This window comes from Oncorhynchus tshawytscha, linkage group LG22, assembly GCF_018296145.1.
Source record: "Oncorhynchus tshawytscha isolate Ot180627B linkage group LG22, Otsh_v2.0, whole genome shotgun sequence".
Taxonomy (NCBI): Eukaryota; Metazoa; Chordata; class Actinopteri; order Salmoniformes; family Salmonidae; genus Oncorhynchus; species Oncorhynchus tshawytscha.
This window is the reverse complement of record NC_056450.1, coordinates 21,719,130-21,791,218: the sequence shown is the minus strand read 5'-3', so window position 1 is coordinate 21,791,218 and position 72,089 is coordinate 21,719,130. Positions and strand designations below refer to the sequence as shown.

General features: G+C 43.4%; 2 protein-coding genes across 2 annotated transcripts in view; both read right to left on the bottom strand.

The window, feature by feature from the left end:
• LOC112222079 (leucine-rich repeat-containing protein 38) overlaps positions 1-9,794 on the bottom strand; it is a 21,178-nt gene extending 11,384 nt beyond the window's left edge. Inside the window, exons 1-2 of the mRNA XM_024384672.2 lie at positions 9,046-9,794; positions 7,709-8,902 (exon numbers count right to left, since the gene is read on the bottom strand). Coding sequence (XP_024240440.1) covers positions 7,709-8,336 — 628 coding nt within the window. The 5' untranslated portion in view covers positions 8,337-8,902; positions 9,046-9,794. The remainder of the gene's footprint in view (positions 1-7,708; positions 8,903-9,045) is intronic.
• A 4,997-nt stretch (positions 9,795-14,791) lies between these two features.
• LOC112222067 (ephrin type-B receptor 2-like) lies at positions 14,792-65,064 on the bottom strand. The gene is made up of 15 exons (XM_024384645.1): positions 64,901-65,064; positions 38,395-38,459; positions 35,675-36,359; positions 25,060-25,215; positions 22,084-22,419; positions 20,965-21,089; positions 20,712-20,874; positions 20,391-20,564; positions 19,988-20,110; positions 19,378-19,625; positions 17,912-18,127; positions 17,029-17,178; positions 16,573-16,766; positions 15,936-16,091; positions 14,792-15,672 (listed from the first exon to the last, which is right to left on the bottom strand). The coding sequence occupies exons 1-15, from the start codon at positions 64,995-64,997 to the stop codon at positions 15,564-15,566; spliced, it is 2,997 nt and encodes a 998-aa protein (XP_024240413.1). The 5' UTR covers positions 64,998-65,064; the 3' UTR covers positions 14,792-15,563.
• Positions 65,065-72,089: the final 7,025 nt, after the last annotated feature.

The following is a 72,089-nucleotide window of genomic DNA, read 5'->3' as shown; positions in this document are numbered from 1 at the left end:
TTCTCTTCGATTATAATCACAGCCGTATATATCCCCCCCAAGCAGACACATCGATGGCTCTGAACGAACTTTATTTAACTCTCTGCAAACTGGAAACGATTTATCCGGAGGCTGCATTCATTGTAGCTGGGGATTTTAACAAGGCTAATCTGAAAACAAGACTCCCTAAATTTTATCAGCATATCGATTGCGCAACCAGGGGTGGAAAGACCTTGGATCATTGTTACTCTAACTTCCGCGATGCATATAAGGCCCTGCCCCGCCCCCCTTTCGGAAAAGCTGACCAAGACATTTTGTTGATCCCTGCCTACAGACAGAAACTAAAACAAGAGGCTCCCACGCTGAGGTCTGTCCAACGCTGGTCCAACCAAGCTGACTCCACACTCCAAGACTGCTTCCATCACGTGGACTGGGAGATGTTTCGTATTGCGTCAGATAACAACATTGACGAATACGCTGATTCGGTGTGCGAGTTCATTAGAACGTGCGTTGAAGATGTCGTTCCCATAGCAACGATTAAAACATTCCCTAACCAGAAACCGTGGATTGATGGCAGCATTCGTGTGAAACTGAAAGCGCGAACCACTGCTTTTAATCAGGGCAAGGTGTCTGGTAACATGACTGAATACAAACAGTGCAGCTATTCCCTCCGCAAGGCTATCAAACAAGCTAAGCATCAGTACAGAGACAAAGTAGAATCTCAATTCAACGGCTCAGACACAAGAGGCATGTGGCAGGGTCTACAGTCAATCACGGACTACAGGAAGAAATCCAGCCCAGTCACGGACCAGGATGTCTTGCTCCCAGGCAGACTAAATAACTTTTTTGCCCGCTTTGAGGACAATACAGTGCCACTGACAGGGCCTGCAATGAAAACATGCGGTCTCTCCTTCACTGCAGCCGAGGTGAGTAAGACATTTAAACGTGTTAACCCTCGCAAGGCTGCAGGCCCAGACGGCATCCCCAGCCGCGCCCTCAGAGCATGCGCAGACCAGCTGGCCGGTGTGTTTACGGACATATTCAATCAATCCCTATACCAGTCTGCTGTTCCCACATGCTTCAAGAGGGCCACCATTGTTCCTGTTCCCAAGAAAGCTAAGGTAACCCCGCCCTGTGCAACTGGGTACTGGACTTCCTGACGGGCCACCCCCAACCACACTGCCAGGTGGTGAGGTCACACTGAATACCTATGTGAGAATGCTGTTCATCGTAGGCAACAACATCTCCTCCCCGCTGATCCTCAACACTGGGGCCCCACAAGGGTGCGTTCTGATCCCTCTCCTGTACTCCCTGTTCACCCACGACTGCGTGGCCACGCACGCCTCCAACTCAATCATCAAGTTTGCGGACGACACAACAGTGGTAGGCTTGATTACCAACAACGACGAGACGGCCTACAGGGAGGAGGTGAGGGCCCTCGGAGTGTGGTGTCAGGAAAATAACCTCACACTCAACGTCAACAAAACTAAGGAGATGATTGTGGACTTCAGAAAACAGCAGAGGGAACACCCCCCTATCCACATCGATGGAACAGTAGTGGAGAGGGTAGCAAGTTTTAAGTTCCTCGGCATACACATCACAGACAAACTGAATTGGTCCACTCACACAGACAGCATCGTGAAGAAGGCGCAGCAGCGCCTCTTCAACCTCAGGAGGCTGAAGAAATTCGGCTTGTCACCAAAAGCAGTCACAAACTTCTACAGATGCACAATCGAGAGCATCCTGGCGGGCTGTATCACCGCCTGGTACGGCAACTGCTCCGCCCTCAACCGTAAGGCTCTCCAGAGGGTAGTGAGGCCTGCACAACGCATCACCGGGGACAAACTACCTGCCCTCCAGGACACCTACACCACCCGATGTTACAGGAAGGCCATAAAGATCATCAAGGACATCAACCACCCGAGCCACTGCCTGTTCACCCCGCTATCATCCAGAAGGCGAGGTCAGTACAGGTGCATCAAAGCTGGGACCGAGAGACTGAAAAACAGCTTCTATCTCAAGGCCATCAGACTGTTAAACAGCCTCCACTAACATTGAGTGGCTGCTGCCAACACACTGACAATGAAACTGACTCAACTCCAGCCACTTTAATAATGGGAATTGATGGGAAATGATGTAAATATATAAACAATGCTACCTTATATAATGTTACTTACCCTACATTATTCATCTCATATGCATACGTATATACTGTACTCTATATCATCGACTGCATCCTTATGTAATACATGTATCACTAGCCACTTTAACTATGCCACTTTGTTTACATACTCATCTCATATGTATATACTGTACTCGATATCAGCTACTGTTTCTTGCCTATGCTGCTCTGTACCATCACTCATTCATATATCCTTATGTACATATTCTTTATCCCCTTACACTGTGTATAAGACAGTAGTTTTGGAATTGTTAGTTAGATTACTTGTTGGTTATTACTGCATTGTCGGAACTAGAAGCACAAGCATTTCGCTACACTCGCATTAACATCTGATAACCATGTGTATGTGACAAATAAAATGTGATTTGATTTGATTTGAACTAAAACAGAGACATAAAAAAGGAACTAAGGTCAGGACGTGACACTTACCTGCATATGGACATGCGTGCTTGTCTGCATCCATGGGTGCATGTACTTTTGTGTGTGTTTGTTTATGTATACATTTGTGTGTGTGTCACTCTTAGAGCAATGGAGTATCTTTTACTGTGAGGGAACATTAGTCTAGACCAGGGATGTGCAACTTCGATGGGGCTGGGCTCCACAAAAAAATCAGAACTAACTATGATGGGCCACAGTGACTCATGGGTCTGCATACCCTCATCCATACCCACACATGCAGTCTGAGCTGGCCGTAGACTTTTGGGGACCTAAGTGAAATTTGGTTGGGGAGCCCCCCCACCTTGCAACCAAACATTTTAACGGCCCTCCTCTTGACAGTGGAAATAAATAAAAAATATGTATTAGAGTTAATTTCCTGCAATTTTAGACGTTTTGCCATGGGCGTGGAGAAAATGTTGCAATTCTACACATTTTACCATAGGACAGAGAGAATATTTTTCAATTTTATAACTAATTTCATGCAATTCTACTCATTTTGCCATGGAGCAGAGAGAAGAATTTGCAGTTTTACAGCAAATTCGACTCATTTTGCTATAGGGTGGAGAGAAATGTTAGCAATTTAGAATATGATATCTGATTGAGGGTGACTAAAAAAATCAATGGGGGCCACCCAGTCGGTAATTTGACCATGATAACTACAAGTTTAGATAGCTGGCTAGACTAACTCAACAATCAAAACCTTTTAGCTGACATGGGCTAATTGAGTGACTGTCAGTGACTCACATAACAAGAGAAAAACTGCTGATGCACAACCAAATTTCTAAATTGCACCTTGTGTATTCTACTATTCTAACTCTCAACAGTAAGTTGAGTCCCAGGTTGTTGTTAATATAATTTTTTATTTGGGGGGGGTGATCCGCGGGCCTACAGTTGCCCATCCCTGGTCTAGACAATATCAGTGTCAATGGTAAGCTGTCGTCAGTATCAAATGAAGTGTAGTAAAACATGCATGCTGATTGTTCATCCTTGACTCAACAGCACTAGAGAACAGCACTCTATGGTATGATTATACAGGTTACCGCTTTGAATCATTCACACACACTCACCTAAAGGCACCATTGTGAAATATCCTCAGCTACTGTGTTTTAAAGGGGCAATCTTCAGTTCAAACAACAACAAAGTGGTTATATTCCTCAAGAATCAATGAGTATATATCTTTTTTTTATTTTTAAAGCTGTCCCAATCGCAGATTGACCCCATTACTGAGCTTTGTTGCATCTTGATGATACAGTACCTGAGAGCAGGCTACAATGTGTATGTGAAACCAGCACTCACAAACTCAATGAGTAAAGCTCAATAGTTTGTAAATGTCTATTTATGTTCTCAGATGCTATACAGATCAATATAATCTCAATCAGGAACTGACAGAGCAATGTCCCTGATGCTAGATAGAAAAGTGGGTCAAAGAAAGATGTTACTGTTTGAGTCAGTGAAATTACAGTGTCCAAGAGCAAATGTACTTTTTGACTTATTCCACAAAGTGACTGCGCTTGATTGAATGGTTCTGTGGAAGCGTCCAGGACAACAAGTGATCCATTATCCTGCGCCCTCCAGCCCCCAGTTTGTTCACAGTTCTAGTTCACACTCAGTAATTAAGAAGTATTGATTGTGATTAAGCCTCAGAGGGTCAGGAATGTAGTAATAAGGGAGTAAAGGACTTGTTTAATCCATCAAATCTTAATTTCTTATTAATGAATATACACTCCGATCCATGTTTCTAGTCTGCTGCCTTGTCTGAATGATGACAAGATTATCATGGCTTGCAACTAGTTTGTCCCCAATGCAATGGGAAAGATTAAGTCTGACTATATGTAAAATATACTGTACATCCACATGTCCTTTAGAGTAACATACAGGAGAGGTTTTCTAGGGTGAGCCCTACTTAGCAAGGAGCCTAAAGTTGCTAAGGCCTATAGCCTCCTGAGACCTGAAAAAAATGTGTTTGGGATTTCAATATTTTTTCTATAACGTAAGTGTTTGGGGTGAAAAATACATGTAACCCCAAAAAATGTGGGAACAAATATTGTTATTTTTATTGTAAGTGCAAAATTGTCCTCCGTAGTGGTCATTAGGATGTAAATATACACAAATTAACATGACAGTCAATGGGTACAGTACTGTAGGTGAAAAACATAGTTGTGGCATCTGGGTGTCCACTACAGAGGACATTTCTTGATAAGCTCTTATTTAGCTCTTATTTAATGTGAAAAAAATATGACAAAGTCCTGACCAACTCACTTAACTATTGCTGAAATACTCACTTACTAGAAAACATTTGAATATCAAACTCACAAAAACTATAATTAATAATTACACACACTTTTCACATGTCCATAAAATGTGCTAATTTTAACGGCAGCCATCTTTTAAAGAACCAGGAAGATAAAGTTGTCAAGGTCACACCCCTACACGTGATATCATTGAAAAGTCCAGAATGTCCTCTCAAAGGGACAACAGGATTTAATACAGTGGCTTGTATGGCCTCAGAGACACAGACCAAGAACTGATGTCCACTAGAGAGGACAAAAATACATTTCTGGGTTTCAGGAGGACAGAAGAGCACTTAGAAAGCACCATAGTGTCGGTGTGTGTACTGTATGTGTCTGGGCTCACCGAAGGCTAGGCGCTAATGCGCCACACAGAATGTTGTTAGTATAACATTGTGTTCTGCCACGAGTCCAGGTCACAGCTATTGAAAATAAAGCCACGGTGAAGATTGTTGATGTGCCAATTTGATAATTATTATGATCCATAGAACATCCTGTTGCTTTGATTAGCGTACTGTAATAACATAGGTTGCCTCCCACATGGCACCCTATTCCCTATATACTGCACTACTTTTGACAAGAGCCTTATGGGCCCTGGTCAAAAGTAGTGAACTATGAAGGGAATGGGTTGCCATTTGGGACACACATATGGCCCTAATTCCAGCGGAAATCATATTGATGTGTGTCATTTGGACAGACCTTAATAAACTTGTAAGAACATGTATTTAGTAGCACTAGCCAAGCTCTCTTGGGAAGCAGTTAAAGGGATACTTTGGGAATTTGTCAATTTTCCCCAGAGTCAGATGAACTACCATTTTGATGTGTATGTATCCAGTATGAAGGAAGTTAGAGGTAGTTTCGCGAGCCAATGCTAACTATCCTATATGATCAATGACTGGAAGTCTATGGGTATCTGCTAGCATGCAGTTGGACTTCCACGCATAGAATGTCTGCTCAGGTCAGATCTCAGCACTGTGCACCTGCATACAATGTGACGTGTTACAGTAGCTCTGGAGAATGACAGTGAGCATTATACAATGCGTGCAATGACCTGTCAACACTGCAAACAAGGAAGAATTATGTAAACATGAATAGACATTAATAGCCTCACTGTCCATACTGTAACAGTACATCGAGTGTATCAGAAATGCTTTTTGTCCGTCATTAAATGAACAATGCAGGTATATTATGATCTATCAAGTGATTCAGATCCTATTGAATGTGATACCCTGGCCTCATATCTTTTTGATCTTGAAGATCTTACTCGTGATCTACTCCCTGTATATTTTGTCGGACAGTGTTTGAGGATGTAAACAATAAACAGTCTTCTTGTTGTGATTTTAGAACTTGTGCGCAGAAACACACCCCCACACGTAAACACACGCACACAAACACACACATGCAAACACACACACAATCTGAGAACAGACTCTAATGAGGCATATGGTTAATTAATTATTCAGACACAATCTGGTATCTTGAATCTGGGACTCCCCACTAGTCTACCACAATTATCTTTCTGCTTTTCTCATGCTTACCAAGATGTCTCAGAGTGATCTTATTCATAACAACATTGACTTGTCCATATCTATACAGAATTATCAGTAGTATGAGCAACAAGCTGCACTTGAAATAAATAAAGATGAGGTTGATAGCCAATAGCTGTTTAAATGATAGACAATTGAAAACAAAGAGTAGTAACCATAAAGGAGATGATTGTGGACTACAGGAAAAAGAGGACTGAGTACGCCTCCATTCTCATCGACGGGGCTGTAGTGGAGCAGGTTGAGGGCTTTAAGTTCCTTGGTGTCCACATCACCAACATACTAACATGGTACAAACACACCAAGACAGTCGTGAAGAGGGCACGACAAAGCCTATTCCCCTCAGGAGACTGAAAAGATTTGTCATGGGTCCTCAGATCCTCAAAAGGTTCTACAGCTGCACCATCGAGCACCATTGCCTGGTATGGCAACTGCTCGGCCTCTGACCGCTTGGCACGACAGAGGGTAGTGCGAACAGCCCAGTACATCACTGGGGCCAAGCTTCCTGCCATCCAGGACCTCTATACCAGGCGGTGTCAGAGGAAGGCCCTAACAATTGTCAAAGACTCCAGCCACCCTAGTCATAGTGTGGCTGTTGTCTCTGGTACCAGAGCACCAAGTCTAAGTCCAAGAGGCTTCTAAACAGCTTCTACCCCAAGCCATAAGACTCCTGAACATCTAATCAAATGGCTACCCAGACTATTTGCATTGCTCCCCCCCATCCCCCTTTTACACCGCTGCTACTCTCTGTTGTTATCATCTCTGCATAGTCACTTTAAATAACTCTACCTACATATTAACTCAACTAACCGGTGCCCCTGCACATTGACTCTGTATCGGTACCCCCCTGTATATAGTCTCGCTATTGTTACTTTACTGCTGCTCTTTAATTACTTGTTCCTTTTATTTCTTATTCTTGTCCGTATTTTTTAAAACTGCATTTCACTGTAAGGTGGACCTGTTGTATTCGGCACATGTGACTAATACATTTTTGATTTGTTTTGATTTAATTTTGATATGTTTATAGATATTGGGCCAAGTAGAGACATTTAATGTAATACTAACCACTGTTACATGCATTACACTATCTGTATTTCAGTGTACTGTGCAGTCTTACATTATTATTCTATAACTGATTGGCTTAAGGTTTGATAGCTTATAAATGGTTTGAATCAGAAACGAGTGGGCTGCTGGATTATGACAAAAGATTGGTTTTCTATGTCCTAGCACAGGCAAAGATGGTAAAACAAATACGTGCTGTTAAGCAGCTTACATACCCATTGGAAGCTTGTGGCAGTTCTCCGTGAGCCACACAAAAAGTTTGGCAAAGTGACAGTTGCACACCCAGGGGTTGCCCTCCAGGCGCACCACCCGGAGTGAGGTTAGGGGCTCCAGCACCCCCACATCCAGCCCCTGCAGGCCGTTCCTCTCCAGCTCCAGCTCCCGCAGCGAGGTCAGCCCCAGGAAAGCATCCTCTTCCACCAGGCTAAGGTAGGGGTTGTTCCCCAGACGCAGCTTGATCAGGCTCCGGGACTCCACAAAGGTCCCTGACTGGATCTCTGTCAGGTTGTTGCTGCCCAGGTCCAGGAAGACTAGGCGAGATGAGGTGCTGAGGGTGCCGGGCTCCAGCACCGACAGGGAGTTATTCCTCAGGTCCAGGTAGACCAGGTCGCTGTACAGAACCAGGAAGTCCGAGGGGATCCAGGGAATCCAGTTGTCGGAGAGAAGGAGGCGCCGGACGTCCAGGGGGATGGGGCTAGGGAGGCTGGTGAGACCTTGGCCCTGGCAGTCCACGGTGTGGTGGTCCGGACACAGGCAGCTGGACGGACAGTTGTGGCCCCGAGTCAGCAAGGTGGAGGAAAGCAAGGCAAGGAAAGGCTGAAGCCAGTTAATGCATGGTAACATTGTCAAGGGGGTGCGAGGTGAGAGGGAGAGCAGGGGTTTAGGTAGGGGAGAGGGAGGTTGGGAGGAAGGAGGTACAGGACAGGACAGGAGAGGGCACAGGGGAGGGGGTAGAGATCAAGGGATGGGAGATTAAGGAAGGGGAGGGGGAAGCAGAAGAAAGAAAGGAGTCAATGTCCTGGCGCTGGCATCTCTCTTCCTCTTGTTGAGTAGTCTACAAAGGCTAAGCCATCGAGCGGCGAGAGAGATGCGCAACGGTGTTTTCAAGGAGATCATGTAGCAAGCGGTCTGGATCGAAAAGCAGCCTGCTGGCTTTGAGGGAATAAGGGGAGGAGTGAGAGAGAGGGAGTGAGCGAGAGAGAGAGAGCGAGAGAGTAAGGGAGGGGGGTTAAATAGAAACTAGCAAACCAGAGACGTGCGCTGGGGAGGGTGTGTGTTGGGAGTGGGGAAAGCGGGGGATGGGGGGTGGAGGGCGATAGAGTAAGCCAGAAGGTGGTGTGAGTTTGCAGGAGGGTCGACCCTCAGAGTCTCATTACTCCTTCTTCAGAACAATTAACGAGGGACACCGTCTGTGAGTTAGAAGAAGAATATACTGTGAGGATCTAAGCATTGGAAGGCTAGACTCACTGAAAGCATGGGTATTTATATCCAACCGTATGGGCTGGGGAGCTACCGACAGTGACTCGTGTCCAAATGACATCAGATAACTCACATGTTGTGATGATGTCACATGGCTCCCAGCAGAATCCCAGGAGGAATATAATCCTGATGACCGTGATCCTTGGGAATCATCATCACATACGTCTCCTCCTCAACTGTCCTCTGTCTCACTGTGCTGCACGATCCGGCCATCCCAGCTCTGTTGCCATGACAACATGCTCTAAACATACACCGTGGTGTGAAGCTGCCTGTGCAGCACAGGCGAATATCCCAAAAGTGTCAGATTGAGGAACGCCCTCACATGACAGCTTGCCACAGCGGGGTGATGCGTTTGTCTCGTGCCTTTCCTGAGCAACAAGCTGAATGGCTGTCTCATACAATCCACTCCTGTAGCTTTAATGCATGTCCCATACATTCACAGTTAGAAAAACATACAGTACATACACTACAGTTTTAACACATCTTGGCAAAAGCCAAGTGGTCTTCAGAAATACTGTACCTTAAACTAAGCAATGTGTTCCCAATGGCAGTTACCTTACCAACGGCAGCTAATTTGCCAGCTGTTGTTGTTTACATGCTATGTACCTCTATGCTACAGTACAGTAGTCAGACATCATGTCCACAGACCGCAGTTACAGAAACAGAATGTATGCTATGTCCACCAAGAGCATTTCCTGATACATCAAACATGCTTGTTGGGAATAGCATGTCACAGATATAACTGTGGGAAGCAGGTGTGCTGAGGGTGCTGCAGCACCCCCTGAAAAATATAAATACAATTAAATATTAATTTAAAAAAATAGTTTTTTCTTTTGAAGAAGGGCCATTTGCTACAGGGCCATCGGGCCTTGGTATAACAAATACCTGTATACAGTCACTAGTAAAAGTCTACACACCCCTTGCACAATCTGGACATTTTACAGCCTTAAAATTAAATAGAAAATGTATTAAAGTAGATTTTTTTCCGACCGATGTACTCCACATTTCCAAAGTGGAAGAAAAAGTCTATTTAAAAAAATGTAACAAGATTTAATTTAAAAAAAGATGTCCTGATTTCATATTTCTTGTGCACTTTGGTGCACCTGGAGTTGGAGGTTCCTATAAGAAGGGTAAATTCCAATGAATCCCAGTAATTGAGATTATGTAAATCAGCTAACTGTTAGCTATGCTGTTGTTACAATGTAACTAGTCTTTACCTGTGATTGAAGTTTGTTCTGCTGCTAACATCTGAGTTGTAGTTTCTGCTTGTGCAGCAGTAGGAGGATGTGTGCAGTGCAGCTGAGTGAGCACTCCTGTGTGGGCAGAGGAGCGGGGGAGGGGACGTTTTCCAAGATTCAAAAATGAGAAATTAGCGAATTTGATGGGCAATTCTTTATAGAACAGGACAAAAATTAGACTAAAAGTTGAATAAAAATGGAAAGGGCACTTCACTTATAGGAGGGCAACAGGGCAGGTGCTCAGGCACCCCTAGAGCCATATCTGTGCACGTGCCTGCATCAACATTAATCACTAATTTCATTGGCACCAACACAGAAATTATTATTGTTATTGACTAGTTGCTAAGTTTTATTCTTTAGTGTAATTGTAGGGAGCTTCCCTGCAGAGGCCGTTAGGGCCCTATGAAGTGAAAATAGGCTAATGTGTTTCCCCCCATGCAGTTCAGGTTTAGCATGTAAATAAATGTCAGTGTAACCTGATGTGTGGCACCCTGGGTCGGAAACAGCTGCACATACAGGGCTGGGAGGGAGGGAGGTGCCAATGGAAAAGCATGGCGCCTCACTTTCCAATGGTCATTTTCAAAGTGACCCAAGCATCCAAGACAGTGGGGCCCAGCTGTCACTTCTTTAGTTGCACGTTGGCAGGTGTGACTGTGCCTGCTGGCTGTGTACCCTGGGTGCCAGTCAAGGACAGAGAGCTAGGGCTCTGAGGGGGAGTGCCACTGTGGAAAGTTAGACAGACATCTTGTTCTTCTTCAAAAAGAAACCTGAGACCACCTGTCAGTCGTTCTGTGAGTTTGTGCGTGCGTGTGTCCAAACACCACACCTGCCAACTGTGAGACTTGAACAAGGTTGGCAGCTATGTGAGTCATCTTTTGTGATATCTGACTGAAGTCTAGCTACATTCTGTACTATCAAGAATCAGGATCAAGCTGCAGGAATTTGACAGACAAACAGGCAGGCAGACAATGGGCAGTTGGGCTTTCGAGGGTGTAGTACAATGTGCCTTCTGGGAAATGAGATACACTTATTCAGATTATGTTTCTGAAATAAAGGAATCCAGAAGTACTTGATCACAAATGTCTTCAGCTGAGGAAATCTCCTATCTAGCAGAGAAAGTTGCACCCACGTCCGTTACATTGACAGATGTATGTATTTGCTCCGAGTTTGTTTACATTTGATGGTAAAGAATGACAGCACTCTCTCCGAAAGCACACATGACCACACAATGACCCAGTGAGTGAAAGAAAACTGTTGATGTACAACTTGGAATCAAGCCTTCTAATTCTTGTATTTGGAAATGTAATTACTATACGATAAAAGACTAAACAGATGAGACTTCGGGCAAATGCTCACCAATGCAAAAACAAACAGACAAGCAACTTGACTGTTGACATTGTTGGACAAATATCCTAGAGTGGTCTCTACTTCCCTCTTGTGTTCAATGTGTCCTTTACAGTCTCAGGACCAGTCATTTTACAGTGAAGATAAAACACATTAAGTAGAAGACATAGTCAAATGTAGAAAATAGTAAGGGATAAGATCTTTATTTGGTGAATATAAATGTAATGCAGGATAAAGGGGAAAGGTTCTTTAAGAAAAGAAAAGTACTTTGAGACGGAATGTAACCAATATTTTATTATTATTATTGAAACAGTTGTACCGGCTTTCAGTTTGTTGTTGTAGATGTTGTTTTCTTTTGTTTTGTCTTTTTTTTTTAAATAATAAAATAGACAAATAACAGTATTACAAATAATGAAAATTGTTACATCCTTCACAGGGTTACAGTCAATGTACATTTATACAGAAAATGAAACATCCCAATGCAATCACAGTGGTTAGGACTGGGCGGGGTAGACGGGGCTGGTACACCAAGGACGGAGGACAAAAGTGAAAGAATGTGAAAAAGGTACTATAATGGTATAGAGGTATAGTAATAGTACAGTTTTAACATGGGACCAGCATAGGGAATGAGAGGTCTTTTTAAACACAGAGAATGACAAAAACTTAATGTGGTCATATAGAGAGGGCACAACAATATTGACTTGAGGTTACTGTAGAAGCGTCCATTTTGGTTTCTTTTGTTAGCAAATGGCACACACAGAGATGGCAGGTTCTTTCTGAGTGTATTTGTTGACAGAAGCAAAAAAATAAACAATAAAGATTTGTTTGATTTGACAGTCTTCCTTCATTCACAAATTCAGGTCTTGTATAGTACATTGCCTCCCCACTTGTTATGCTAGGCCTATAAAAACAAAGTAAATTAGTGTCTGGGGCTATCCTATATGATCAAATAGCAAAGCTTCCAACACATTAATGCACAAGCTGTACCTTGATGAGAAGCTATGCTAAACAACAGATAATACATAATAAGATGAGGACAATGTATCTGTAAAGAACTGCAGATGATAGTCTTTGGAAGAACATATCCCTATTTATTGAAGTGGGGAGTGTCTCTTTTCCCAAGAAAAGCAGAGTTTGTTGGTTGGGTAGCAGGAGTATAACATTTTAATAACACTGTTGTCTCATTGAGGTGTCTCCTAATTAGTACCTTATTTATAACTATTAAATGCTATGTGAGATGCCCTATGGAATGGCTGATTGGGATTTATCCATGAAGTGCTGAGACAATGGAAGCATGCAGACACTGTAGCACTCAAAGAGCAGAGGTTGCAATATCCTGGTTTTACTTGTCTAGTATCTTTTGGCTGCTTAGAACAACAATTTTCAAAAACATTTAAAATGTTTTCCTGCTGATCCCTGAACCTCAAGTTCACTACGTTATGGACGGAGTATCAACGAGTAAACTTGTTGTGATTTGTGCTGGCACAATAGGAGGAAGACGTATACCCTACCGCTCAGTACAACAAAAACTGAAGCCCGTCCGTTTTTTAAATGACCTTTCATCCATTTCTTTAAAAAGTCCCCACTTTTCTCTGAGACGATTCATAAACACGTGTTCTAGCTTTTTAAATAGTAACGGCAACAGTATATACATGTCAATATGCCGGCAGTGTATGACCCCAGATTACGTGACAATTCACAGCTCCATATTGTCAAAGGTGATCATATGTAGCAGTATAAAAACAAAAACTATTTAAAAACCAACCAAATGAGCACAGTGTTCTGTGAAGTCTTTTAAATACCAGCAGGCTCCTTTTCTGATCATTTCCCACCTGTGGAGCTTCAGAGGCTGCCATTTTGTGCAAGTACAGTTTTGAACACCTGGCTGCATAACCTAAGGCAGCCATTTTGTATGTACCATAAAGGGGAGGGCAAGTGCTTTTTCATGACAGGATCAAAGTACATTGGTATTCACATGAGATCCTTTAAACATAGCGGAGGCCAAAAGGAAAGCGTAATCTAAACTTTGCACACAACAATTTTGTAATGGAAGAATTCATGGTAGCGCCCATCCTACTTCATCATTAAGGTGCACATAGAAACATTTAAAAAACTACTCACTGAGTCACTGAAGCAAAGATTGCACGGAGCAGAACTCCAAAACAATGAAAATGGCCGACATGGTTCAGTGGCTATGGCAACCTGTGATTCCCAGAAGAGAGAGAAACAACGGAGAGCCCCTAGGCTTTTGGGGACCCTAAACAAGATTTGGTTAGCTGACATGAGCTAATTGAGTGACTGCCACTGACTGACAATATAGTGACCTCCAAAATATTGTGACAGTGACCATTTTTGTTGTTGTTTTGACTCTGTACTCCAACCTCTTGGATATGAAATTATACAATGACTATGAGGTTAAAGTGCAGACTGTCAGCTTACATTTGAGGGTATGTTTCATATGTTTCTAAACACTTCTACATTAATGTGGATGATACAATGATTATTGATAGTCCTGAATGAATCGTGAGTGATAATGAGTGAGAAAGTTAGATGCACAAATATCATACCCTCAAGACATGCTACCCTCTCATCATTTCATATAACATGGGAGGATAGCCTTTTTCGAAGAGAGATATATTTATGCTTCTGTAACTTTCTCACTCATCATTATTTGTGTTTAGAAACATATTCTATTCTTATTTACAATAAAAGTGACTCCAAAATAACACAATACATTATTTACCATAGATTTCTATTAGGCACAAAATAATCTGAAACACATCCAAAACAAATAGCAAATGCTTTAATAAACATATAGGTGAATTTCTCCCATTACTTTTGGTCCCCTAAAATGTGGGGACAATGTACAAAAAGTGCTGTCATTTCTAAACGGTTCACCTGATATGGATGAAAATACCCTCAAAATAAAACTGACAGTCTGCACTATAACCTCATAGTTATTGTGTCATTTCAAATCCAAAGTGCTGGAGTATAGAGCTAAAACAACCACAAAAATGGTAAAAATGTCCCAATAATTTTGGAACTGCTGATGCACAACCAAATTCCGAAATTGCACCTTGTGTAATCTACTTTTCTAACTCTCCACAGTAAATTGAGACCCCGACTGAGAACCCTAGCAACCGCAGGGCGCTACGTGCAGCGCATAGTCTGCAGACAGAGAGTCAAGTGCATCTGATATGTACCAGACAATGACATGCACAGTACATTACATTTATATTATGGTTCTTTTGGGCTGTTGGAAGTAGTGTGTTCAAAGTTTTTTTTTTTTACTTTCAAAACGTATTTTCAAGAGATTAGAAGTGTAGGTACTGTAGATAGCAAACAGAAATATAATCTCCACAATTTTCAAATTGTCAAAAGAGAGCATTATTCACAAGAACGCTGATGCTGAGTCTGATGCTTCCAGAAGATGAGTAATTTCATTTTACATCCATAAAGTCTATGGAACTGTATTGTAGTCTACAAGATTTTCCATCCACTCCGTTCAGAGTACTGGTCATATTGTTGGAGTCGCTGATACCCTCAGAACCTCACTGTGAAAGATGAGAGTAAAGTCCTATGAAGTCTGGTCCCAACCTTCTCTTAATAGCCCTTTTAAAGGGCAGTCGTGTTGTTGAGTTTCAGTCTGGGGACTAGTAGAAATCATATCCAACTAATAGACTGTAAACAATATCCTACTACAAACAATGGGAGGGGCTGCAGCTGTGCACTCAACACAGGCAGGCTGCTGTCGGAGACTGGACACAGTCTGGACACCGTCGTAGGCTCAGCACTAGAGACAGACTTAACATACGAGGGGGTGGTGGTTGTGGACTGAGCACGGCTGCAAACTGACCAGACTGACCGTACAGTACGGGCTGCAGACTGTTGACTGAACTCAGGGGAGGATGGTCTAGAGAAAGGGGTCTGATGGGGGTGGAGGGTCACAGTCTGACAGGGAGACCAGGCTGGGGGTCCGGTATAGTCTGGTGTCCTCCTCGTCTAGAGGTCAGACCTCCACAGAGGTGATCTGGTTCATCTGGGCCCGCATGGACTGGACACTGTTCAGGATCTTCTTTTGGTGGCCTGCTAGCGTCACCCCTACTCGGATGATGTCCCTGTGGAGAGAGAGAAAGCAATCAGCAACACAGCATTCTATGACACATTTAGCAAGTCAGCGACACAGCAGTCTATGACACATTTAGCACAGTCTATGAGGCCAGATTTAGCACAGATAGCACAGTCTAGAACACTTTTAACACAGTCTAGGTCTACTACACATTTAGCACAGTCTATGACACATTAAGATTAGTCTAAAACACATTCATCACAGTCTAGGACACATTTAGCAGGGGGAGGGTGTCTGGGGAGGTTAACTTACTCTGTGGTCATTTGGGAGACCACATCGAAGCTTGTGAACTCCTCATTGGCAAAGTTCTCCTTGTACTGGCCCATCCTGATGGCATCCAGCCACTCATCCACGGTGCTGAAGCTGGAGAAGTCAGGCGTGCTGCGGTCTAGCAGAGGTAGGTGCACACTAGAAACAGGAGAGGAATCCAGTGAGAACCCAAACAAACCCAATAACAACCCATTGAGAACCCAAACAAATCCATTGAGAACCCAGCGAGAACCCAAACAAATCCATTGAGAAGCCAGTGGGAACCCAAACAAATCCATTGGACCCAGTCAGAACCCAAACAAATCCATTGAGAACCTAGTGAGAACCCAAACAAATCCATTGAGAACCCAGTGAGAACCCAAACAAATCCATTGAGAACCCAAACAAATCCATTGAGAACCCAGTGAGAACCCAAAACAAGAGCAAAGAGAAAGAAACAGTGAATCAAAGAGCCTCAGACGAAACAGTGCATGAGTCTGTCCTTTACAGCTTCCTTTCCTTAAGTCCTTTCCTTGGACTGGAGAGTCCACTAAAATGTGTGGTCGGCATTGTGGAAAGGAGATGAGGAAAGGATGGAAGCTATTTAAGATGACTGGGACACAGCCCGTGAGTGCCTTACCTTGATGACAGCGGCGTCATGGCCTTCAGACTGTTGGGGTTGCGGATCATCTTGTCCAGGTTGTTGACAATCTGGCTGAACTTGGGCCGGTTGTTGCGGTCCTTCTGCCAGCAGTCCAGCATGAGCTGGTGCAGGGCACTAGGACAGTCCATGGGCGGGGGCAACCGGTAGTCCTGCTCTATGGCATTGATCACCTACAGGGCATTGGCACAGATTGATAAGAAAATGAATAGAGGCCTTGGCCTAAATTGTTGGTCTTCCCATGTGGTTAATACAGCCTGAATCAAATGTATAGTGAGACTGTCTCAGTCTCTCTCTCTCTGAATGTGTCTCTTTGTCTCAATTGCTGCCTCCCCCCTTTTCTCTCTGTTTTCTCCAAGTGACTGCAACAATCTGCTTTAGGACTAAATATTGTAGGTGAAACGATGATGATAATGATTCCTCCTGGATACTCACATCTTGATTACTCATGTCCCAGTAGGGCCTCTCTCCGTATGACATCACCTCCCACATGACGATGCCATAGCTCCACCCATCACTGGAGGAGGTGAACTTCCTGTACTGAATGGCTTCCGGGGCGGTCCATCGGATAGGGATCTTCCCTCCCTGTAAAGACAGACAAGTGTTTCGTACCAATTCTCTACCCTTCAGCCAGGACCGTGCACTTGGTCACTCCCCATGCATTTAGAAGTATTGGATTGGTGCAAATATGCCTGAAGGGAGTTACATTTTGGTCATTAAGCAGATCATCTTCTCCAGAGTGACTTAGTTTCCACCATATTTCTTAAACCAGACCATTTCTTTAAATCTATAAGGAGTACTTCAGTGCACACTTCAGGAGAAGGGTAGAAAACCAGACTGCAGCCCGCAAATAAAGCATAGGTTGTGGGTGGATCTCAGTAGTCTCAAGAAGTGGCGATGTTTCATTGTCTTCTTCTGCACTGATCTGATAGCACTGGACAGGTAAAAGCAAATCCTTTGTTAAGACACTGATATTGCTTTCCTGTGTCCTATGCTTGCAAATCAGTGGTGATGAAAGGAATGAGCCGAGAAAAGGAAGCCACATTAGACTACTAGGATGCATCCTGCATGTATAATCTCAAAACTGATACATTTCCATACTAGCATACCACTTAGAATGCATGCCCAATACATTGCTTCATAATAAGTGGTATTCTAGTGTGTAAATTGGAACCATAGAAATATAATCTATTCCTATGATTGGAACAGAGCCATACTCACCAGGACACTGGTGTTTGTGGGGTCTAACTTGCCCAAAATACATTGCTTCATACTATATAGTATGGAAGTATGGATTTTGGGACAGAGCCACACTCACCAGGGCGCTGGTGTAGGTGGGATCTGATGTGTCTTCCTCCAGAAACCGCGAGAGCCCGAAGTCAGACACCTTACACACCAGGTTACTATTGACCAGGATGTTGCGGGCAGCAAGGTCCCGGTGCACGTAGTTCATGTCATTTAGGTATTTCATGCCCGCCGCAATGCCACGTAGCATGCCCACCAGCTGGATCACCGTGAACTGCCCGTCATTTTGCTTTAAAAAAAACACTGAAATGTTATATTGCTATGCTATGTTATGTTATACTATGATATGCCATACTGATGTGTTAAGCTATATTAAGCAGTGTTATGCTATGTTATGTTGTACGCTACATTCTCTGATATGTGTTATACATTCCAAAACATGTGGCTGGTTCTCATATTAGTTCCCCTAGCATTGTTAGCCACAAAAAAATTGAGCGTCTGGTTGATCCTCTCACCTGGATCTGTGAGCTCACCGGGATCTAACTAAGCCTACTCTACACACCTCACACCTGGGCCAGCCCGGGAGGGACCCACCAGAGCTAATCAAAAACCAAAAAGCTATTAAGTGTAGATGTGAAGGAGAGACAGCCACTGTGTTCTTGAATCCATTGGGTTCTTGATGTTGAAAACAGTTGAAAAATCTGTATGGTTACTGTGATATTTCATATGACCTACAATGCTTCACATCTAAATATAGTTTTGATTCTATTATCTCTGAAATTCACTCATGAGATAAGGCAGAGATCTAGCCTTTAGGTACTCCTCAACTAATTTCCTAATCTCGTCGCCTTTCCATTTGTTTGCACTGATCCAAAAGACAAGACAGGTGAAAAAGCCACCTGATGTATTTTAACCAGATACATGTTTGGAAGAAGTAAGGAAAGTAGAAAAGGACAGGAGATCTTTCCAGAGTATTGAGATGCCCAACTTTGAGTCCCACTGACCTACATATCTAGGACCTTCATTTGGGCCAGTTTGCTACATTTTTCGTAAGGGAAAATCCCCACTGGGCACAGACGTCAGTTCAACGTCTATTTTTCATTTACATTTGGTTGAGTTGTCAACAAACGTGAATTCAACGTGAAATCAACCAAATACCTTACACAGCGGGTTGCTATTGACCAGGATGTTGCGGGCAGCAAGGTCCCGGTGCACGTAGTTCATGTCATTTAGGTACTTCATGCTCACATGTTTTATTTGTCACATGCACTGAATACAACAGGTGAAATAATAAACTGAAGAACTAAACATTTCACCATATCATTGGATTAATTCAAAATGCTCTTTGATGACTTTTTGCAAATCCAATTACTTTTCCATGTTAATTCAACATCATCATATCGATTTGTGGGGTTTAAATAAAGTGCAAACAATGTTGTGGAAATTGCAAACTTCAGAAGCCTTTTTAAACCTCAAAATACACTAGGAAACTTCTCCTGTAACAAGGTAATCAAATTAAGATCCTACATCTGTACTGACCCTGAGGAAGGAGTCCAGCGATCCGTTCTCCATGAACTCAGTGATGATCATGACGGGGGCGCTCTTGGTAACCACGCCCTCCAGGTGGATGATGTTGGGGTGGTCAAACTGACCCATGATGGATGCCTCAGACAGGAAGTCCCGCCTCTGGCGCTCTGTGTAGCCCACCTTCAGTGTCTTAATGGCCACTAGGATCTCTCTCTTCCCAGGGAGACGCAGGTTTCCGCTGCACACTTCCCCAAACTCTCCTGAACAATAACAGGTTCAGGTTTCAGATATACTGTCCATCAGCAAAGGACTCTGATACACCACTATAAGATGTATCCAAGTGCTATGACAAGGGACTGTCACTTGGATATCTTAAATGTACTGTAAGAAAAATGTACAAGATGTATTATTAGGTTTAATCCACACTGTATATCAATATAACATTTTATAGGCCAGTTTCCCAGACACAGATTAAGTCTAGTCAAGGACTCAAAAGTGCTTTCAACTGAGAATCTTCATTGAGAATGCTTTTTAGTCCAGGACTAAACTCAATCTGTGTTATTACGTATATGTTATAATGTACAGTATATAGGGTTTTCACCTTCACCGGTTGATTTTTTACCTGCGCCAATGACTTGCTCGATCTTGACACAGGAGGTGTCAATCTCTTTGGCAAACTCCCTCACTGCCTCGTTGGGGTCCTCATAAGTGAAGGGATCAATATAGATCTTCATTCCTGGAGACACTTGGAAGGAGAAACAGAGAAAAAACAGAGGATATGCATAATATACAGCCTGGCAGTATGTATTGGCTACAGAAAACAGTAGCTGGAACCTTGCCTGGGCTTAGACCTGATACAGGTGGTTAGATACAGTAGTAGTAACCTTTAACTTCCAGTACTCCACATCTAATGGAAATGTCACCACTGTCCCCAGGATGGTAGTGTATTCCTTAACAAATGGTTCACTCCACTTTTCAACCCATTTCCCATGGATAGAAGGTTGTCTGTAAACCATGCTACTCACTGTGGCCACTGGTGTAGTGCTGGACCTTGTCGGTGTATTCAGATTCTGTTCTCTCAGAGCTTCTTCGATTGCAGACGATGACCAATACGACGACAGCGATGATTAAGACCACACCTGCAGCAGCTGAGCCAATGATGAGGGGGAGCTTCTCCTGAAAGCTGGACTTGTACTCCTCTGCAAATACACAACAAAACAAACCCATTCCTCATATTAACGTCTACAAGGTTGGCCTACTCTGTAATGTTGAACTTTTGGGACTATACCATATACTCGGCAATGTAATTCAAAAGTGTTTGAAAAACACTGGTTCGAATGGCGTACCTTCGGTCATGGTCTGAAAGTACATCTTTCCGCTGAAGCGTCCGAATCCGGCCACTGTTCGAGCCCGTACCTGGAAGACGTATATAGCTCCGGGCTTCAGGCCACGGATGACTGCTGTGTTAGTCTGACTGCGCACCACCGATGAGTTCCACTCCGCCATGCTCTGGAACACACAGACACACACACAGAGGGTGTAAGACTGGATCGGCTCACTGTTTGAATTACAGCAGTAAAACCTGTCAACTGACTTCACCTTATCATAGTACTGCAGCTCATAGTCCAGTATGAGGCCGTTGGGCTGGTCCGGTTGGGACCAGGAGAGAGTGATGCTGTCAGGTGTCCGGCTCACCTGGTGCATAATCGACACAGCCGATGGTGCTGTGAGTGAGTGAGTGAGTGAGTGAGTGAGTGAGTGAGTGAGTGAGTGAGTGAGTGAGTGAGTGAGTGAGTGAGTGAGTGAGTGAGTGAGTGAGTGAGTGAGTGAGTGAGTGAGTGAGTGAGAGAGAGAGAGAGAGAAGGGTTAAGGTTAGTGACATTACTACAACACTAGGAAGAAGCTTTCAAATCCCTTGGTAATCAAGAACAAGACTAATGATGCAGCAAGGAACAAAAGAGCCAGGAGCATCGGAGATGGTTTATTGAGTATTATTACAGTCACCCATTCACTGAAAATACTAATTGTAATAATGTATTTGTTTTCACTCTGGTGTGTGAAATATTCACTTTGCAGGCAAAGACACACACACACACACAAGGTCTTTCCTAATGAGGGCTTAATTAGGGCATGTTTATGTAACATTAGTGCTTTCGGTTATACCCTGTAAAAACACTGGGGCTCATGGGAACCTGAGTTTGCTCTTTTCACAGTCCCATCCCAGACAATAATTAGGACTGACATCTAGTGCAGTGGAGAAAAGACTACAGTGTTAAGGGCAGAGAGTAGAAAGTGTATAGCCTGGCCCTAATACCAACACTACCTAACACCCAGTCCATTTGAAATTTGAACCTCAACAAATAACGCTGTAAATCATGTCTGAATACTGCATTTCAAGTGCCCTAAATGAAATTGAACTCACTCAATACTAATAAGGGTCACACATATGTCACTAAATTGTTCAGGCAGACATCATAAACATTGCTTAGGCAACCTTACACAGACATTGTTCATTGGTACTACATGGCATACAGGTTTACTTATACAGATCTTGCCATTGCAAAATACCATCAAAATATCTAAACCCATATTAGGTGTAATATTTCCTGTGCCTCTCCTTATCAGACTGAACACACTCCGGATAATATCTCTTCACTGAACTTCACACTGGAACGCAGTACTTTGAGAGGAGAGTGAATTAATGGCTGTCTCCCTTACCGGCCTGGTTGGTGGTGATGTTGACTGAGGAGTAGTGTGGTGAGTAGGGGCTCTGGTCGGAGACCCCGTTGACCGCTTGGATCTCAAAGGTGTACTGCGTGTGGGCCAGCAGGTCACTGATGTGGACGCTGGTCTCCGTCAGGCCCAGTTGACGAGGGATGAACTGGACGTTGTCCCCGCAGCGTGTACAGCCTCCCCGGCCCCCTCCACAGCTCTTACAGATGATGTTGTAGACCACGTCCTCGCGGCCCCCGCCATCGCGTGGCGTGCTCCACTCCAACCTCAGGGACGTCTCGTTCACGATCGAGATTACACTCTGGGGCGCGGAGGGGATGGCTGTCAGAGGAGAGGGGGGAGATAAAGAAGAGTTCAGGGAGGATCAGTGATGATGAGGTTTATACTCCAGACAGTGGTCATAAGGAGCTACAGGGGATTCAGGGTCTGATTCCAACCCAAACCACACCCTGTACTATAGCTCTCCACCCTGTACTATAGCTCTCCACCCTGTACTATAGCTCTCCACCCTGTACTATAGCTCTCCACCCTGTACTATAGCTCTCCACCCTGTACTATAGCTCTCCACCCTGTACTATAGCTCTCCACCCTGTACTATAGCTCTCCACCCTGTACTATAGCTCTCCACCCTGTACTATAGCTCTCCACCCTGTACTATAGCTCTCCACCCTGTACTATAGCTCTCCACCCTGTACTATAGCTCTCCACCCTGTACTATAGCTCTCCACCCTGTACTATAGCTCTCCACCCTGTACTATAGCTCTCCACCCTGCACTATAGCTCTCCACCCTGCACTATAGCTCTCCACCCTGTACTATAGCTCTCCACCCTGTACTATAGCTCTCCACCCTGCACTATAGCTCTCCACCCTGTACTATAGCTCTCCACCCTGTACTATAGCTCTCCACCCTGTACTATAGCTCTCCACCCTGCACTATAGCTCTCCACCCTGTACTATAGCTCTCCACCCTGTACTATAGCTCTCCACCCTGTACTATAGCTCTCCACCCTGTACTATAGCTCTCCACCCTGCACTATAGCTCTCCACCCTGTACTATAGCTCTCCAGCATCAGGGTTGTTGACCGCTGGTTAACTCTGTAATAAATTAACTCTGTGTGGTTACAGTAGTATACAGTAGGTCACAAAACTAGTCTCCACATTTCAATAATCGGACACCATTTTTTTTGTGTTTGTTTTTTTATAAACAATACAAAACATACACATGCAAACATCTACTACATCACTCCTGCCCAGACCCACTAGCACCCCCCCCATCTCTAGTGCATGTATCACTTCCCAACCACATGGCCTGAAACTGCATTTTGCTTCTCTCTGCAGCCCACACACTTTTAATATTTAAATAATAAATCATTTGATTTTTCCTTTGTGATAATGATGGCCCATTGATAGATTTCCAAGTTTTTAGCATATGTTTTTTCAAGATGAGTGATGAGAAGAGAATGGTCCAACCCATCCTGTATGTCATTAGACCCCAATATGACATGTCTTACAATATGCAGACAGATGGATTAAAAGGTTACATTGTTAATACTTCTGACAGCCAACTTTCTAGCTCCGCCCACAACTTCCGGACTTTCAAGCATTCCCAGAAAGCATGGGTTATTGAGTCATCATTCGTTTTACACTTAAGACATGACTCTGTCATTGTGCTGCAGAATTTGTGAATTTTGTCTCTTGTATAATAAATTCAATACATTAGTTTATACTGGATTAAGCGTACATTTTCGTTAACTTTCCCTCCATCTTGTGCCAACATCAGTTGTTTTTTAGTCTTGGTTCCAAATGTTTGTAGAGACAGTCAGTTGGATATGCTCTCTGCAAGGTTGTATATATCATATCATATGAAGATATTTTTCTGACTCAAATAAGATTACCTCAAGGTTGCTCTGATGTCCAAAAGATTTCAAATAGAAATGTTGTGATATGTAACTTTTATTCAGACACTAAATGAATTTGCATGAGCTCCATTCAAGTCCATCAGGCTTCAGATCAACTTTTCTATAGAAGGAAGAGAGCGATGAAAAGAGCAGTGTGGTAGTTAACTAGCGTCCTGGTGGAATCTGAGAGACACAATGAATGCCCCTGCATGCTCATTTCTGCCTCTTCAATTAGAGAGAGACCGCTGAGGGCCATATCTCCATTGTGGCCCTGGCTACATCCCAAATGGCACCCTATTGCCTTTTTTTGTGCACTACTTTTCACCAGGGCCCATAGGGTGTCCATAGGGCTCTGGTCAAAAGTAGTGCACTATAAAAGCAAAAGGGTGTCATTTGTGACCGAGACCCCATTTTCACATTCAAAACAGCTGCCCCCTTCATAATGGACAGGCTTATGCAAATCTCTCAGGATATTTTCTCTGAGGTCCTTGTCGGACTGGTGCACCAATGGAAGAGAATGGAAGGGACATTCCAACAGTTCAGTGCTGTTGGAATGAAACATAACCCTTGTTTCGCCCTTGGGCACCTAGAAGAATGTATGACTTTGGTATTTTTTATGTGAAAATGTATGAGTGGAGCTGGAGTCTTGGTACAAAAGTGAAAGTTGAAAAGATTTGGCTTAAGGTTAGCACTTTTGTTTGTGCTCATTGCATTATGCACAACATACAGGATATCAGAATCATTCTGTTTTCGCTAGACAGGTGCTTTTCTATAGTGAATGCCACATAAGGCCTGCATTTACATTATTAGGGTTGAGCTGATGGATTCTGTTAGTAAATTCATAGACAAAATGAAAACTCAATTCAACAATTGATAATGGCCCATAATGTCCTGGGAGCATTTGTCAATTAATTATTTAAAATATGAATTTTGATACAATACTTATATACACAAAAGCCTACTAAATAGACTGCTGTATGATAATCTCTACTGTGTCTTTCCTTAACACTGTGTAGTACCACCCATGGAGAGTATGTGGAACTGTAAGGACTAGAAACCTACTGGTGCAGGGTATCTGCGGGGGATCCGAGTCGCTGCGATAGTACCCGTTGCGGCACACACAGTTGGTGGCCCCCTCGTTGGTGGTGCGACTGTTGATGGGACACTGGAGACACAGGTGGTCCCCCTGGGAAGACTTAAAGAACCCCGAGCCACACGCTGCAGATGAGAGAGAGTGAGGGAGAGGGAAAGACAGAGGGAGTTAGCGAGAGAGAGTTTATGAATTAACTTATTATACTAAAGTGACATAAAATGGCATACTCCAGACATTTTACAACATGACAGCTTGAGAGGAAAAAGGGTACAGAGTCGATAGAAAGACACATTTCCAGACATATAATAAAATATTGGTCTTGAAATGCACAGACATAATAAGCTTTGGCATGTCCTTCTTCATATGGTTAATAAAATATACCTTCCAGGAGTCTGAGGCTTGTTGCTATTCAGGTTTTTGTCTCATGGCATTTGAAACTCTGGAAGAACAGAGTGAGGCGTGGTCAAAAAGACTTTGAAATCTGGTGGTCTGGAATTGAATGGTTATACATATTCTACAACTGTGTTGGAGTAGGGTTTAGAGAGAGAGAATGGGATCAGTAGCAAATCTTATTGGGATCGGTAGCAAAATATTACCACCATAGGAGGCTACTACTCTGAGGCTACTACTCTCCATCATATATTCTCCTCCATGATTTCCCACAATGTCTCACTGTACACTTGTAGTTTGTGTAGAACCCTTTGTTCCAAACAGCACATACTGCTAACCAATATTCTACACAAACCATGGAGTGTGTCATCTGAAACAGGGGTAAGTGATGTGAAATACCATCTTTTATGTTTTATTTTATTTAACCTTTATTTAACTAGGCAAGTCAGTTGGCCATCCCCAGCTTCCAATTGGCTCATTCATCCCCCCTCCATTCCCCTGTAACTACTTCCCAGATTTTTCTGTAAATCAGAACGTGTTCTCAGTCTACTTACCTGGTAAAATAAGGGTAAAATAAATATGTAAAGGTTACTACAGCCTCCAGCTTTGCAAGCAAATCCAATCAAGATGGTGTGAAAGCAATTAGATGCCTGGCTGTCACTTCCTCAACTTTCTGGATTTGTCCCAAATGGCACCTTATTCCCTATATAGTTCACTACTTTTGACCAGGGCCCATAGGGTTCTAGTCAAGAGTAGTGCACTATAAAGGAATAGGGTGCCACTTGGGACACATCCTCTGACTGTCTGACACTGGCAGAGACGTGGTAGTCTATCCCAGACCTCTCTGGGGTGCATTTATCCAGTCTGTGTCATGCCAGTGGGAACAAATATATACAGAAGTATATTTATTATACCTACTATTACCACATTATTCTCTTGTATTGAAAGAGTGTTTGCCTCTTTTAAAACATGTTTCATCTTATTGAATTCATTTAGGTTTTGTCTTATTTCCCAAGAGGTCCAAACACTCCCTAACAAACCCACTGGGCACAGACGTCAGTTCAACGTCGAGTTTCGATTTACATTTGGTTGAGTTCTCCACTAACGTTAATTCAATATGAAAGAAAAGAAAATCACCCTGTCATTGTATTTAGGTTTAAAGTTCCTTAAGTTGATGACTTTTTCCAATCAGTTTTCCAAGTTGATTCAACGTCCTCACATTGAATTTTGTTGTTGAAATTACATGGAAACATGGTTGATTCAACCAGTTTCTGCCCAGTGGGAGGTATCTCACATCATCCCTCTTTGAATAACTGTCCTGTCTTCCACTTCCACAATGAGAAGCTCTAGGAATCCTAGGCGGTCAAAGGACAGCCAGTGTGACGAGACAAAAGGAAGAGTCTGTTGGCAGAGGGTCCAGGGAACCCCCATGGCTAGACCCAGATAGAGAGGAGGACTGAAGGGGGAGAAAAAGGAGAGGGGATGGACAGTTCTATGACAGAGAGTCATTCAATAAAGGAAGAAAGTTGCACACTCAAATATAGTATGGACCAATGTCATCCCAGCCCCTGGATCTTGGGTCCTGGATCCTACCACCATAGAAATATAATTACTAGAATGGGTTCCCCCTTTGAAGTCACTGAGGGTGCATTCAAATTACAGTGGTCTCAGGTGTTTTTCCCATTCCACTCATTCTATTTCTATGAAATTCTATTTCTACCACAACACCACCCTCCAGAGATAAATGTGTTATGAATCCTACAGTACAGTAATGAATAACAAACTAAAGGCTAAATAACAGCCATCATTAAATCTTGTGGAGAGCTATTGACATATCTGAAATGGGTTATCTGAATGGAAATGGGTCAGTAGGAGGCACCCTTTCCTCTGGTCTAAAAACAATATCCCAATTCCACAGGGCAGTGATTGGGGACATTGCCCTGTGTAGGGTGCTGTCTTTTGGATGGGATGTTAAACAGGTGTCCTGACTCTCTGTGGTCACTAAAGATCCCATGGCACTTATCGTAAGAGTAGGGGTGTTAACCCTGGTGTCCTGGATAAATTCCCAAGCTGTCCCTCATACCATCACGGTCACCTAATCATTCCCAGCTTATAATTGTCTCCTTCCTCTCCCCTGTCACTATTCCCCAGGTTGTTGCTGTAAATGAGAATGTTCTCAGTTGACTTACCTGGTAAAATAAGGGATACATTTGAGTATTTTTTAAAAAGGCTGCATGAGGTGTGTGACTATGATTTGCAAAAAAAGCGTGCTGTTTTCCATTAAGCTGGGCATCATTCACAAGTGATAGGCTAATATTATCACACTATTCTAAATGTAATCTTGTTTTTACATATTCTAAATAATATATGTGTGAAATTTGTTTTGATATATAATGGACCATTATCATGCACCTGCCTCGAAACAGGGGCAGTGGAAAAAATGACATGTCTATACACTTAAATAGCAAATGGAGGATGCTTTTCCTCCAGGTAGGCTGCTTTTCCTCCAGGTAGGCTATACTCGTGTTGTAAAGAGAAGCAATGTGCTTAATATTAGGAAAGTTGAGAAATAAATATAGTAGGCCTAGCCTATAGAAAGCTGATGGAATCCTCTTTTTAATTAAGGCCATCACTCTGTATTCTCACACAATTGCATCGCCTATAGAAATGTTGAGCAATGGGCTATCAAGTGTTTGATTAGATTTTCGATTACAGGGACAATAGAGAGCGGGGTACCAGGGAAGTTGGTAAGTTTGGTAGGCTACTAATGACCATAAGCAGCATCAGAGCTTGGAGAAGCCTAATTACCGTGACTAAATGGTCACGTGGAATTTGACTGTCGTCATGACACGTGACCGCCGGTGGGGCGGTAATACGGTCATCGTAACAGCCCTAATCAGAACCTTACTGCTTATTGGCGCACACACACACACACACACACACACACACACACACACACACAAAAAAAAAGCAGTTTCATATACGGCTGTGAATAGAGCAGTCTTTAACATCAAGCTGATTGTACTTTTATGGCTCAGCAGTTTCATGCCCTGAGTAAAGAAATAAGTAGTGTTAACTGTCCATTCAGGGAACACCTCCTCCATTTTTCATATATCTATTCATCTGTGTTTGCCTTTATTATTTCAATATTCTCCCGGTCGCCTGAAATACCGGTCTCAAGAGGTGATTTCCCTGCTTCCTTTGTCACCTGTAATAAGAACCTATTTCTTTTTGCTGTTATTTGCTGTTATTGTTTTTTAGATCTCTTGGTCTTACTAGTGTACTGTGGTGTGAGTGAGTCTGTCTGTGTGTGTCTGTGCACGCCTGTAAGTGTGTATGTGTATTGATGCATGTGTACATTGTGTACAGTGTGTGTGTGTGTGTGTGTGTCCAGGTGTGTACACTAGCGGGTGAGTGATCCGTAAATGTGTGACCACGAGAACAGTGTCAAATCATATTAGACATAGAAACAGAGGCTTTGGCATTCCCACTGACGTAAGGTGTTGAAACATGGTTCCCTTCAAAACATAAGAAAATAGAGCATCAATTCAGAGTAACGAAAGCTATTTACAGGGGCTAAATAGTCAAACAGGCAAATCACATACACTACAGTGCATAAAGTAAACCAAAGTATTGTATTATACTGTATAGTGTGAATGAAATATGACATGATCATTATGGAGGCAATGCAACATCCATCCATAAAGAACCAGAGGAACCAGAGGAAGGTTCAATGAGTATGTTAGTGACTGACTCACAGTGGTGGAAAAAGTACTCAATTGTCATACTTGAATAAAAGTAAAGACACCTTAATAAAAAATGACTCAAGTAAAAGTCACCCAGTAAAATACTACTTGAGTAAAAGTCTAAAGGTATTTGGTTATAAATATACTTAATATACTCAAAAGTAAATGGAATTGCTAAAATTATTTTTATTTATTTATTGTTATTGACAGATAGCCACCATGGTCACACTCAGACAGGTTTCTGGGCACGATAGAATCGATTCATGATGTATAAATTCAACATGAGCAATTCAACATGAGCATTGTTAAGAGCTAGTAACATTAGCATTGTTAAGAGATTTACAAACAAATAATTCGTGTTTCGTGAGTCTGCCAGATCAGAGGCAGTAGGGATGACCAGGGATGTTCTCTTGATAAATGTGTGAATTGGACCATTTTACTGTCAAAATGAAACAAATATTTTGGGTGTCAGGGAAAATGTATGGAGTAAAAAGTACATTATTTTCTTTAGGAATGTAGTTAAGTAAAAGTAAAAATAGGCAAAAATATAAATAGTAAAGTAAATTACAGATACCTTAAAAAACAACTTACTTTGTATTTTTTACTTAACTGCTTTACACCACTGCTGACTCATTGGAGTCCACAGCTGCCACAAAAACGCTGGTTACTGTGGTGAAACCTACAAAATACTCTCACTCTCTTTACTGGGAAACTATGCAAAAGTCAGAGTCCCTTTGAAAGCTTGTTCATTTGATTTTATCTAACTTAATGTATTGTGATCAACCCTCCCATGTAACTATCAATATTCTGTTAAGTTTGAGCATCATTTATGATAATCACTCTATAAGTATTATCATTATTATGATGTTTTTGATGTTGTTACGACTGTCATTATCACTTCAATGGCTTTATGTGCTGTGGGTGTGAGTGCCCCTCCGCTCCCATCAATGTGGTTTTGGCAGCACCTATCTGAGCAGGTGTTAGTTGATGTGCGAGAGCACTGAGCACACTGTCATTTACTGACACTGTTACACAAGGACATCCCACTTCTCTGTGTGGCTATTCCCAGCCACGCTACATTAATTAGCCTATATGGTCAACGACGTCCATAAACTTTTGACTTTTGGTAGGTGAGGGTGTGTAATTATCGGGTGTACATCACTTCATAATGAATAGGTCAACCGCAAATAATGAATGCTTTACAAATATTGAGTCCAGGGCATGTTACAGGGTGGATAAGAGAGAAAAAAAATGTTTTTTCTCTCTCTCCTTTGTCTCGTTCTGGTGCCCAACTTCTCTCATCGTGGCCCGGCAGAGAGAAAGGAGAGCCGGGAGGAAGTGATATCGCCACTGACAGGAAGTGTCTGTTCGAGGCAGATCCTTGGATAGGCAGTTGGAGCCGGAGGGACGACAGCTCCGCTCCTCAAGAAACCTTTGATCAATGAGTCTGTCGGCAATGACAACGGCACACCTGCACTCCATCAAAAGGGGTTGCCCCCAGTAACAACTGTGTGGACAGCCACCAATCAGCAGAGATTAGGTCTGGCTCTCTGTCCTATCAGGCTGTTCAGGAAATGTAGACACTGACAGGATATCTAGGCTGGAGATTCTACTGTATGTGAACTGGAAGTTAGAAAGATGAAATCGAACTAGGTTTTGAAATAGAATTGATATGGAGATATACGTGCAGGTAACCTACAAATACTCTATAAGATTTTAAGTGCTTAATTAGGTATATGCCTTATGCAAATAGATGTCACTTTACAAAATATCTATAGATTGAAAAAAATGTAAGTGTTGGATTACATTATGTGATGCTACAGTAAAAAATGAAACTGAAAACACCTAAATAATCATGTTCTTTAGACACTTTCTCTTTACAAAATGAAATAATGAATGAGTCAACCTGATGTGGCATACCATTCTGGAGCAGTCAACATTTTACTTTGCCCTTATCAAGAGTTTAACAAAACAGGACATGTAGCAAAGGTCAATTTTTAAACAGTGCCTGACTTTGGTCCAGTAGCAGGTAGAGAAAAGCCAGTGCCATGCAATGTCGCTAACATTCTGAGGGGACATTCTCGTAATAGGGCGAGAAGCTGTTTGTGTTTCCCCACCGTATAGGCTATAAATAGGCCCACTTGCAAGCACACACAACACACAGTCTGCACTAATAGGCTCTGTCAGAGATGAAGAAGAGGCACTTGTATCAGAGAAGCTGATTTCAGGAGTGGCAGGGGTACTGAAAGCAATATCCCGATAGGTCACCTCCACCATTATCACTCTGTCTCCTCTACATAGCTAGCCCTGTGAATCTTTGAACACTCTGGGTAAGTCAAAACATACCGATGCAGTCAAATATATTGGCAACCAAGAAATGTACAATGCAGTGCAATGGAGCAGAATGTTCTGATTTGTCTTTTCAAAACTAGTTGAATGGTTAGTTTAATCCTGTAGACTCCTGCAACTTATCACAGATAAATTACCAGTAAATGAGAATCCCTTGCCTCCAACCACAATCATTTAAAGTTTGAATAATTTAGGCCATTTTGGTGAATGAAAAAACTAAAGTTCAGTTCAGATTTTCTTGTTGCTGTATAGTTGAAAATCAAACAAAATACGCATGAGCACCAAAAAAGAAATAGAAGAAATAGTGAATTTTGAAGAAATAGTGAATTGTGCAAGGGTGACAATATATTGGTCACATCTGTATCAATTGTGTGTGTGAGAGAGGGGGAGGACAGAAAGACAGAGAGAGAAAAAGAGGGATGTGTGTAACTCAGTTTCTGAGGGAGTCTAATGCACCATGTTTGTAGGATTGGTGGTGAATTGAGAGGACAGTCTTTGCCCCTCATGCATTTACAGATCTCCTGACCCGTTAGTAAACACTTGGGCTTGGGAGTCTGCACTAACATAGTCTGACATTTTATTTTCAGAAAGACTTCCTTTTCAATGGCTTGCCTCAAATTACTATTTTACACCCAATAATCTGAGTGTGACAGAGCATACCATAGGAGCATCTGTTGGATGGAGAAAGAGAGGGGTAAACACTACAGGGTGTTGCCATGTTGCATGTATAGAAGCAGTCATGCACATCTCTCACATAAAGCGTAGTGTACTCTTTGCAAATAACCCTACAAATGTTTTTAAAAATGTATACAAAATTTTATTGTAATTTACAATGTAAGATTTGTAAATCTGATGTTGAATGAGAGGAACCTAATTGAGCATTTTATTTACACTGGGGGCAGCAGGTGACTTCTCTCTCTGTCATTATGTTCAATGACCATTGAATTCTCTGTAGAAGCCAAAACTCATAGGACAAGATCCACTGTTGCAGGAGATAACCCTGGTTTCCCCACAGGACAGTGTAAATGCCTATGGTGTATGTAGGGCTGGGCGAAATGGCCAAAATATCATATTACAGTATTTTTCAAATGTTTGACTGTATTTTACGGTATTTGCTGTGCTATCGCCTTTAGGATGTGGGACTGAGGAGCTGGGGTAATGCAATCTCTATTCATGTATTTCCTCCAAACATATGGCATTTCTGGTCCGAACATTGTTTACTGCATGTAAACCTGGAAGTATTCAGTGATCTCCAAAAGTATTGGGACATTAACCATTTTTTGTTATTTTGTCTCTGTAATCCATCCAGCACTTTGGATGAAATTAGCAGCTTTAATTTGACAGTATTTTCATCCATATCAGGTGAATCGTTTAGAAATCACAGCACTTTTGTACACTGTCCCCCAATTTTAGGGGACCAAACATATTGGGACAAATTCACTTATATGTGTATTAAAATAGTCTAAAGTTTAGTTTTGTTCCTATATCCTAGCACGCATTTTGGATGCATGTGCTGTTTGTTTTGGTTGTGTTTCAGATTATTTTGTGCCCAATAGAAATGAATGAAAATCACCCTCAAATTAAAGATGAGAGTCTGCACTTTAACCTCATAGTCATTGTATCATATCAAATCCAAAGTGCTGGCGTACAGAGCCAAAACAAAAACACAATGTTTCACTGTCCCAATACTTTTGGAGCTCACTGTAGGTTATTAATATATGAGTCGGCTATGGACTATATATAAAAGCTAAGTATTAGGTACAAAAGTAAGTATGATGGTGCCTGGTGATATGAAGTCTCTGTTTTCATTCAATTGTCATACGAGGCCTGCCATGTCAAATTACAATCACAAATAATGACTTCCTAAAGGACTAAACGAAATGTCACTGGGTATCACTGGGTGTAACGATATGACTAAAGTGCAGTGATACCACTGGCTACCCCTGGCTATTTAAGTGCTCCTCCCCCCAAAGATACAAACCATCACACCATGAAACATAGCAGAATGGGTCGTCAAGGGCTTCATTAGCAGTGCTTGATATTTCTAATCAAATGACCAGGGACACATGAAAATGAGCCCTCCCATGCTCATAATTAGTAAATTATGGCCGCCATTAAAGCAGGGAATTATAGGGGATTATTGTAGGGGGAAATGAGTGAGACATACTGCTGCCGCATGGCAGCTGAGGATGTTAGCCATCTCCATCCATCAGCTCCCGCCATTTAGATTCTGTCAATGGCAGCAGGGAGGGTGCTGCCAAAAGTCTCTCTTCATTCTTACTCCCCACTCGTTCAGTGGAATCATATCCGCCGGTACAGAGGAAAAAAAAGAGGAGTAACAATTGTCTGTTGTCTAGATGTGTCTAACGGTGTGTGTGTGTGACAGTGGTGCAGTGGAGAATAAACACATAAACACCGGTTACGCACCTTTTTATTTTGCCTGAGTGTTAACCCACTTTTATTGAAAGTATAGGGAGTGTTACTTTACTCACCATGAACGGCGATCAGCGTTTACACACCTATTTTTTTTAACACTGCATCACTGGTGTGTGTGTGTGTGTGTGTGTGTGTGTGTGTGTGTGTGTGTGTGTGTGTGTGTGTGTGTGTGTGTGTGTGTGTGTGTGTGTGTGTGTGTGTGTGAGTAGGACATTTTCCTTGTCTCTCACTACACTAGGGGTAAGTGAAGAGACAGGGATAGTGCTTTCTTGGCATACAGTGAGATCTCTATGAAAGTAAGGATGCAACCTGGACTCAGGTGTAGACGTAACATAGTAAATGTAAATCCGAGACACTCCAATAATAATAATGTCATAATTTACCGACCCATCCACCCTAACCAACCACCTGACTTTCGTTTTTTGCCTTAAGTAACCTTATGTAACCAATTATATTATACTGAACAAAAATATAAACACAACACGTAAAGTGTTGGTCACATGTTTCATGAGCTGAACTGAAAGATCCTATACATTTTTCATAAGCACAAAAAGCTGATTTCTCTTTAATTTTTTGCACAAATTTGTTTACATTCCTGTTAGTGAGCATATCTCCTTTGCCAAGATAATCCATCCACCTGACAGGTGTGGCATATGTAGAAGCTGATTAAACAGCATGATCATTCCACAGGTGCACCTTGTGCTGGGGACAATAAAAGTCCACTCTAAAATGTGTAGTTTTGTCACACAACACAATGCCACAGATGTCTCAAATGTTGAGGGAGTGTGCAATTGGCATGCAGGAATGTTCACCAGAGCTTTTGCCAGAGAATTTAATGTTCATGTTCTACCATAAGCTACCTCCAACATTGTTTTAGAGAATTTGGCAGTACGTCCAACCGGTCTCACAACCGCAGACCAAATATAACCACTCCAGCCCTCCACATCCGGCTTCTTCACCTGCGGCATCGTCTGAGACCAGCCACCCAGACAGCTGATGAAAATGAGGAGTATTTCTGTCTGTAATAAAGCCCTTTTGTGGGGAAAAACTCATTCTGATTGGTTGGCCCTGGCTCCCACTGTGGGAGTGGTCTATGCCCTCCCAGGCTCACCCATGGCTGCGCCCCTGCCCAGTCATGTGAAATCCATAGATTCAGCCTATTGAATTTATTTCAAAGGACTGATTTCCTTATATGAACTGTAACTCAGTAACATTTTTTTAAATTATTGCATGTTGAGTTTATATTTTTGTTCAGTATAATTTGAGTATGCAGGATTTACATTTACTATGTCACGTCCAGTCTATGAGACCAGGCTGGCTGGGACACAGGTCTACGGTTTAAAAACCTCTAATTACCATCAACACTCTACCCTTTACAGTACGTTCTTGATCCATCTTTCCGGGCATTAATTTCATTCCCCTAGTGATACTTCTGTAGTTAGTAAACCAAAGTCCTTATGTCCATGACACTTTATGTCTCTATCCTCTGGTTTATCACTAGTCTCACAAGTAAACATAATGATTACTTCTATATGGGAGGAACTTGGAAAACGTAAAAGTGAGACCACAACAATATCTCTCTCCTTCTCATTCTGCAACATGTGTAGACCCTAAGGCCAAACGCCCACATTAGCAGTAAACACATTATGTCAGCAGCTCTCACCTCGACACACGGTGCCATTCTCCACCGCCTCGTGCCCAGCCTTGCACATGCAGCGCCCGATGGGCACCATCCACTCCCCGTCCCCGTTACAGTAGAGCTTGATGGGCACGTCCACCTCCTCCCCGTTGGGCACGCACACACCCCGTGCTGCCACCAGGGAGGTGCTCTCCGCCCCTGACAGGGTCTCGGGGAACACGGCGCCGTTCAGGACCACGCGGGGGCACTTCCTGTAGAAGATGCGCACGGCGATCAGCGACATGCAGCCACCATAGTCCTGGAAGGCCAGATAGAAGCCTTGGCGTGACACAGGGCCGAAGCTTCGTACCTCCGTGTTGATTTTCATCACTCGGACGCCCAGATCCACCTGGGAGAAGCTCTCGTCGGCTGCGATGGTGTCGACCTTGATCCAGGGGTTTTCCATCCAGGCAGGGGACACCTTATTGGCCGTGTCTGAGTCCGTCTCGTAGTAGTAAAGGTTAAAGGTCTCCTTACAGGAGCCGGGGACGCTGGGGATGGAGCTGCAGTCCCGCACCGAGAACTTCATCTCCACGTGGATGCGCTGGGCCCCTCGCCGGCTGATGTACTTGGTGCGTACCCAGTTGTTCTGGTTGTTGTCAAAGACATTGCACACCTGGTAAGTGCGGATGGTGTTCATGTTTTCGTCGTATCCACTCACCTCCTCCCACTGCCAGGGACAGATAGAGCAAGAGGTCAGTTTAACATCCATGACCAGTGAAAACAAGTCATCAGTCAACATATTAATTTAACAGGACATTTGATTACTGGTCATTTTATTACTGGTCATTGTATTACTGTTCAAGGCAATAAAACCCCCAAAACCCATATTATGGTTATTATCACAATACATGTGGTAACAATATGATATGAAATATAATTGAAATACATAAATCATCCAATTTGACACTTTCCAACAAGTTTCTAAGTTACAATATCCAATTTAATAAACTGTCAGATAACATTGTTATCAGATAAGATTGCTATATTTCTGCATGTTATTTTAGACCTTTGTCTGAGCCAGACTTCACACCTCTTCAAAATTACTAACACAGTCCGTAGCAGTGGAGGCTGCTGAGGGGAGGACGGCTCTTAATAATGGCTCAGTGGAGGCTGCTGTGGTGAGGACGGTTCTTAATAATGGCTCAGTGGAGGCTGCTGAGGGGAGGACGGTTCTTAATTATGGCTCAGTGGAGGCTGCTGAGGGGAGGACGGTTCTTAATAATGGCTCAGTGGAGGCTGCTTTGGGGAGGACGGTTCTTAATTATGGCTCAGTGGAGGCTGCTGAGGGGAGGACGGCTCTTAATAATGGCTCAGTGGAGGCTGCTGTGGGGAGGACGGTTCTTAATTATGGCTCAGTGGAGGCTGCTGAGGGGAGGATGGTTCTTAATAATGGCTCAGTGGAGGCTGCTTTGGGGAGGACGGTTGGAGGCTGCTGAGGGGAGGACGGTTCTTATGGCTCAGTGGAGGCTGCTGAGGGGAGGACGGTTCTTAATAATGGCTCAGTGGAGGCTGCTGTGGGGAGGACGGTTCTTAATAATGGCTCAGTGGAGGCTGCTGAGGGGAGGACGGTTCTTAATATGGCTCAGTGGAGGCTGCTGTGGGGAGGACTTCTTAATAATGGCTCAGTGGAGGCTGCTGAGGGGAGGACGGTTCTTAATTATGGCTCAGTGGAGGCTGCTGAGGGGAGGACGGTTCTTAATTATGGCTGGAACGGAGCGAATGTTACGGCATCAAACCATGTGTTTGATGTATTTGATACCATTCAACCTATTCTGTCCAGCCATTAGCACAAGCCCTCCTCCCCAATTAAGGTGCCACCAACCTCCTGTGGACCGTAGATACCAAACATAAAATAGTACATTTTCATGTCAGACAATTGTCTTCCTGGGCTACATTGTTCGGAGGCTTGCACAAAGAGCAGACAGTCAGACTATTAAGCAATAAGACTCCCTTGAAGTATCACTTGGTTTGCGGCTTGACCTGCTTTCACATTGTTTATCTTCCTTACATCACACACACACTTGATAAATGATTAATTTCAGTATGACAAGAAAATCTTCCTTCAACATAATAAATAAAACAACTTTGCAATTCCTCAAACTCCCACCTTTCCAATTTATTTCCCCCAAATCACTTTGACTTAGAAGGTTATTTTGATTAACTCTAACGCCTACACCAGGAGGAGGTTGGAATTTATTGTCATGAATTTTGCCTTGAGGCAGCTCTACAGAGTGGTCGCTAGCTGGCACAGCCACAAAGTCATAAAATTGGATTTTAAACCTAACTCTAACCTTAACCCCACTGCTGACCTTAATGCCAAACCCAAACCTTAAATTAAAACCAAAAAGCACATTTTTGTTTTCATGCATTTTTACGATATAGCCAATTGTGATTTTGAAGCTGGTCCATCTAGCGGAAATCACTCAGTTCTGCCTCCAGGGCAAGATTCATGACAATAAATGTCAACCTGCATTTCTTTTCCTGCCTAAGACCTGAGATACAGTATTACTGCCCCTAATTGTTTTCCCACAACAGTGCTGTATGAACATGGCGGTAAACAAATAGGGGAAGTATAAATTCATGATATACTCTTGTTGTTGTTGTTCTACATTGGCCTTCTCATTGCTGCTACTGGAGACGATCCAAAAATGGATCTGCAAAATTACTACAAGTTTTAAAAGCTAGTAAAATGTTTTACTCACCCCCAATGCTGGGTAGATAGTCCATCCCAGCTCTGCTGTTGCCGTCGTAGAGTCCATGAGTATTTCTACAGAGAAATCAAGAGGTACAAGTTCAAGTACTATTAAAAAGCACAATTGCAAAACAGGGTGCCCCATACAGCAAGACACATGTTACATCTCATTGTGAAATACTGTGTGGAAAAATAGTAGTCTGTTTCTCTAGCCACAGATTCATCCATTCATCCTTCGATAGAGGGTTGTAACAGGGATACCTTCTATCCCCTCTGCTCTTCGCTTGATCTCTGGATTCTTTATTTGTATACCTCTGGAGTCTTTACCTGTAAATCTCTGGAGTCTTTACCTGTAAATCTCTGGAGTCTTTACATGTACACTACCGTTCAAAAGTTTGGGGTCATTTTGACATTTCCTTGTTTTTGAAAGAAAAGGAAAAAATGTGGCCATTAAAATAACATCAAATTGATCAGAAATACAGTGTAGACAATTTGTATTTTTATGGAATATCTACATAGGCGTACAGAGGCCCATTATCAGCAACCATCACTCCTGTCTTCCAATGGCCCATTGTGTTAGCTAATCCAAGTTTATCATTTTAAAAGGCTAATTGATCATTAGAAAACCCTTTTGCAATTATGTGAGCAGAGCTAAAAACTGTTGTTCTGATTAAAGAAGCAATAAAACTGACATTCTTTAGGCTAGTTGAGTATCTGGAGCATCAGCATTTGTGGGTTAGATTACAGCCTCAAAAGGGCCAGAAACAAATAACTTTCTTCTGAAACTCGTCAGTCTATTCTTGTTCTGAGAAATTAAGGCTATTCCATACGAGAAATTGCCAAGAAACTGAAGATCTCGTACAACGCTGTGTACTACTCCCTTCTGTAGAACAGTGCAAACTGGCTCTAACCAGAATAGAAAGAGGAGTGCGAGGCCCCGGTGCACAATTGAGCAAGAGGACAAGTACATTAGAGTGTCTACTTTGAGAAACAGAAGCCTCACAAGTCCTCAACTGGCAGCTTCATGAAATAGTACCCGCAAAACACCAGTCTCAACGTCAACAGTGAAGAGGCGACTCCGGGATGCTGGCCTTCTAGGGGGGGGGCTGTCGACAGTGCAACGTATGTCTCCCTTCTCGATAGGGCATCCCCGTTCCCATGCTTCGCTCCAGACATGTACACAACAGAAAAAGAGAAGCGTTGAAGGGACAACAACTACCTGGTGAACCGATCGTTTGTGTCCCTTCCCCTGGCCTTCCAGACCAGGGGAGCATGGTCTGAGACCAGGGTGAAGTGGGTACACAACAGGTAATACTTGAGTGTCTAGCGCCCACTTTACCGCTACCGTCCATCTGGCGTTACGAGAATCGGATGGGAGCACAGCAGATCCTTTAGGCGCCTGAATGACGCTTCGGTCTCGCCCATCCATTTCACTGTTTCACGGGAGGCGGACACTGGTTAGATCTGTAAGGGGGGAGGCTATAGCCTCAAAGTTCGGGATTAACCAGCTGTAGTATCCTGCCATTCCCAGGAAGGACTTGACGTGTGTCTTGGTACATTGAACGGGCCAATCACGCACCGCATGGACCTTCCTCTCCTGGGGCTTGACGTTCCTCCTGTCCAATCAAATACCCCAGGTACTCCACCTCCTCGAAGCCTAGCTTGCATTTTGTGGGGTTCGCTGTCAATCTGGCTTGCCTGAGCACATCCAGCACCGCCTGGAGGTGTGTCAGGTGCTCTTCCCAACCTTGGCTGTAGATATCATCCAAATAGGCCACTGAGTACTGTTGGTGGGGTCGGAGGACTCGGTCCATCAGGCGCTGGAACGTGGGCGGGGGTCCGAGACCGAATGGGAGCACCCGGTACTGATATAAGCTCTCCGGTATTGAAAACTCCGTCTACTCCCAGGAGGAGGTTGCCAACGGTACCTGCCAATATCCTTTGGTCAGGTCGAGGGTGCTGATGTACTGGGCCTTTCCTAATTGGTCGATGAGCTAGTCCACCCTTGGAATATGGTAGGCATCGAACAAACTGATGTTGTTCACACCCCGGAAGTCATTACAGAACCACAGGCTACCGTCCAACACGATGGAGCTGCACCATGTGCTGTGGGACTCTTCGATGTACCCCATCCTCAGCATAGCCTCCACTTCCTGCTTTACTGCCTTCCTTCGGGCCTCGGGGATCCGACATGGCCTCTTTTTCGTACCGTTTCCCCGGAGCTGGGTGCGGACGTGCTGTTCAATGACCGCCGTGTTCCGATCGACGAGCTCCAGGAGCGTTTGCTTCTGGGTCGGGTTGAGATCCTTATTGCTTGTGACCACTACTGGTACCGTTGGCATCCTGGGTCCCGACCATAACACGGCCAAGGATGTCCTCTCGTGTCACCTCTTCAATAGGTTAACGTGGAAAATCTGTTGGGGTTTCCGCCTCCCCGGCTGCTGTACGCGGTAATTGACGGGTTCCAGCTTCTCTATCACCTCTTCGGCCCGTGCCATGATGCCACGAACATACTTTCTGACATGGGGATTAGGACCAGCACCTTGTCTCCCACCTGGAATTATTGGGTATGGGTTCCCCGATTGTAGACCTGGGCTTGGGCGCATTGGGCCTTCTCCATATGTTCCCTTACCACTGGCCATATGGCTGTCATCTGCTCCCTCGTCATCTCCACGTGTTCTACCACACTGCGTCAGGGGGTCGGTTGTGCTTCCCATACCTTCTTGGCGAGGCCCAGTAGACCAAGTGGCCCCCTCCCATAGAGGAGTTCAAAAGGGGAAAACGCGTGAATGACTGGGGCACTTCTCTGACCGAGAAAATTAGGTATGGTAGTAGCTGGTCCTAGTTTTTCTCATCCTGCTCGATGACCTTCTGCAGCATTTGATTGAGCGTTTTATTGAACTGCTCGACGAGCCCATCCGTCTGCGGGTGAAAGATGGTGGTCCGGATCTGCTTGATCTGCAGGAGAGCAGACAAATCTTTTATTGGGTGGGACATGAACTCGGTACCCTGGTCAGTCAGGATCTTGTTCGGGATGCCTACCCAGCTAAAGAGGTGGAACAGCTCCTGGGCGATTCCCTTGGAGACCGCCGCCTGTAGGTGAATGGCCTCGGGATACTTGGTGGCATAATCTACTATTACCAAGATGTTCCGGTGTCCTCGTGACGTTTTTACCAGGAGTTCCACTATGTCCATGGTGATGCGTTCAAAGGGCAACCCGATGATCGGTAGGGGGACCAGAGGGTTTCGGAAGTGGGCTTTTGGGGCAGTGATTTGACATTCCGGGCAGCTGCGACAATAGTCTTCCACGGCCATCCTCATCCTGGGCCAGTGGACCCGGGCGGCAATCCGTTCCCGAGTCTTCTCCATTCCCAGGTGCGCCCCCAACAGATGGGTGTGGGCCAGCTGAAGAACGGTTCCCACCTACTGTCGGGGCAGCAACAGTACCTCTCGAAGTTCCCCTTGTGGCGCAACACCTGATACAAAAGGTTATTCTTGATTTGGAAATGGGGGTATCGCCAGACACTCACCCCCGAAAGTAGTTGGCCATCCACCGCTATCACTTGGGTCTTTGCTGGTCCCTCGAAATCGATGAGGGGGAGGATGGGCCCCTCCTCCAGTTGTTCACCAGGGGGGTCGGTGTCTGGCACCCCCTCAGACTCTGAATCTGTACATACGGGTTTGTCAACCGCTTGTTTCCGTGCCGTGCAGGCGACGTGTAGTCCTCGCTCTCGTCTCCCGCCGGCTCGTACCTTTTTCCTCAGCTCATGCCTCCACAGCGGACAATCTCGTCCCACAAGGAGAGGTATCGGCAACTCCGGTTCAGCACCAACCATCATCTGGCAGCTCCCTTGTGGCGTCACGATGTTGGCTTGTACGGTCAGATATCGCTTGGTGTCACCGTGGACACAGGAAACGGACATCTCCCTGCCACATTCGGTCACCTGGGCCAGCAGACTCGTGGCTACGAGTGTAACTACACTCCCAGAGTCCAATAGAGCTTCACTCCTCCTTGTAGCTTCCTGATTTCCTCAACGAGGTGGACATTTTGTAGGCGCTGTTCCTCTAGCGTTTGTTCCTGACCTGCCTGTTGTGCTTGTTGGGCCCAGATGAACTGAGCTATCAACTCGTATGTGCTGATGCTGCGTAAACGACAACCCTGAACTGACCACATTATCAGCCCGCATTCTCCACCACTTGTGGCAGACCAGGGGGCTTGGTCGAGCTGTTTACACAGATCAGACATGGACAGAATTGTATTAGCTCGGTTTCAAGGGTGTATAATTAAATAACAAACAAAGAGAAAATAATAGGCTCCGGGATATCGTCTTCTGGGCTCCGGGGTCTTGTAAGTTGCTTTTCACTATTCTCCTCTAGCTTTTGCTTTACTTCAATAAAAATGGCCTCCATCTACACAATCAACAGTAGCCCAGGCCAAGGCTCCTTTCACTCGCACTCGCTCTCTTCAGCAGCAGGCGCATGTGACGTGAGCAGCTGGAACCAGTTTCAGCTGGACATAAGCTATATGTTATATTGTGTTGTAATTGGCTGACACAGATAACAAGCTCACGCAGTTTTCACTGACTCACACACATTAAATTAACAGAGGACGAGTCCAATCGGGTCCAGTCAGTACATTTATTTTAATTGCACATTTAATTGCACATACCTGAAACAATTATATCAAACCCGACCTAGATCCGAGACAAAAGTCTAAATTTAGGAACCGGACCCGCTTGAGTCCCAGGTCAGATCTCAGAATTTCGTGCCTGTTGGTCCTGTGAAGACCTCTATTGTGCAGTCTCGCAAAGGGGGACACAGGGACATTCTCCTGCACCTCAACCGCACTTGCTACAGAAGGAAGGGTCATGGATGACTCTGCCCGGTGACATCTGCTCTCTCTTGCCCTCTCTCTTGTCCTCGTCCCCCCCTCTCTCTCACTCTTCCTCACACACACTATATCCAATCCATAATAATTGAACATCAGTATCCACACACACACACACACACACACACACACACATAGTAAAGCTCATAATCTCTCATCTTCCTACCCCCACCAGAGGGGGGAGGGCAAGTAGGCCACAATTCGCCCACTGTAGACTGACTTTGCTTGTGTAGACTGACACATTTTCAATTATTCACAGGGTCCTATTAGTGCAGTGCTGCTGAGTGAAGAGATATATTTAAGCCTTATATGGTGGTAGGGAATACAGGGAGGGGGACAGGCTACAATATACTTATACAGTGGTAGAACATGAATTGTTCTCTGACTATGCAGACTGAGCACTAGCAAAATGGAACTATATGGAAACTATACTTTGGGGGGAAAGGGTTAGTTGTTTATCAAGTGTTTATCCTCGTGATAACACACTGCCTGGTACCCCCACATCTGCTGTTGAGGACAACGACTTATGGAAAGCCATGAGCATCAATGGCCAGTCCACAAGGACACTGAAATACAGTCTGCCACCCTAGAGAATCAACACTCGAGTCGCCATACTAGGGCCAGGATTTCGCACTGGCAACCAAACCCAACCAGGAAAATCTCCTGCTTTTAACTATTAAAAAACAACCCCCCCCCCAGTCAGGTCAAATGTTCAGGAGAAAAACAGCCCCAGATGATCTCTCTTTAGCACACCTCTGTCTGAAACTCTCAACTGATGGACAGAGAGGAGAGATGGGACACACTGTACAGTACATTATGATTTCCATTATTGGAGGAACCTCTGAGTCTGGTTCCTCTCCAGATTTATTTTGTCTTTTCCACTGTGCTGCTGCTTGGTCTTTGGGATCTAGGCTGGGTTATTGTTGATGTAACAATGATATATAAATAGACTTTGATTGATTGACAGATTGCTTTGTTACACCATTGGTTGCTGAAAGGGCAAAGACCATGGCTGACCCTGAGTTCTTAGAGATGGATCACAACATCATGTAGTTACTCTATACTTCATCACGTCTAATGATCATTGACCTGAGATTCTTCTAACATCCTTCTAACAGTACATGTGAATCATTATGGACCTAGCTAACTGATTATAGTGAAAACACAGAGGCAGAGTGAAAGTACAAACAGATAGGCAAACCTACTGGCTGCCAAACAGAGCCAGCTCAGAGTGCTCGGTCATGACATTGAACAACAAGACAGGTGCATAAAATCGATCACACACCCATGCAATCTCCATAGACGAACATTGGCAGTAGAATGGCCCGTACTGAAGAGCTCTGTGACTTTCAACGTGGTACCATCATAGGATGCCACCTTTCCAACAAGTCAGTTCGTCAAATTTCTGCCCTGCTAGATTTGCCCGGTCAACTGTAAGTGCTGTTATTGTGAAGTGGAAACATCTAAGAGCAACAACGGCTCAGCCGCGAAGTGGTAGGCCACACAAGCTCACAGAACGGGACAGCCGAGTGCTGAAGCGTGTAGCTCGTAAAATTGTCTGTCCTCAACCGAGTTCCAAACTGCCTCTGAAAGGCCTCTGAAAGCAACGTCAGTACAAGAACTGTTCGTCGAGAACTTCATGAAATGGGTTTCCATGGCCGAGCAGCCGCACACAAGCCTAAGATCACCACGCACAATGACAAGCATCGGCTGGAGTGATGTAAAGCTTGCCGACATTGGACTCTGGAGCAGTGGAAACGAGTTCTCTGACGTGATGAATCACACTTCACCATCTGGCAATCCGACGGACTAATCTGGGTTTGGCGGATGCCAGGAGAACGATTCCTGCCCGATAGTGCCATCTGTAAAGTTTGGTGGAGGAGGAATAATGGGCTTGGGCTGTTTTTCATTGTTCAGGCACCTTTGTTACAGTGAAGGAAAATATTAACGATACAGCATACAATGACATTCTAGATGATTCTGTGCTTCCAACTTCATGGCAACAGTTTGGGGAAAGTCCTTCCCTGCTCCAGCATGACAATGCCCCCATGCACAAAGCGAGGTGTATACAGAAATGGTTTGTCGAGATCAGCGCGGAAGAACTTGACTGGCCTGCACAGAACCCTGACCTTAACCCCACCGAACACCTTTGAGATGAATTGGAACGCCGACCACGAGCCCGACCTCACTAATGCTCTTGTGGCTGAATGGAAGCAAGTCCCCACAGCAATGTTGCAACATCTAGTGGAAAGCCTTCCCAGAAGAGTGGAGGCTGTTATAGCAGCAAAGGGGGAACCAACTCATATTAACCCCCAGGATTTTGGAATGAGATGGTCGACGAGCAGGTGTCAACATCCTTTTGGACATCTAGTGTATTTTTTATAACCAGAAATAACCAAAAGTCTTTGTAATAGAGGTCGACCGATTATGATTTTTCAACGCCGATACCGATACCGCTTACTGGAGGACGAAAAAAGCAGATACCGATTAATTGGCCGATTTAAAAAAAAACTGTTGTTGTAATAATGACAATGACAACAATACTGAATTAACACTTATTTGAACTTAATATAAAACATCAATAAAATCAATTTAGCCTCAAATAAATAATGAAACATGTTCAATTTGGTATAAATATTGCAAAAAAAAAGTGTTGGAGAAGAAAGTAATATGTGCCATGTAAAAATGTGTGCCATGTAAAATATGTGCCATGTAAAAAAGCTAACATTTAAGTTCCTTGCTCAAAACATGAGAACATATGAAAGTTGGTGGTTCCTTTTAACATGAGGTAAAAGGTTTTAGGTTGTAGTTAATATAGTATTTATAGGACTATTTCTCTCTATACCATTTGTATTTCATATACCTTTGACTATTGGATGTTCTTATAGGCACTATAGTATTGCCAGTGTAACAGTATAGCTTCCGTCCCTCTCCTCGCCCCTACCTGGGCTCGAACCAGGAACACATCGACAACATCCACACTCGAAGCATCGTTACCCATCGCTCCACAAAAGCCGCGGCCCTTGCAGCGCAAGGGGAATAACTACTCCAAATCTAAAAGCGAGTGACGTTTGAAACAGTATTAGCGCACACCCAGCTAACTAGCTAGCCATTTCACATTGGTTACACCAGCCATTAGGCTGATAGGCTTGAAGTCATAAATAGCGCTGTGCTTGCGAAGAGCTGCTGGCAAAACGCACGAAAGTGCTGTTTGAATTAATGATTACGGGCCTGCTGCTGCTCAGTCAGACTGCTCTATCAAATTTGACTTAATTATAACATAATAACACACAGAAATACGAGCCTTTGGTCATTAATATGATCGAATCCGGAAACTATCATTTCGCAAACAAAACGTTTATTATTTCAGTGAAATACGGAACCGTTTGGTATTTTATCTAACGGGTGGTATCCCTAAGTCTAAATAATCTTGTTACATTGCACAACCTTCAATGTATGTCATAATTACGTAAAATTCTGGCAAATTAGTTCGCAATGAGCCAGGCAGCCCAAACTGTTGCATATACCCTGACTCTACGTGCAATGAACACAAGAGAAATGACCATTTCACCTGGTTAATATTGCCTGCTAAACTGGATTAGTAGTTTATAACTAGTGATTATGATTGATTGATTGTTTTTTTTAAGATAAGTTTAATGCTAGCTAGCAATTTACCTTGGCTTCTACTGCATTCGCGTAACAGGCAGGCTACTTATGGAGTGCAATGGTTAGAGCGTTGGACTAGTTAACTGTGCGGTTGCAAGATTGGCACCCCTGAGCTGACAAGGTGAAAATCTGTCGTTCTGCCCCTGATCAAGGCAGTTAACCAACCGTTCCTAGGCCGTCATTGAAAATAAGAATGCGTTCTTAACTGACTTGCCAAGTTAAATAAAGGTATAAAAAAATATCTTTTTCTTTTTCTTTTTTTTTTTTAATCAGAAATCGGCGCCCAAAAATACCGATTTCCGATTGTTATGAAAATTTGAAATCGTCCCTAATTAATCGGCCATTCCGATTAATCGGTCGACCTCTACTTTGTAACCAGCATTAGCACAACAAATTCCACATTAGAATGTTATGTCAGCAATATATGCCACCAAACATTAAACTAGACCAATATGAACCAGGATCTAGTGTCCATTACTATATCTGTGTCAATTACATTACCACAAATAACCACAATGGTCAACGATTCCAGTTTCATGTAAGCCACCTGTGGTAGAGAGGCAGTGGAGTAACAACAAAAGACTTGAAACTTCCCATAATCAACTGATCAGAGAGGCTGAAGGACATCAAATAAAATGTCATTGTATTTGTCACATGCTTTGTAAACAACAGGTGTAGATCAACAGTGAAAGTGGAAACATCTAAGAGCAACAACGGCTCAGCCGCGAAGTTACTGTACTTAGAGAAATAATAGACAAATAATCGAATAAATACACAATGAGTAACGATAACTTGGCTATATACACGGGGTACCAGTACCGAGTTGATGTTCAGGGGTACGAGGTAATTGAGGTAGATACTGTATGTACATATACATGTAGGTAGGGATAAAGTGACTGGGCAACAGAACAGATCATAAACAGTTGCAGCAGCGTATGTGATGAGTCAAAAGAGATAGTCCCGCAGGAGGCCTTTTATCTTCTTGTAGGCTGTCATTGTAAATAAGAATTTGTTCTTCACTTACTTGCCTAGTTACAAAAAGGTTAAATACAATAGAAAATAAACAATTATATAATAAAAGGGTCAATGCAGATAGTCCAGGTAGCTATTGGTTACCTATTTAAATAACTATTTAGCTGTCTGATGGCCTGCTTACCGTGTGGTAACAGAGACAACAGCCTATGACGTGGGTGGCTGGAGTAAATTTTTAGGGCCTTCCTGTCACGTCCTGACCATAGAAAGCCTTTATTTTCTATGGTGGAGTAGGTCAGGGCGTGACTGCGGGGTGTTCTAGTTTATTATTTCTATGTGTATTCTATGTTTTCTATTACTTTGTTGGCCGGGAATGGTTCCCAATCAGAGACAGCTGTATATCATGGTCTCTGATTGGGGATCATACTTAGGCAGCCTTTTTCCACTTGTTGTTTGTGGGATCTTGTTTTTGTATTGTTGCATTTGAGCCCTACGAGGCTGTACGTTTGTTTGTTTCTCTTTATTGTTTTGTTGCTGGTTCACATTTAAATAAATTATGATGAACCCAAATCACGCTGCGCTTTGGTCCACTCCTTATGACGATCGTGACACTTCCTCTGACACCGCCTGGTATAGAGGTCCTGGATGGCAGGGAACTCGGCCCCAGTGATGTACTGGGCCGTACACACTACCCTCTGTAGCGCCTTGTGGTCAGATGCCAAGCAGCTGCCATACTAAGTGGTGATGCAGCCAGTCAGGATGCTCTCAATGGTGAAGCTGTAGAACTTTTAGAGGTTCTGAGGGCCCATGCCAAATCCCCCGCAGCCTCCTGAGGGGGAAGAGGGGTTGTTGTGCCTTCTTCACAACTTTGTTGGTGTGTGTGGACCATCATAATTCCTTAGTGATGTGGACTCCGAGGAATTTGAATATGTTGACCCACTCCACCACATGCCCGTCAATGTGGATGAGGGCATGCTCGACCCTCGGTTTCCCGTAGTCCATGATCAGCTCCCTTGTCTTGCTGATGCTGAGGGAGAGGTTGTTGTCCTGGCGTTTCTGACCTCTTTCCTATAGGCTGTCGTCAGAAAACGTAATGATGGTGTTGGAGTTGTGCGCGACCACGCAGTCGTGGGTAAACAGGGAGTACAGTAGGGGACTAAACACGCATCACTTAAGGGCCCCCATGTTGAGGGTCAGTGTAGCAGACGTGTTGTAGCCTACCCTCACCTTCTGGGGAGGCCCGTCAGAAAGTCCTGGATCCAGTTGCAGAGGAAGGTGTTCAGTCCCAGGGTCCTGAGCTTAGTGATGAGCTTGGAGGGCACTAAATCAAATCAAATCAAATTTTATTTGTCACATACACATGGTTAGCAGATGTTAATGCGAGTGTAGCGAAATGCTTGTGCTTCTAGTTCCGACAATGCAGTAATAACCAACAAGTAATCTAACTAACAATTCCAAAACTACTGTCTTATACACAGTGTAAGGGGATAAAGAATATGTACATAAGGATATATGAATGAGTGATGGTACAGAGCAGCATAGGCAAGATACAGTAGATGGTATCGAGTACAGTATATACATATGAGATGAGTATGTAAACAAAGTGGCATAGTTAAAGTGGCTAGTGATACATGTATTACATAAGGATGCAGTCGATGATATAGAGTACAGTATATACGTATGCATATGAGATGAATAATGTAGGGTAAGTAACATTATATAAGGTAGCATTGTTTAAAGTGGCTAGTGATATATTTACATCATTTCCCATCAATTCCCATTATTAAAGTGGCTGGAGTTGAGTCAGTGTCAGTGTCAGTGTGTTGGCAGCAGCCACTCAATGTTAGTGGTGGCTGTTTAACAGTCTGATGGCCTTGAGATAGAAGCTGTTTTTCAGTCTCTCGGTCCCAGCTTTGATGCACCTGTACTGACCTCGCCTTCTGGATGATAGCGGGGTGAACAGGCAGTGGCTCGGGTGGTTGATGTCCTTGATGATCTTTATGGCCTTCCTGTAACATCGGGTGGTGTAGGTGTCCTGGAGGGCAGGTAGTTTGCCCCCGGTGATGCGTTGTGCAGACCTCACTACCCTCTGGAGAGCCTTACGGTTGGGGGCGGAGCAGTTGCCGTACCAGGCGGTGATACAGCCCGCCAGGATGCTCTCGATTGTGCATCTGTAGAAGTTTGTGAGTGCTTTTGGTGACAAGCCGAATTTCTTCAGCCTCCTGAGGTTGAAGAGGTACTGCTGCGCCTTCTTCACGATGCTGTCTGTGTGAGTGGACCAATTCAGTTTGTCTGTGATATGTATGCCGAGGAACTTAAAACTTGCTACCCTCTCCACTACTGTTCCATCGATGTGGATAGGGGGGTGTTCCCTCTGCTGTTTCCTGAAGTCCACAATCATCTCCTTAGTTTTGTTGACGTTGAGTGTGAGGTTATTTTCCTGACACCACACTCCGAGGGCCCTCACCTCCTCCCTGTAGGCCGTCTCGTCGTTGTTGGTAATCAAGCCTACCACTGTTGTGTCGTCCGCAAACTTGATGATTGAGTTGGAGGCGTGCGTGGCCACGCAGTCGTGGGTGAACAGGGAGTACAGGAGAGGGCTCAGAACGCACCCTTGTGGGGCCCCAGTGTTGAGGATCAGCGGGGAGGAGATGTTGTTGCCTACCCTCACCACCTGGGGGCGGCCCGTGAGAAAGTCCAGTACCCAGTTGCACAGGGCGGGGTCGAGACCCAGGGTCTCGAGCTTGATGACGAGCTTGGAGGGTACTATGGTGTTGAATGCCGAGCTGTAGTCGATGAACAGCATTCTCACATAGGTATTCCTCTTGTCCAGATGGGTTAGGGCAGTGTGCAGTGTGGTTGAGATCGCATCGTCTGTGGACCTATTTGGGCGGTAAGCAAATTGGAGTGGGTCTAGGGTGTCAGGTAGGGTGGAGGTGATATGGTCCTTGACTAGTCTCTCAAAGCACTTCATGATGACGGAAGTGAGTGCTACGGGGCGGTAGTCGTTTAGCTCATCAATGGCATTGAACGCTGAGCTACTGTCAATGAACAGCATTCTCACATAGGTGTATATGACATTACAACAGTAAACATTTTATAGTCAAGCTCAGACAAAACAATTGGTCTGCAAATCAGTTATGAACACGGGGAACCACTGTTGCTTCCAATTAGGCAATTTTCCAGGTGCTCAGTTCCTGTTAGTATCAGTGTGGATTAATGAGGAGCTGTGAGGAAGTGGCGAGCCAGGTGTTGGTGCTGCCGCTAAATGGGAATAAAGAGGCCAGGAGCAGTGACCCACTAAGAATTCCCATGGACTGAGCCAAGAGGGTTTAGGGAAGGGAGTGGGAGTCTGAGCGGAAAGGATGGAGAAGGGAAAAGACGGGTCTATGTGGATGCTAGCTACAGCTCTCCATGTCATACAGTAGCTAACACACAAGGCTCAACACTGAAGGCATGCACAATATGATGAACTGTAGCTGCATTAGGGGACAGGGGAAGGGGGGTGACATTAGTAAATGTGTGTCGCCCCCTTCTTTCGTGACTAGATGGGTCATCAAGGCTCTTCACTTTCAGTCCAACTGAGTGTGCACAGTATGTTGCAGAGATCGTGTTACACACAACACATGGAAGGCTATGTTAAAGCTGAGTATTATAAATTCTGAAAGAGATAAAGAGGATATCTAAAAAAATATATATTAAAAAAAACGTAATACCTAAAATTGCAATGCTATGTTATGTATGGTAAGGTTAAAGGGTAGGTTTTGAAGCTGTATTTGCTCAAATAAAACTATGCAAGACAAAGCTAACTCGCCTGTAATGTGTAACATAAACAAATCCACCATTATCTACCGCCCAATAAGTATTTTTAAACCAGAATTAACAATGTGAGAGGGAGAGAGGAATAAAGTTGTGGTGGTCTATCTGCCTCTCTCTCCCTCTCCTTCTTTCTCCATGTCCCCCTCCCCACCACATGACTCCATCTGTCCCTGCATTCCTCCAATATAGAAATCACTCTATCCCTCTCTCGCTCTCTTTCTCTCCATATTTCAATGAAATGTAGGGCAACGAGGAGGAGAGAGTAGGGCAACTTAGTCCAGCACACATAATCCTTGCAGGCTGCGCCATGCTCTGTACGCCACACTGGATTAAACCCAGGGGACACATCCCTGGGCTTCACTCACTGGGTTTTATGTCACTGTGCCTCCCGCCGCACCCGCAACTCTCAGTCGCACATTTCAAATGTATCCATTTTATGGCCCTGATTCTTCTGCTGCTTTTATATTAACACTGGAAGGGAATTTCCCAGACTTGTGTCATGTTTCACTACAGCACAGAGACCCGCCTGCATTGTAGAATGCAACTAAATGGACCAAATCATCTTGGCTCATGCATGTTCTGCAAAGCCAAACAATCGAATCAAAGGGCATGTATATGCCCAATTTGGTTATGATTAACCCCAAAGTCGTAAACACGGGCACCATCATAGATATCATCCTAACCAACTTGCCCTCTAAATACACCTCTGCTGTTTTCAACCAAGATCTCAGCGATCACTGCCTCATTGCCTGCATCCATAATGGGTCAGCGGTCAAACAACCTCCACTCATCACTATCAAACGCTCCCTGAAAAACTTCAGCGAGCAGGCCTTTCTAATCGACCTGGCCCGGGTATCCTGGAAGGCTATTGACCTCAACCCGTCAGTAGAGGATGCCTGGTTATTCTTTAAAAATGCCTTCCTCACCATCTTAAATAAGCATGCCCCATTCAAGAAATTTTGAACCAGGAACAGATATAGCCCTTGGTTCTCTCCAGACCTGACTGCCCTTAACCAACACAAAAACATCCTGTGGCGTTCTGCATTAGCATCGAACAGCCTCAGTGAAATGCAACTTTTCAGGGAAGTTAGAAACCAATATACACAGGCAGTTAGAAAAGCCAAGGCTAGCTTTTTCAAGCAAACTCAAAAAAGTTCTGGGACATTGTAAAGTCCATGGAGAATAGGAACACCTCCAACCAGCTGCCCACTGCACTGAGGATAGGAAACTCTGTCACCACCTATAAATCCACTATAATTGAGAATTTCAATAAGCATTTTTCTACGGCTGGCCATGCTTTCCAGCTGGCTACCCCTACCCCGGTCAACAGCACTGCACCCCCCACAGCAACTCGCCCAAGCCTCCCCCATTTCTCCTTCTCCCAAATCCAGTCAGCTGATGTTCTGAAAGAGCTGCAAAATCTGGACCCCCACAAATCAGCCGGGCTAGACAATCTGGACCCTTTCTTTCCAAAATGATCTGCCGAAATTGTTGCAACTCCTATTACTAGCCTGTTCAACTCCTCTTTCGTGTCGTCTGAGATTCCCAAAGATTGGAAAGCAGCTGCGGTCATCCCCCTCTTCAAAGGGGGGGACACTCTTGACCCAAACTGCTACAGAACAATATCTGTCCTACCCTGCCTTTCTAAGGTCATCGAAAGCCAAGTTAACAAACAGATCACCGACCATTTCGAATCCCACCGTACCTTTTCCGCTACGCAATCTGGTTTCAGAGCTGGTCATGGGTGCACCTCAGCCACGCTCAAGGTCCTAAACGATATCTTAACCACCATCGATAAGAAACAATACTGTGCAGCTGTATTCCTTGACCTGGCCAGGCTTTCGACTCTGTCTATCACAACATCCTCATCGGCAGACTCAACAGCCTTGGTTTCTCAAATGATTGCCTCACCTGGTTCACCAACTACTTCTCCGACAGAGTTCAGTGTGTCAAATCTGAGGGTCTGTTGTCCGGGCCTCTGGCAGTCTCTATGGGGGTGCCACAGGGTTCAATTCTTGGGCCGACTCTCTTCTCTGCACACATCAATGATGTCGCTCTTGCTGCTGGTGAGTCTCTGATCCACCTCTACGCAGACGACACCATTCTGTATACCTCTAGCCCTTCTTTGGACACTGTGTTAACAACCCTCCAGAAGAGCTTCAATGCCATACAACTCTCCTTCCGTGGCCTCCAATTGCTCTTAAATACAAGTAAAACTAAATGCATGCTCTTCAATCGATCGATGCCTGCACCTGCCCACCCGTCCAGCATCACTACTCTGGACGGTTCTGACTTAGAATATGTGGACAACTACAAATACCTAGGTGTCTGGTTCGACTGTAAAATCTCCTTCCAGACTCACATAAAACATCTCCAATCCAAAGTTACATCTAGAATTGGCTTCCTATTTCGCAACAAAGCATCCTTCACTCATGCTGCAAAAAATACCCTCGTAAAACTGACCATCTTACCGATCCTCGACTTCGGCGATGTCATTTACAAAATAGCCTCCAACACCCTACTCAACAAATTGGATGCAGTCTATCACAGTGCAATCCGTTTTGGCACCATAGCAGCACCCACCGTAACACGCGTTCCAGCAGGTATATCTCACTTGTCACCCCCAATGCCAAATCCTCCTTTGGCCGCCTCTCCCTTCCAGTTCTCTGCTGCCAATGACTGGAACGAACTACAAAAATCTATGAAACTGGAAACACTTATCTCCCTCACTAGCTTTAAGCACCAGCTGTCAGAGCAGTTCACAGATCACTGCACCTGTACATAGCCCATCTATAAATAGCCCAAACAACTCCTTCTTCCCCTACTGTATTTATTTATTTTGCTCCTTTGCACCCCAGTTTGTCTACTTTGCACACTCATCTACTGTCAAATCTACCATTCCAGTGTTTTAATTGCTGTATTGTATTTACTTCGCCACCATGGCCTATTTATTGCCTTTACCTCCCTTATTTCACCTCATTTGCTCACATTGTATATAGACTTATTTTTCTACTGTATTATTGAATTTGTTTGTTTTACTCCATATGTAACTCTGTGTTGTAATATGTGTCGAACTGCTCTGCTTTATCTAGTTAAATAAAGATGAAATATATATATATTTTTAAATGATGGTAAGAAATAGTGAAACTGCACTGGACAGGTTTTACTTTTACAAGTTTTACAAGTTTTCACAAGTTTCAAAGATTTTTACCAGACGGGGAATGGAGCTTCTAATATCAAAATAAATGAATTACATCTAAGCATGTGATATTGCATTCAAAGTGGGCATACTCAAGACCACAGCTTGTGAATTTAAAAACAGTTTTATGTAATATGACATCTTTAAGATCATTCTCTACTTTCCCAAGAGGAATAATGGTAGATTTCATTGATAGCTCTTGAAACTTGCTGAATAATGGCAGGTTAACTAATTAACAGCATAGCCTTGATCCGACGTGACTTGCTCCAGTTGAAAAGCTTTCTCCACCTCCCTGCCTGAACCAGTGTCCATACTCTCAGTAAGGCTATCCTTCTACTGTGTCAAGACCTAGAACAGAAAAGAACACCAGCAGAGCATTTCTTCACCCTTCTTCTCTGGTATTGGCATTTGTGTGAATTGGATGTCCTTCATTGCCCCATTCCAAGCCACGTCAGGAAAAGAGTTGTGTGCATATGTAGCAGAAGTGATAATGCTTACATTGAAGTGAATAGAAAAACTAAATACATTTCATCCCAAATAGTTAGCATGTATGATCAATGTGGTATTTCTAAAGACTTTGACAGACCCATGTGGTGCTCCATTCCTTTGGACAACCAGATGCAGTCAACAGGTATCAACCATTTTTGTTTGTGCGTATTCCAGCCCTAAATGTACCTCATGAACATTAAAGGACATCCCAACAAAGCATTTCTTTCGGCTTCCATGTCCCACGTCAATGTTGGTTAAACAACTCCTACATAACGAATGAAGCCAAGCCACCACAAAGTTTGCAAACAAAAACAAGCATGACGTAAGTGATGTAAATGTATCCAGGCAACAAGAAAATACTGAACTGGAAGTGAATGCAACACATGGCTTATCGGAGTTCTTTCAGATCCTGTCATTTGTGGTAAGTGGAGGCAAAATACTGTATTGGTCTTAGGTGTTAAGCCAATGGGGGGAAACCTAATCAGTAAAGTTACAGTCAAGTGAACTGAACAAAACAAGAGAAGTTGAGCAATGGGGAACATTTTTCAAAATAGGCTGAAGTACTGTATATCAATTTCCATTCCATGGACAGACAGACGCTGCATGCACTGATTTATAAGGAGTGTCCCAGTTAATGACCTTCTTTAGTATGCTACTGCTCATGGGAGCAGCATCGACATTTTCACACAGAATTTGTCTAATGGGAGAATTGGGACCCATTGATTTTCAAGTGCTCCATTTCTGTCAGTCTCTCTGTACTGTGAGAGGGTTGATGAAATATTGGGGTGGAAAACACTTGACTGATGAGGCTTACAGCACTGACACAATACACTGGATCAAGTACATTGAACTCAAATTAATGTGCAGTTGCAGCTGTTAACACAGATTAACATTGCAACACAAAATGTAAGGCTAAATTGTATCAAAACCTGAAAGTGTTTTCTGCCAGAGGAACCAAGTGTGTGTGCACTCTCCTTCCTATCGGTGACATTCATCGAGTCAAAAAAACATTGTGACTACATGAGTTGAGGGCCTGAAATCTTATGTTCTCCATGTGACTGACATAGATTACTCGATGTTTGAGTGTTTACACACACAAGTACCTCAAGTTAGTATTTGTCCTTGTATGGTAACATAAACAGTACTTGGGATGATGTTTTATTTATTTAAATAGGCAAGTCAGTTAAGAACAAATTCTTATTTACAATGACAGCCTACCCCGGCCAAACCCTAACTCGGAAGAGACTGGGCCAATTGTGCACCTCCCTATGAGCCTCCCAATCATGGCCGGTTGTGATAGTCTGGAATCAAACCAGGGTCTGTAGTGATGCCTCTAGCACTAAAATGCAGTGCCTTAGACCACTGCGCCACTCAGGAGCCATGTGACAGAATGACATAAAAAGGATAAATAGAAATTGCAAACAGGTAGCCCACTGGAAATATGGGAGTTCATTGAAGTTGATAAGAGTACAATAACAAAGAGGTTTACAGTTATCCTGCCTCTGTCACTGGAGTGCTCACCTCAGTAAATCTCAGAATATTGCCATTCATCAGGATTTCCCACTCTCCAATTGTCAATTACTTTTCAATGATTTTCAAGGAAGAAAATAAAGTTTGTCCCCCACTGGTGATCATATCAAGTCTCAAATGGACAACATCCTGATCCTGTTCCAATGCAAATTTAGTGCTAAGACATGTATAGGGGTGGCAGGTGTCACTTCCTGATCTGTTTCACCTGTCCTTGTGCTTGTCTCCACCCCCCTCCAGGTGTCGCCCATCTTCCCGACTTAACCCTGGGTATTTATACCTGTGTTTTCTGTCTGTCTGTGCCAGTTCGTCTTGTTTGTTCCAAGTCAACCAGCGTTTTGTCTCAGCTCCTGCTTCCCCAGTCTCTCTTTTCTCGTCCTCCTGATTTTGACCCTTGCCTGTCCTGACTCTTTGCCTGCCTGCCGTCCTGTACCTTGGCCCCACTACTCTGGATTACCGACCTCAGCCTGGCCTGACCCTGGGCCTGCCTGCCGTCCTGTACCTTGGCCCCACTACTCTGGATTACTGACCTCAGCCTGGCCTGACCCTGGGCCTGCCTGCCGTCCTGTACCTTGGCCCCACTACTCTGGATTATCAACCCCTGCCTGCCTTGACCTGTCAATTACCTTCCCCTGTTGTTGCAATAAACATTGTTACTTCTACACAGTCTGCACTTGGGTCTTACCTGATAGTACAAACTGGCCATGACTGACCCAGCAGATTTGGACCAGCTCCGCAATGCTATCTCCTCCCAAGGCGCCCTCATTGGTAGACATGGAGATGCTTCGTGGTCCGATGGAAGGGTTCCAGGAAGTGGCCGAATGCCACGACCTAGCATTGGACGCTTTGCGGGAGCAATTCCGTGGGTTGCCTACTAGACGGTAACCTCCCAGCCCCTCAGTAACCCGGCTGGTAACAGTGCCGTCACCCCGGTTTCCCGGGAACCCTGCTTACCTACCCCGTAGCACTACGATGGAGATTCCAGAACCTGCCAGGCCTTTGTCTCCCAGTGCTCCCTCGTTTTCGAGCTGCAGCCTTCTTCATTCTCCTCGGACTGCTCGAAGATAGCATACATATTACGTTTATGTCTGGGAGGGCACTCGCCTGGGCCACGGTGGTGTGGGAGCAACAATCCACTGTCTACCTCAGTCTGGAGGTATTTGTGGCAGAGGTGAGAAAGTTTTTCGAGGCTCCGAGGTGCAGGAGAGAGGCTGCCTGGAAGTTACTTCAGTTTCGGCAGGACTCCCTCAGTGTGGCAGACTATGCGGTGGATTTCCGCACGCTAGCAGAGGAGGGTGCCTGGAACCCGGAAGCGCTGTATGGATTCCTGCATGGATTATCGGAGGAGGTAAAGGATGAGCTTGCAGCCCGGGAACAACCAATGGATCTTGACTCACTCATCGCTTTAACCATCCGGATCGATGGTTGGCTACAGGAACGTAGGAGAGACAAGACGTCTGATTGCGGTTCCAATCGCTCACTCGAGGATCCCACATTACATCTGATGAACTCCGGATGTCCCCAGCGTTTTTGTCCCCGAGAGGATCCGAGCTTACCCGAGTTCCTCCAAGAGCCTCTGAAGACTGCCGATATGCCCTTTCCCGAGCCGATGCAGCTCGGCAGGGCTAGGCTGCCTTCAGCCGAATGTGTACGCAGACTTAACACCCAGAGTTGTCTGTATTGTGGTTCTGCCGGTCATTATGTGTCTACCTGTCCCTTCAAGAGACCTAGCTCATTGGTAGGAATGAGTACTCTGGTGGGCATAAAGGATAATGTTTCTTCTCGCCCCCCTCTCCATGCCACCCTGCTGTGGGGTGACCAGTCTAAGTCTCTCCAGAGACTCATCGACTCGGGGGCCGATATGAGTCTTATGGATGTTACCCTGGCGTCCGAGCTGGGCATCCCCACTCAACCCCTCCTATCAACCTACGAGTGTTGGGGAATCACAGCGAGACAATCTAATTCCTGCTAATTGAGTCTCTGCATTCTCTTGGCTCCAGCGACACAATCCCTTGATTGACTGGTCTATTGGTGCCTACGTGGGCTGGAGCCTGTTCTGCCATGCCCATTGCCTGAAAACAGCTCTGCTTGCCCCGGGATGTCTTCCTGGGGGCTTGGAAATTGCCCCGAACCTCTCCACCATTCCCGCGGAGTACCAGAACCTCCGGGAGGGGTTCAGTAAGGCCCTGGCCACTTCGCTTCCACAACACCAACCAGCACTCAAGGAGATTAAGCTGCACGCGCTGGCACGCCGCTATAGCCCCGCAGCTACAAGACGAGACCTTTGCCCCCCTGCTCCAAAATCAATAACCCCTCTGCTGTTCATCCTCTGTTGCCCCGTACCCTCTGTATGCTTTCTACTTTTCATGTGTCTAGATCTAAACCCATGTCTCACAGCTCTTTGTCTCCTGTTTCCCCAGTCTCTCTTTTCTCGTCCTCCTGGTTTTGACCCTTGCCTGTCCTGACCCTGAGCCTGCCTGCTGTCCTGTGCCTTTGCCCCCACTCTGGATTACCGACCTCTGCCTAACCTGACCCTGGGCCTGCCTGCCTGCCATACTGTACCTTGGCCTCACTACTCTGAATTATCGACCCCTGCCTGCCTTGACCTGTCGTTTACTGTCCCCTGTTGTTGCAATAACCATTGTTACTTCAACACAGTCTGCACTGGGGTCTTACCTGAAACCTGATAGGCAGGTGGCCTAGCAGTTATAGAGGCAAGCCAGCAACCGGAGGGCTGCCAGTTTGAATCCTGTGACCGACGGGAAAAATCAGGAGGAAAGCAAGCTGGCAACAGGAGGGTTGCTGGTATCAAAACCTAGATGCCATTGCCTGCCGTTGTGCCCTTGAACAAGGCACTTAACACCCCACAACAGCTCCCCAGAGGAGTTGGGTTAAAAGCAGAAGTCAAATTTTGGTTGGACCTTATAATTGACCAATAATGTGATCTTAAAGGTGCGGTAAAAACGTGATCTTCCTGTGTTTTATATACAGTATATTTCCACACTACAAGGTTGGAATAATACTGTGAAATTGTGAAAATTATGATAATTCCCTTTTAGTGTAAGAGCTGTTTGAAAAAAACACATTAAATTTCAGCCTGTTTTGGAGGCATGGAGTTTTGGCCTGCCTAGTGAAATCACCAGGAGGTAAATTAGTTAACAGACCAATGAGAAAGGGAGTACCATACCTCTCTGCCAATAACAACTAGTTTTCCCCCTCCCCAATTAGACCACTCCCAGACAGTTCTAGTAAAATTAGTGCTTGAGAAATTGCTCTTTGCTTAGAAGTTATGTTTTTTTTGCCATTTTAATTTAACATACACAGTAAGGTACTTAATTGTTTCCCAGAAATTATTTGAAATTGAGATAAAATGGCTGCATTGGACATTTAATCTTAATGTATAAAGACAATTTACTAAGCCTTTTCCACAATGAAATGTTATACCTGTTGTTATCCAGAGGGAATAAAACATGAAACGTAGAGAAGGAATAAGGTATTGAGGTAAGGTGTAGGGCTATCCAATTTAGAGAAATGTTTTAGATAAAAAATGTGTCAATGTTCCACAGGTACAAACCCTTAATAAATCTGTCTAAGAGGCAGATTTGCTTCTTTGGCGCATGTGCTTGTCCTTCTTACCTGGTGAATGGTTGTCAGGCTATAATTCAACATGGTTACAAGGATAGACCCATAACAAATCTATAACCATAACTAGGGTATATACACTGTATAGCCCTATATAGGATGCCGCGAATCTGCGCATGGGAGTCCTAGAAGGCTACAAGGCGAGGCCTGGAAAATAACTGGCAAAATATTTTAGGGAAGTACTTATTTCTGAAAATCCTCTTACTGAAGGTATACCTATAATCCATAACTCCTTGTCCATCCATCCGGACTGTATAATGTGTGGATATCTGTAAAGAAACCGTCTGAGCCTATCTTTATCCAAACCAGCACCTATAACTCGGCTGTGGTAGACAGCTTGAAAGACATTCTTCCATGTAGCCTACCACTGTCTACCCCGGCTGAGTTATAGGTGACGGTTTCTTTACAGATATCCACACATTATACAATCCGGATGGACGGACAAGGAGTTACGGATTAGAGATTTGCCTTCAGTAACAGGATTTTCAGAATCAAGTACCCCCCTAAGGCTCAACATTATAGCCTTCTAGGACTCCCATGCACAGATGCGGGGCATCCTATATAGCTTGTGACATTTACATATCACTCCCTGTTGAGTGTCTCAGTCATGTAAGCGTAACCATGTTCTCTGAGTTTTGCAAGCCCACCATAGGGCAGAAGGAGAAGTAGGTCATGGGCTGTTTTGATGCTCAATATTTTCTGTCACTGCTCCCAGAGGGGAAAGGGGAAAGAGTACTGCACTGAAGAGCAGCATAACACTGAATATTGATTGTCCTGCACAACAAAATGTCTGCAAAGAGCAGAAAGGCTATTCTTCTGAATACATAAGTGAAGAAATTGTGATTCATGGATTTGATTGAACTTATGTTTAATATAAGGGGTGTGTTTTGTCTGGAACCAATTGGCCAGGTATGGCCTGGGCTTAAGGTGGACCAAAATGGACTTAGCTTGGCACATGTCGGAAGACATTGCTAAAAAATCCCACTGACTAATGCATGGCATGACTATTTACAGCAGAGTTGTTGATATTGCAGAGCTCATTTTTCCTAAAGAAATCTGCTATTTTATTTGACCATGGTAAAAAGTGTATAGATAGATAGACCAAAGAGGTGGATGGAAAGAAGAACCACCGAACTGCAGTAGCCTACTGCTGCTGTGAACGATTACATACTGTATCACACAGTCCAAGACTGTAGGCCAGGTGTGGAACAGCAAAGACACCCAGGTACATGACTCTGCCATTACGTGCAAAACATTTATAGTTGCACTCCTCTCCTCTGGATAAAAAAATACCTAAATTCACATACATGGGTACCATCTGCATCTAACTGTTTGTTATGTGTAACCAACCACAACAAAGACCCCACTCAGTGTGATCAAAAAAGGAAGCCATGTCTGTGAAAGAACATAGTGGGGAGAGAGAGAGAGAGAGCGAGAGTGAGAGAAAAATCGAATGAGAGAGAGAGAGAGAAAGAAAGAGAGAGAAGCAGAGAGAGAGAGAGAGAGAGAAATGGAAGGAAAGGGAGAGAGAGAGAGAAATAGAAGGAGAGAGAGAGAAATAGAAGGAGGGAGAGAGAGAGAGAGCGAGAGAGAGAGGGAGAGAGAGAGAGAGAGAATGAGAAGGAGAGGGAGAGGGAGAGGGAGGGGCAGTCTATGCAGGCCAGTGCTGAGTCGATAGCTCTTGACATGGCTGAAATCGGTCAGGTCTGCCCCGCTTACATAAAGGCTTGGAAACATGGGAGAGAGTGCAGCCCAGCCAGGGGGCGGGAGGGAGGTCTCACTGATGATACAGCAGGACAAGAGAGGACAGCAGGCTGTGAGAGCAGAGAAAGCAGACGTCACATGGGCCGAGAGCTGAGAGACAGATATCACATGACCCCACACAACTTCTTATTTTTTCGATTGACTGACTGAAGCAAGAGAACATGGTCCCTTAGTAAGAAGGGGGTGAGGGGAATAATTAAAAAGCATCTAGACTTTTAGATTTTAGAACAGTTTTTGTCAGAAGTTTGGTGACATTGTAATAGGCTTGGCATATGTTTGATGTTATGCACATAAGCACAACAGTCACACAGTTAGGCAGGCATACTGTTAACCAGTAACACATTTGTTAAGTAATTTTCTGTGATTTCTTATCACATATCTTGATGTATCAAGTTTTAACATGTAAGGTAAAACTTCTCATGAACTTGCCTTTATCCCATGTAGGCTCTATACTGCAACTAGTTCAGTGACCTCTGAGTTAGATAATTTACAATTCTTCTTCATAATAAAACCGAAAGCAAAAGACACAATAACGAAACGTAAAAATAGAAATAGAGCACATTAAATAGATCTACCCCTTCTTAGACCTGCTTTGAATGAGAATGACACATCTATAATTCTCATTTCTATGTACATTTGGTCAGGTCGCCCAAAAGGTTACATATTGCAACCGTTGTTACACTGTTGTTACCAAAGCAGTAAATGAAGGAATCTTGAATATATTTTAAGTTCTTCTGCCATCATATTCTTTAAACTCAGACTAAGTAGCTTTAACTCTCAAACCCTGAAAATCACACCACAGGGCCAGATCAGCTTTTTATTACAAAAAGCCTTTCCAAGCACAACCAATCTGAATTCTTTGGGCTAAATTTGGTAATCATGGGTCAGTTATGCTTCCCCACTTCAAACTCATCTTTCATTAAATACATAAGAAACTTGAACTGTTGTGGAATGACTGACGGAGCATATAACTTAACTCCAGACCAAAATATCCCATGGATGCTGTTCAGAGTGAATGCTTGCTTTTTTAAAATGACACCTGTACATACAATAGGATATACATTTATAATAATCTCTCTCTCTCTCTCTCTCTCTCTCTGCGTGTGTGTGTAATTGAATTGCAAGCAAGGCCATGATTCAACATAACATTTAACATACACTGAGTGTACAAAACATGAAGAATATCGGTCACATAGAGGATTTAGGTTTGGGTGCATGACATGAACAAGTACATGTGTAGCACAAATGTATGATAAATGGACACTAAACAATACATGCTTCCATTCATCATCTGAGAATTCATAGTTGAAATCTTCTTCTCATTTTGTTTTAATGTTCAGAATAGATGAGGGATGTACCAATGAAACATATACACTGAGTATACAAAACATTAAGAACATCTGCTCTTTCCGTGACATAGACTGGCAATGTGAATCCAGGTCAAAGTTCAGATCCCTTATTGAAGTCACTTGTTAAATCCACTTCAATCAGTGTAGATGAATGGGAGGAGACAAGTTAAAGAAGGATTTTTAAGCCTTGAGATAATTGAGACATGGATTATGTATGCGTGCCATTCAGAGGGTGAATGGGCAACACAAAACATTTAAGTGCTTTTGAATGGGGTATGGTATTAAGTGCCAGGTGCACTGGTTTGTGTCAAGAACTGCAATGCTGCTGGGTTTTTCACGCTTAACAGTTTCCAGTGTGCATCAAGAATGGTCCACCACCCAAAGGACATTCAGTCAACTTGACACAACTGTGGGAAGCATTGGAGTCAACATGGGCCAGCATCCCTGTAAAAAGCTTTTGACACCTTGTGGAGTCCATGCCCTGACGAATTGAGGCTGTTCTGAGGGCAACTACATATGAGGAAGGTGTTCTTAATGTTTCCTGTATAGGCAGTCTATTTGACATACTCTACTTTCTATTATTGAAGGAATAACACAAACGACTCGCCATGAGCATTGGGTTACAGGGTTTGTTCACGACAAGTATTCCCTCCCCTCCCCCTGCACACACACACGCACGCACGCACACGCACATACACACACGCACATATACACACACAGCTAGGAGTCTAAACGACATTTTCTACCGTATTAAATTATATGCTATGAAACATGTTCATTGCTACAATATTTATGCCTACAGTTCGTTTATGAGTCAAAACTTGTGGTTTGGACTATTAAAATGACTGTAGCACTATTTTACCTATCATTGCTTAAACGATATACTGCATTTCTTTTTGAGCATTTAATCTAATATAATAGTTTTTCTCTCAACAGATTTTAATCAGGCTTTGATGCATACAAACGTCGGCGTTCCAATGTGACAGTCCCTCAGAAAGCCTTTACTGTCATCAAAAACACTATCAGAATCGCACATCATTCCTGTATGTAGGCTACAGGGTATTTGCGGTATACCTTACGCCTACGGAATGAATAATTGACACTGTATAATTAATATATTTTTGCTGAGAGCTTATGACAGTCGTTCATGCACGTTTTAATTATGCATTCTGACGAGATAAAGAAAAAGCAGCGTTCTTACCTTCGACAGCCCCAACCATTGGAAATATCCATACAAAATATAACATATCCATAACAACTGAAATACTTGGCATTTTGGCTGTAAGAAGCCAAGGCATTCATAGAAAACAGGTCCACCAGTGGGCCATTGACAGCGAATTCATCTACAGAAGCGCAAAACCACACACAGCCAATGGTTAGAACGAACCGCTTTTGCAGGGAGAACACGCATAATCTAAACGTTTGGGCGAAACCAACGTGAATCATACAGGGGGCAATGTACACGACATGGCCAATGGTGTGTGGACACCCCTTCGAATTAGTGAATTCGGTAATTTCAGCCACACACGTTGCTGAAAGGTGTTTAATATTGAGCACACAGCCATGCAATCTCCATAGACAAACATTGGCAGTAGAATGGCCCGTACTGAAGAGATCAATGACTTTCAACTGGCACCATCATAGGATGCTGCCTTTCCAACAAGTCAGTTTGTCAAATTTCAGAGCTGCCCAGTCAACTGTAAGTGCTGTTATTGTGAAGTGGAAACGTCTAGGAGCAACAACAGCTCAACCACGTAGTGGTAAGCCAGTCAAGCTCACAGAGCGGGACCGCCGAGTTCTGAAGCACGCAGCGTGTAAAAATCGTCTGTCCTCGGTTGCAACACTCACAACCAATTTCCAAACTGCCCCTGGAAGCAAGGTCAGCACAATGACTGTTCGTTGGGAGCTTCATGAAATGGGTTTCCATGGCCAAGCCAGATCATCCTGCCCAATGCCAAGCGTCGTCTGGAGTGGTGTATAGCTCTTCACACTTCACCATCTGGCAGTCTGACGGACAAATCTTTGTTTGGTGGATGCCAGGAGAATGCTACCTGCCCAAATGCATAGTGTCAACTGTAATGTTTGGTGGAGGAGGAACAATGGTCTTGGGCTGTTTTTCATTGTTTGGGATTGTTCCCTTTGCTCCAGTGAAGGCTAATCTTAATGCTTCAGCATACAATGACATTCTAGACGCACAGTTTGGGGAAGGCCCTTTCCTGTTTCAGCATGACAATGCCCCCATGCACAAAGCGAGGTCTATACAGGAAGGGTTTGTCAAGATCTATGTGGAAGAACTTGACTGGCCTGCATAGAGCCCTGACCTCAACGCTATCCAACACCTTTGGGATGAAATGAAACGTTGACTGCGTGCCAGACTTAAACACCAAACATCAGTGCCCAACCTCACCTATGCTCTTGCGGCTGAATGGAAGCAAGTCCCCGCAGCCACCTTCCAACATGTAGAGGAAAGCCTTCCCAGAAGAGTGGAGGCTGTTAAAGCAGCAAAGGGGGGACTAACTTAAATTTAATGCCCATGATTTTGGAATGAGATGTTCGACGAGCAGGGGTCCACATACTTTTGTAGTGTATCTGTAATTTGGAGATGGCTGCAATCTTCCTTTGCAAGATCCCTCTGATATGCGATTTTAATAATTGTTGTAATTAAATCAACTCAATGTGCACTATTATACGGTGGATTTCATATTTTTTTGTGTACATACTAGCAACAATACTACTACCACCACCACTATAAATATCCTGTCACCAGTTGTAGCTACAATTACATAGAGCATACATTCATAAAATATTTGAATAAAGTGGTTAAATTGTTTGTTTTGTTGATTGACTGAGCCTGTCTTTATAGGACATGTTTTGGAACACACACACACACACACACACACACACACACACACACACACACACACACACACACACACACACACACACACACGCATGTTAGGATCACACTGTTGAGTGGAGATAAGAGTAGTGCATAGTGTTTCTTAACTAATGGTCATTAAAGCCACTGGCTCTTTGAAGCAGCTGCATGAACATTATTACACCTCTCTGCTCAAATATTAAGACTTTTCAAATGCCTCAGCAGTAAGTATCATTTTTATAAATGTATATATTTATACTTGTGATAATCTGTAGGTGAATAATAAACAAAGAAAAGCATGTCAACTATTTTAAAATGAAAAGGTCCGACATCTTTGGCGCTTCTCCTGAATGTACAGTATCCTTCAAGAACAAGGGTGCCACCGTGAGTAGGAAATAGAAACAACATGATATGAGTTGTGTTTTTAGAAATAATGGTTTCTGGAGAGGTTGGGAGTCAGGTTGACGCCTGGAAACAGAAATGACGGATTGGGGCTTTATAATCATAGAGAGGGTCGACTATTGTCTGATTCTGCTTAGTGTGATGGATCATCCAATTGGAATGCTAGGATTTGGTATGGTCAGTAAGAAACAAGTGGCCAATTGTCAAGTGCACACTTGGTCTTTGACCCTAACCTGAGAACATCAACAAAGCAATGCATCCTGGAATTAACCCCTATTTAGTCATGGATTAACACTTCCCATTTCTCTAATCAACAGCACTTAAAGTAATGTGACAGACATGGAGCGCAGGGCACCTGATATCAAGCCTTAAAACCCCCTACTGTAAGAACAGTACGTTAATTTCCCAACAACACCTTAATTCAGATCTGCCCATCAATACATTTATTATGATGAGATAATTATTTATTATATTAATTACATTTATTATAAAATTAATTAATTATGATAAGATTGTTGGATACAGTCCTAATTTAATAGTTTGAATAAATGTGTATTTAAGATTATATTTTGTAGTAAAAAAACAAACACCTGCTATTTCTGTTTCCATATTGCATAAAAACAGAATAACACAAACAAAGAAAAAACTATTTAGAATGAAAACAATTAAACCACCCACTGGCCACTGCATTAATAATTTGAATGTTGATCCTACCTGAATACTGTATACTATGGGTCTTGTTGTACTAGCATCATTTAGCGGCTAGGTGGATCTAGCACATCACATCTGTTTGGATTCTGAATTATACATGTTTGATGCACAGGGACACATCAAACACATTGATGTGCTGATCAAAACCATATGCATGTCTATTGTCACTGTACACTCTCAGAGAGTGCGCAGCAGGCTGGCGCGGGATCTGTGTTCCTGTGTTGCCTGTGGACAGCTGAGATCCGCTCAATGAGAAATAACAAAATAATGACAAAGCATCCCAGTCGTGCTTCTGTGTATTTCATATTTACATCTAGAATATTTGCCAACATTAATCATACAATGCATTTTGTGGAAAAATTGATATCTGGCATATTTTTCGAGTATTTCAGTTCAATTATATAGCAGATGAATGTGAAACATGCTGCTGGGATTTCAGTTGGAAAACCAGGCTGATTCACAGCAAAACACAGTAGAGTTTCGGTAGATAAAGATGTAAGGAAGATAAAACAGAGCAGCGCCTGCCGACCAGAGAGGGCGGGAGGAAGTGAGGAGGGGGGCAGGGGGAGGCAAAGAGGGAGTGGGTCTAGGGTGAGGAAATAGAGCAGAAGATTATGGGACTGACATAAAGGAATCCAGCATAACTCAGTCTCAAGATGAGTGAGGGCTGGAAAACAGCAGATTAAGAGGAGCCAGAGGTCGTTCCCATGGAAACCTTTGCACAGGGAGATTGGCCACCCTCTAGTCTGACAATGCGAGCTGAGCACAGATTGTAGGTCACACATGGCACCAACAATCCAGTCAGGTCTAATCTGTCTTGATTTATGGGTCATAAACTGAACTTGGAAGCTGGTTCCCTCTCTGGCTTCCTTCACTGATGACGCTCATTTCTTTATTATTTCATGTCGATCCTGCCACACAGCCAAATTTAGCAACACAACCTGACTAGATAGGGAAGTAAAGTCGGCCACAGATTTTTTAATGAATGTTATAAAACTGATCCATAGTCAGCTCATACCCTCAAATGCAAAGGGATAAAACACACACACAAACACACAAACACACACACACAGATACGTACACACATGGTAACACGGTGTACAAAAGAGCTACACAACTAGTGTGGTCTTGGATAAAGGTCTTTTTATAGAATTCAATAGTCTATGGACTTACATCATGCATTACGAAAAGACACACACCCACTCACTTCCCTGATTTTCCTCGAGGCAAATGCTGAAGACTCACACTATGATCAAACAACTCCCCTGACTGTTTCCTGCCTGTAATGACAAAACAAAACCATCAGGGATTGGATCATTATGTGGACAAATTGGGCCTCCAGGCAAAAACCAATGCTTGGGGAATAAGTATTTACTAGACAAAAAATTATTATAATTAATTAATTGCAAAGAATAAGGTTGAAATGGTCAAGGTAACTTTTCGGTGACCCCTGACTAGTGCAGTGCAGAGTGAGACAAGTCAGAGTGAGGCGTGAGGTGAAGAGGTGACAAGGTACATGGTGGATGTCTGAATATGTCCGAAGATGTCCTAATATGGATGCCGTACTTAATGCCATACTTAATATATATTTTTTTTCAGTATTTCACCACCACAAATCCTAACTGTTTCCTGAAATGAGAAGTACAGTAAGTAAACACTACACTGACTATTTCCAGTCCCACGCACCCAGTGAACTTGTCCTTGATTATGATGTGAACTGAAGTGCGTCTGGCCTTTCAGGCCTCTGCACTAAATTGAAAAAATTGACCTTGCTGTTGGAGGTGACACGAGCCTGCTCTGGAAGACATTTCCGGAGCTAAATGGTCTCTACAAAGACTGCCACGCAGCTGCAGGAAGAAGCAAATACAGTAGTTAAAAAGTACTTTAATATCTTGTGCCAGACATTGTTCTCCTGAGAATTCACCATCTTTTTATTTAAACATTTTCATAAATGCTGATTAGAAGAAACTAGCAGAAATAGGCAGTCAGTCATGCATGACTTGTGCCCAAAACCTACATTCTGTACATTTTGCATAATTAAAAATCTTAATTTAAAAAGTCAACATTAATTAAGGAATGATGTAGAACATATAAATGTCAAGATGACTGTAATTGACATCTCACTTTGACTCCTGTATGATGGCAATGTGAAGAAAAACTATTCACGCTGCATGGGGTTAATGTCTATCTGTCTGTCAGTGACCTTCCACTTTCTCCTGCTTGGCTGCAGTGATGAGGTCACAGCAGAGATAGGAGGGGTCAGAAATGGACAGCAGCAAATAGCATCATCCTCTTTTCACTCCATCCGGAAGTGGCTTGGCTTATGGAGCGAGGGTGGAGAGGTGTCTAGAAAATCTCTCATTTGCATTATCTCTCTCTTTTGCATTTTGGTACAGTCCATAGTTACTCACATAAGCACATATCTAACACAAATTGTGAATATAAGACAGGCTCTGAGACTTAGGAATTCCTCCACTCACATGCAGTAATCCATTCTGAGGATTCACTCTTAGAAAAAAAAGGAGCTATCGAGAACCTAAAAAGGTTCTTCGGCTGTCCCCATAGGAAAACCTTTTGAAGAACCCTTTTTGGTTCCAGCTAGAACCCTGTTGGTTCTACATGGAACCCAAAAGGGCTCTATCTGGAACCAAAAGTATTGTCTTATGGGGATTGCCAAAGAACCCTTTTGGAACCCTTTTTTCTAAGGGTGTGGATTCACTTTGTGTTTTGTCTGTAGCTACTGTATGGCCGACTGCCTGTGATACATATTAACTTCCAAACAAATAATAATAAAGTTATGTTAGGAAGTTGGAGGTCCTTTGTTCTGGTGAGCAGCACTTCCTTAGTAGTATAATTTAATTGAATGTTCTTGAAACATTTGGGAAAATATCTGGACGTGAGATGAATCTGCATAAAAGTCCAATATTTTGTATTCTCTCATGATGGCTCCATCAGTTTAGCTGCACTTCCATTCAAAAGGGTTCACATATCTGGTTGTCTCAGTTACCTGCCATTTGAAAGACCTCCTAAAGGCAAACAGAGTTACCATAACATACCAAACAGAGTTACGATAACATACCAAACAGAGTTACTATAACATACCAAACAGAGTTACTATAACATACCAAACAGAGTTACTATAACATACCAAACAGAGTTACTATAACATACCAAACAGAGTTACTATAACATACCAAACAGAGTTACTATAACATACCAAACAGAGTTACTATAACATACCAAACAGAGTTACTATAACATACCAAACAGAGTTACTATAACATACCAAACAGAGTTACTATAACATACCAAACAGAGTTACTATAACATACCAAACAGAGTTACTATAACATACCAAACAGAGTTACTATAACATACCAAACAGAGTTACTATAACATACCAAACAGAGTTACTATAACATACCAAACAGAGTTACTATAACATACCAAACAGAGTTACTATAACATACCAAACAGAGTTACTATAACATACCAAACAGAGTTACTATAACATACCAAACAGAGTTACTATAACATACCAAACAGAGTTACTATAACATACCAAACAGAGTTACTATAACATACCAAACAGAGTTACTATAACATACCAAACAGAGTTACTATAACATACCAAACAGAGTTACTATAACATACCAAACAGAGTTACTATAACATACCAAACAGAGTTACTATAACATACCAAACAGAGTTACTATAACATACCAAACAGAGTTACTATAACATACCAAACAGAGTTACTATAACATACCAAACAGAGTTACTATAACATACCAAACAGAGTTACTATAACATACCAAACAGAGTTACTATAACATACCAAACAGAGTTACTATAACATACCAAACAGAGTTACTATAACATACCAAACAGAGTTACTATAACATACCAAACAGAGTTACTATAACATACCAAACAGAGTTACTATAACATACCAAACAGAGTTACTATAACATACCAAACAGAGTTACTATAACATACCAAACAGAGTTACTATAACATACCAAACAGAGTTACTATAACATACCAAACAGAGTTACTATAACATACCAAACAGAGTTACTATAACATACCAAACAGAGTTACTATAACATACCAAACAGAGTTACTATAACATACCAAACAGAGTTACTATAACATACCAAACAGAGTTACTATAACATACCAAACAGAGTTACTATAACATACCAAACAGAGTTACTATAACATACCAAACAGAGTTACTATAACATACCAAACAGAGTTACTATAACATACCAAACATAGTTACTATAACATACCAAACAGAGTTACTATAACATACCAAACAGAGTTACTATAACATACCAAACAGAGTTACTATAACATACCAAACAGAGTTACTATAACATACCAAACATAG

What these genes read in the sequence shown, in the direction of transcription:
- LOC112222067 (XM_024384645.1), bottom strand. Translation starts at nt 64,997, where the DNA reads ATGCCTTGGCTTCTTACAGCCAAAATGCCAAGTATTTCAGTTGTTATG. An exon ending in CATCACCACCAACCAGGCCG is followed by an intron (nt 21,090 to 22,083) that starts GTAAGGGAGACA and finishes ACTCACTCACAG; the next exon opens with CACCATCGGCTGTGTCGATT. An exon ending in ATGACGCCGCTGTCATCAAG is followed by an intron (nt 16,092 to 16,572) that starts GTAAGGCACTCA and finishes TCCTGTTTCTAG; the next exon opens with TGTGCACCTACCTCTGCTAG.